Below are 72,089 nucleotides of genomic sequence, written 5' to 3' on the forward strand. Positions count from 1 at the left end.
CAAAAAAATAATAAAAATTCTTGAATAAAATGCAAATGTGTTAAAATAGTTATTAGGCCTATAAATTAGTTTTGAAAGATTTCATAAATATTAAGCCATAATCATATGGTTCCGATAATCTTCATATAGTATTCGATGACCATCAGTCGTCTTTCTCTTCAAATTGTATTAAAAAAGTAAAATTTTCCGCAAATGCGAATTACCCGGTACAAATCCAGACATTTTTGACGCACCGAAAAAAAAATTTTATACTTCGATGAAAAGGTGGAAAGGGAAGCCTGACATGAGGACGTGAGAAATACATCCCATCAAAGTTTCCCTTTTGTTCCAAAACCACAAGTGGTGTTATTAATTCCATTCCGTTCCGAATCATAAGTGATCCGTAACAGGTTATGGGCTCAGATCTCTCGACGGCCGGCTTGGTGGCGCAGTCGTAAAGGCGATGGGACAGTACTCCTACTGTTGCGATAGCCGCAGGTTCGAAACCTGCTGGGGCATTGTCGTAAATTTATGTGTGTGATTGTTTAAAATTTGTGATTGCTCTAGGCAAGAGTGTAAAATCCGACAAAGAAAATGATCCCGGTCAGGCCAGTAACCAGGATGTATTCTGGGATTATTTCTAAAGCTCACTCGATCTCATTCATATAAAAATTCCTCATTCAGAGGAAAGTAAAAATAGGAAGAAAGATGTATGCCAAAAATAGCGGAATTAAGTTATAGAGCACTAGAGTACAAAGGACCAATGAAGCCCTAAAAAACTAGAAACAAAGAATACAAAGTTACAAAACGAATGAAGAAGGGTTTAGTCACACAGCCGCGCTTAATTTACAATTATTAATGAAGCACTAGAAAATTAGAAACATGGGGTCCAACCGAATTTTCGGTAGAATAAGCAGACAAAGAATGTTGAAATCAACGGACAAGAATTTAATAACCCAGCCATGTGCAATTTACAAGGATCTGTGAAGTACTAGAAAATTAGCGTATGAAGCGAAAGATAAACCAAATTAAACATTCGAATCGTATTTTTAAGTGGAACAATAGATAAAAATATCTATAACAGAAAATCAAAGGGTTTAATTACTGAAGTGAGATGCCAACAAATAAATCAATGATTGTTTGGATTAAGCTGTATGTAAGAAATTCACCAAAATTTTGGCACATAAGATTCAATGAAGTGACGAACAAGTTGCGATTTGAGAGATTACATTATGGCTATTACTTGTTCACAAAAAGCAGTCATTATTCGGTAACATTCAATACAGATAATTAACAAAATGACAACGAAAAACAGACAGCGAACATAATGGAAAATCTTTATGAGGTATGACAGAAGTAAAATGTTTTGTTGGAATGGAAATAGAGAAGATGAAGAGGGATTCGCGATTCATCAAAAAATTTAACAAAAATACCGCTCGAGGAGTTTAACAAACAAGAAAGCAACATGATAGCAACAACTATAGAAGTTATTTGAATAAGCTAATGGAAGGTTGGAAATATTATACTTGGAAAACCAAAAGGTACCAAATTGTGGATTTAAAGGATTAAGTGATACCGACTGGGGTGGTGACCAACCAGAAAACGTTTTATTGAATTCATACCATTTCATAGAAAGAAGCAAGCCAGTGGCATGGAATAAATTCATCCCAAGGCACACATATGTAGGTTTGGCAACCAAAGATCAAACTAAATAACTGGTATAAAAGAGGACAGTCTTTTGGTGGCTATTTCTACGATTGTTCGGAGTTTTTTAAGAGTGTCCAAAGAAAGAAGTTATTTGTTCAATACGTTTATTTATCACACAATGGTGCAGACTTATTCAATTAAATAATTTAGTAAAATTAAGAACTCACCATGTACACATAGAATAGCTCTAATTTCATAAAATCTATATACAGAATGTAATAGTTTTGTTCTCGCAATTTAAATGTATTTTTGTATTGATCTTTGTTTATAATGTTAAATAGGTTAGTTGTTGGGTACATATAAATTGAGATGAGGTGTTAAGTATATGATTCACGTATTTAACAAGAGTAAAATCCGACTATTTTGAAAAGAAGAAGAACAAACAGTAGAGGGTATTGTAGATTATTTAGAAACTGTTCAAAATGATAAAAGACCAGCGATGTAAATAAAGTTTCTCTTTTGTACCAACGCCATAAGTGGTGTTATTATTTCCGTCCCGTCTAGAATTATAAGTGATTCGTAACAGATATAGAAGATTAACACTCTGGTCTTAGAGCTTAATATAACAGGTCAATTGAAATGTCCCTGGCCTGACACATAGATGGCGCTACTAGAATTAAATCCATATGTTTGTTAGTTAGCCCTAACCCTCAAGATGCGTGTATAAATTTGATAGCGGCCGGATCATCAGTTTGTGAGTTATAGCATTTTGAGTTAAGTAACTTTCGTTATTGTAAAAAAAATAAATAAAAAGGAATTGTTGATAAAATATTGCTTTTTGAAGGGAAATAATACAGTTGAAGCAAAAACTTAGCTTGATGCCGAGTTTCCGGATACCGCCGCAGGAAAATAAACCATCAAGGATTGGTATGCTAGATGAAGTGAAATGAGCACCGAAGACGGTGAACGCAGTGGACGCCCAAAAGAGTTTGTTAAAGACGGAAAAAATATCCACAAAATGATTTTGAATGACCCTAAATTGAAATTGAATGAAATAGCAGACACTTTAAGGATATCAACTGAACGTGTACAGCATATCATTCACGAATATTTGAGTGTGAGAAAGCTCTGTACAAAGAAGGTACCACGCGAGCCCATTTTTGACCAAAAACAACGACGAGTTGATGATTCGGAGCAGTGTTTGAAGATAATCAAGCGTAAAAAACCGGAGTTTTTGCGTCGATATGTGACAATGGATGAAACATGGCTCCATCATTTCACTCCGAAGTACTATCGACAGTCATATTACATAGCATTATTGGACCGTTTGAAGGACGAAATCGCCGAAAAACGGCCGCATTTGAAGACTGAATGCACAGTGTCAAAAATCCATGAATTGGACTTCGAATTGCTTCCTCATCCACCGTGTCCTCCAGATCTGGCCGCCAGCGACTGTTTTCTGTTCTCTCTTTCAAGATCGCAAAAGAATGCTCGCTGGGCAGAAATTTTCGTCGAAGGAAGAGGTGATCGACGAAACTCAAACCTATTTGAAGCAAAGGACAAATCGTACTACAAGAATGCTATCGAAAAGCTGGAGGGTCGCTCTAATCAGTGTATCACCCTTGAAGGGAATTATGTTGAATAAAAAAAACTAATTTTGCCAAAAAATATGTTTTACTGTTATATTATAGAGTTTCATTTGTTTGACGTTGCCTAACATCATAATAACTCATTTTATGAAATATATATCGTTAAAATATTAATGAAATTTTTCATGGAAGGTAAAACGACGTCTGCGAACTATCATTGTTTACCTCCAGTTTCGCAAACGACCGCTCGCCGTCGCCAGGAAAATAGAATATTCATTAAAAGTCGTTTTCGGCGCACGATATCCGATTGCCGTAAAAGTGTCCGGGATCCGCACTAAATTCCGACAACCAACGACCGCGTGGCACCATCACCAGAATCGGTCCGTATATCGTCGGCCCCAATCTCGATCCTGGCTTTTGGCTTACCAGAAATCGCGCCTGGAAACCGGCGGAGCTTTGGAGCGACGCCCGCTTCTCTAAGGCCCATATATCCCGTCGCTAAATCTCGCCTCGCCGTTTCGTTTTTGTTTTATATACGGTCGGTTTTTGTTTCGGCGAGATGGACGGCCGGGCGGGGCGGCGAGGGGTTCACACCGCAGGGTTCAATGTCGTGGAAATAGTGTCGAATTATCCCGATAGGTTATTGCTTCGATGTTTTTGGTTATGTGCTGTGACATAAGGAAACCCGCTATTATATATTTTAATTTTATTTCCTTTAAAAAAGGAATAAAGATCACTATTTATGTTTAATTCAATAAATACTAAAGCTTTGAGTTAATATTTTTGCTATCGGCCTGTAAATAAATTTTAAATGATCTAGTGGTGATGATATACATACAGATGATGATGATATGATCATGATATTAAACAAAATCACAATAAATTAACTTCGCCAATAGCTTATTCCACTGATTTGTAGTACAACATAGTTACGGCGACCCGCACACTCTCAGTGTTTAACCTTATGATTTGTTAATATCATGGCGAATATAGGGCTGACTGAAAACTGGACGGACTTAAATTCAGAAGAATCATTTGGTGTTCTTGGAATCATCAGACCCTCACCGTTCAACTTTGCTATCACTATATTTGCTTTAATTACTTTCTTCGTCAACTTTTTAACAGCTGGCCCTATTCCCCTTGTTCCATTTGCGTAGCATGACTAACACATTGAGTTATAAATTATGGATCTCAATGAATTCAGTTGATATATATATTGATGTATATATATATATATATATATATATATATATATATATATATATATATATAATTGACACCAATAGTCGGGAAAACTATTGATATCAATGCCTACTGTTTTCAATCTCATGCTAAAGCGCCATAAGAGGTCAGACATATACATACATTCCTTCAACAAGTGTCCATCAAACTCTATCATGCTTAAATTTCAAAAATCTAATATCAAATAAGTGATTTCTTAAAGTACGATGACCTAAATTTCACCAGGTTAAGGATAAGTGATACATATTTGATTGAACAATGTTATTTTATTTACAATTTACGAAGTTTCTTCAGCCTAGAATAATTTCAACAATATTTACGTATGGATAATTTATGAAGCCAAATATTGCCTCTGCTGTCAAGCAAAATAACAAAACCTAAGCACAAATTTTGTAAAGTACTTGATGAAGTATTGCAGTTCAATGTGCTTATAAGTTTGTACCGTTATTAAAATTAACTTGTTGATATTAATTATGTAAAATTATTATTTTGGTAGCTTAATTATACACATTTGCATCTGTATCTTAAAATTATTATCACACAATTTTTCAGTAGGTTGGTCATCGATACAACTTTGATTTTTCATAGCATATGTACGAAATTTGGTTTCAATAACACTATTCTGAAAGTCCCCAAGTGCCCATTATTGGGAACTGTTTAGAGTCAGTAATTGCATTTATTAATTTTCCTGTTATATAACACCACTAAAGTATTTTTATCTAATTTTCTGAATTATTCTACCACGTTTAATATTCTAACAGTTCTCTGAGATTTCTAATATTTTACATAAAATTGTTATTTTAGTTACAGTGAGAGAGTATAGTCCCCATCCACGAATCGATGCTGGTCAAATTTCGGTTATTTATCATGATTAATCGCTTTTCAACTCTTTCGTTTATAAAGTATAATATATAATAATATAATATGTAATATTTTTATAACTTTTATATATATATATATATATATATATATATATAGTAAAAAATAAAAAATTCAAACAAAATAAGAGGAGACCAAAAAGCTGAAACATTGGTATGCGGAAATGATGATTAGGAAACGTTAAGTAACGTAAATGTCTCGTAACATTTCTAATTGGTATTGGACGATAAATAAAGTATAGTTTAAATTTTAATAATCACTCTTGCAATTTAAAAATAAATCCTTTTGAAAATCATATGTTATTATTATACATCAATATCTTAGTTATTCAATAAATAGAATGCAATAAATTCATCATGTCAACTGATGGAGATATCTTTTATCTGATACTTTAGATACTATGATATTCAATTGGTTGAATTCACATGAAAGATGAGTGAGAGGTGAATACATCGATGTGTTTTCCAAATTAAAATTAAATTTTACTGCTTAAACCAAACTTGAACATTAAGAGTAATGAGTAACATTTACACTATACATATTTATGTTGTCTGATTCGCTTCAATCTGGTGATCTATTCCTCGTCCTCCATTATTTATTTTTCTTAGACATTAATGTGATTGAACAGCATTTTTTCATGATTCACAGTGAACTATTGAAAAAAAATTGTTTCAGCAGCCTTGAATTACTAGTCGGTTTGATGACAAAGCAACCCTATAAGTCTAAATAGGATTTATTATTAACTAATAAATCAATGTCTTTGAACTGTATGTACTTGGGAGAATCTTCTGACTAACCTGACTATTTAATTTTGAGTCTGACCTACTCGGCTTTCTCTTTAACATATTTTTTAATTAATATAGCATAGAGAAGGGTACCAAGATATTTCGTTGATTCTGCTTGAGGAATCAGACATTTCTTAACTGAGGACAAATATTCAGACGTTAAACTGCATTATCCAGTCTCTAATATATCTGTGGATCTTGTTGGTTGTTACTTCTGATTATTCTATAGCTCTAGGCAGAAATGACAGTGTCATCACCAAATATTCTAAGCCACAATTCTATTAGGGTTAGGGCAGTATAAATCAGTTGCAAGAGTTGTATAAGACACTACACTGCGGACTACTGCATTTTCTTTTCGCAAGATACAACTTCCATAACTGATAATAATTCGTCGACAACAATTTGTCATCCTGTCGAGCAGTATCCTTGTTGCTAAATATTAATATCCTATAGATTTGGATTGGGATCCTATTACTGGGACGTAAAAATTTAAGTATAACGTCTCATATTCAGTAAATATTCAGTTGTTAAAGTTTACGACCAGAGAGGAAGTTGTTGTGAATAATAACAATCTACTTCTATACCAATCCTTGTCGAATCAAGTTTCAACCTTAACCAATATCCACCATTTCATCATCGGAAAATCTAGAGAATTGTTTTGGCATATCCACTCGATACGCATATGGATGGCAAGAACGTCGTAAAGTTTTAGTGTTACCCGATATCACTCCGCATTTCCCATCAGATGGGGAATCCGTCCGAATAAAGTTTCGGTGTACCAAAATGAATCAATTCCCGCTTACGGATGGCAATCGGGAGATCAATGGAGGGAGACATCAGCCCGCGTGATGCCCCGCATTGTTACACTAAACTACCGACTTATCTCTGCACATTTATCTGGGTAACATCCTCGGGATCCTATTCGGTTTGTGTCAGCGATTCTCAAACGTTTAAGGTACTTTTTCTTTCGAACAACACAATATTGAATGGTATTAGAACTATATATGCGTTTGGAGTTATGTATTGTAATGGAAAAGAATACATTTTATAAAATACGTGAGATAAATATAATTAATAAGCATATTAGGATTCTCATATATTATTCACTTCTTTTCTAAGGTTCTTAACTGTTTTCTGATGTTTTCTTTCCATTTAAAGAAATATCTATTAAGAAAAAATACTACAATATATGTTATTCATTTCAATTTTCACATTTCAATAACATGTCTTTAGGTTTGTCTAGTTAAAATCGGTAATTTTATTCAATTTTTTAATTCTAGTAGTTTTTTGATCTGTTATGTCTGTCGCCATATACACAAAAAGTTTTATGGTCATGTATACGTCCACGTCAGCGTCCATGTGTACAGGTGGCTGTATGTGGATACTGTCTTGGACTAACCACTGGCTTTTACGCTTGGGTTTGTCCTTGTTGATCCCCTTTTTTAAAAGTTTTCTTTTTTTCATGGCAGGCTATAAAACAACAATGCTAAAATAGCATAATTTGTATGAATGTTACTCATTTTCGCCTTATTTTGTCTTATTATCTAACTTAGAAAAAGGAAGAGGTTATATGTTCTGTATATAGTTTTTTAATTGTATGTTCGCCGACTTCTCCGTTAATTGTTGGACGATTATCAAAATTATTTTTTTATTCGAAAGGGCGCACTTCCGAAGTGGTCCCATTTTAACCAAATCAGGATCTGTTGGGGAAAGGGGGGAAATCTAGAGAAACGCTCAAATTTCAATGCATGTACAAAATTTTCATATATTTTTTACCTAAAATAATCAGGCATTTGTGTATAATGTTATTACTGTGCTAATATGACGGAAAATCAGAAGTCGTTCAGTGTAAAAGCCATTCAGTTTGTTTTAGGAACTAACTATAGCTTATAAGACCTCGTAGAAATATTATAGACAACTGCTTATGGTGTAATGGTATGGCGTTATTCATTGAATAAGTATCTAGCATTAAAAAGAAAAAAATTGAACTGATTTCAAAATTTTTTTTCTGATTTCAAAAATTTCAAAAAAGAAGTCACTAAAATGTAAAAAATAATGCAACTTTTATTTCTAAGGCAAAAAAAAACATTTTAAAATAAAATATGTACATAATAATCATTGGAATAACTAATTAAAATTAATCAAAACCCTTATTTAATCTCTTTACGACACGTATTTTATATTCTACTATATAGACACAATTTAGCTTAATAAGTACTTAAACCTTTTTATCTATTTCCAGTATTATTTTAACAACTACCAACTGATTATTTTGAAGTCGGTGCCGAGCTGAAACAATACAAAAATAAAAATTTGCTGACAAATAGAGAGAACTAAATTACCAACAAGACCAATCTAAATTAATATTACTGTTTGGGTTTGGCACCGATCTCGCAGCAGTCTTGGCATGTTCACCAGTAGATATTGGTAATGAACATATATGGAAACACAAAAAAAATTAGAAATGGTACGTGAGTCTGATAGTACATTCTTAATATTTCAAAGTAGTAACAGATAACAATCTTACTACTAATCATACAAATTTATGTTAATTAGTTTTATGTTGACTAAACAGAAGATATTTATTTGTACACCTAACAGTAATATACCTTATTATTCAGAACTGAATTGAAAAATAATCGCAGTCCTTTGATATTAGTATAGTTAGTTAATATATTCTGATTTTATTGTAATATGTTTCTAACAATATACTAGAAATTAATTCCGCCAATATATTTAAAGAACTTATAAAAATTATTAATTAATATATATTAAAAGTTTATTACTAGGGTGGAATTGGGGTATCTATTCGATAAAATCGCCATTATGTTTAGAGCTGGCCAATTTAATAATAATAAAATTTTAATCTATAATGCAGATATAATCTATACAGCAGAGAATCAACAGTGAGAGCGCAGTACACAGTATATATTTTAAGACATTTTTATTTATTTAATTCTGTTCATTGAGAGATTGAATTGTCAGATGATAGATAATAAAGCCCTTATGGGGCGCAAGCCAATGCGAAAGCAATATAACGAGTAGGAAATCAGAAGATTGCAGCGAACCAAACTATACGAATTTGTACAAGATGTACTATTAACTATAAACTTCAGCTTAAGCTAGAGTAATTTAATTTTTGATGTATTTAATCCCCACTTGTCTCGCTTGTGAATCGATTTAATTATGGTTATAACAGGTCAATTGAAAAGTCCTCGGCCTGACACATAGATGGAGCTACTAGAATTATATCCATATGTTTTTTAGTTAGCCCTAACCCTCAAGTTTAGAAGTAAACCGTAAATTGAAATTGAATGAAATAGCATACACTAGAGATATCAACTGTACGTGTACATCATATAATTCACGAATATTTGGGCATGGGAAAGCTCTGTGCAAAGTGGGTGAGGCGAGAGCTCACTTTTGGCCAAAACAACGATGAGTTGATGATTCTGAGCAGTGTTTGAACTTGATCAAGCGTAATAAACCCGAGTTTTTGCGTCGGTATGTGACAATGGATAAAACATGTCTCCGTCATTTTACTCCGAAGTCCAATCGACAGTCATCCGAGTGGACTGCACACGATTAACCCGCTCCAAAGCGTGGAAAAAGGCAACAGTCGGCTGGCAAGGTTATAGCGTCTGTATTTTGGGATACGCATGGAATAATCTCCATTGACTACCTTGAATACGGAAGGACCATCAACAGCGACTATTATATAGCGTTATTGGACCGTTTGAATGACGAAATCGCCGAAAAACAGCCGCATTTGAAGAAAAGGAAAGTGCTGCTTCGCCAAGACAATGCACCGTGTCACAAGTCAGTGAAAACAATGGCAAAAATCCATGAATTGGGCTTCGAAATGCCTCCTCATCCACCGTATTGTCCAGATCAGGCCCCCAACGACCATTTCCTGTTATCAGATCTCAAAAGAGAGCTCGCTGTTGTCGAATGAAGAGGTGATCGTCGAAACTCAGGCCTATTTTAAAGCAAAGGACAAATCGTAGTACAAAAATGGTATCGAAAAGTTGGGGGGTCTCAATAATCAGTGTTTTTTTGTCTCTAAAATCAACTAATTTTGCCAAAAAAATGTGTTTTGCTATAGTAGGTCGTACACTAATGTAGAAGAGTATAGATTTTTAAATTTTAAACACAGGTAAATTAATGATTCTAATATTAATATCCCTTAAAAGGAACACTCAAATATAGTCACTTTTAATAAGTCACCAGTTTGTCATAACGTACTGTACTGTTTCATAAGACCATCCACAGTGCTACTACTAGTGAATTGTTTCTTTTCGCATCTTTTATCGTCAGATCAGACGTTTCAGAGGCTACAAATCTTCAGCAGATTTTTTAGAAAGAATGTGTTAATGAAAATGTTTCTAGTAAAATGTATTTGTTTTTCTCAGAATGGATATTTTATATTGATTATATTGGTTGAGAAGATTTATGATTATGCTATTGTCTAAGCAATTTTCTTTTTAATGCTTACTACCTATTATTAAAGTGTATTGTTGTGTAACTGATAAAATAGAAAATATAATTGAATAAAGGAATCTCATCTTTAAGTTCATTTTATAAACATTTTAATAGTCTTATTTATATAAACAACAGCTTGTTAATAAGTTTATGAAACTACATTATATTCTAATTATAGCATTATGACCATCGTTAATTTCACTTAATTGATCAAAAAATTGATGCAGCCTCCGGTATTTCCCATAATAATGGGTACATGTGAAGCTAGTTATCTAGTTTAAGAGGGTTATTATTCAGTTTAGAAGGAATTTTATAATTACAGTTTTAAATTTGTCATATAACAATTTTATCTGCATTTGAATATTTCTTTAATAAGCGCAATGTGATAAAGTATATTTATGGCTGAAATATTCCTTTAAATGCATAAACAATATCATTTGAGGGTAAACAGAAACATTTGGTTCTATTTATAAGTGAAGTAAAATTATTTATATGTTAAATATATTTATTATCTAGCAAAATATATGGGAATTCCAATGATAACAATTTATTGAAAATTGTAATGAACGGCTTTTATCTTTCGAGTATCACTGAGGATTTAAGTAAAGATATGGCAAAAAGCTCTTCAACGCTTCTTTGGCTATGTGAAAATTATGTGACTAAATGGGTGGGATAAGAATATATAGTGTATTCAATGTTTTTTTACATATATCATCAAATTTTTTAATGTATTTCTTGTCGTAAATTGTAAATTCGTTTTAGAATTAGACAATATTTTCTTTCTTATTTTATTCTAGTTAAAAAGAGACACAAGTCACATGAATGAGCCAGTTAAAGTCGTCCGATTGTCAAACGTATGCAAAATTCTTGAAAACAATAATGATAAGAGGTTATAACTCCAACCTATAAACTATTGTGACTGTATAATTAACTGTAGTTAAAATATAATAAGTAAAATATATCTGATAACATTTCTGTTCAATTATTTTATTTAGATTAGAATTTTGTTGTATGTCAAAGCCAAACTGATTTGGAAGCTGATTTTCTACAAATTTCTCATAGAAAGTTTTAGTTTTATCTTTTTGGCTTCAATTGTAGCCTATGGAACATTCAGTAGTCTAAAAAAATCAAAATCCTAAAAATCAATCAAAATTACTAAATTCATTGGGGGGCGGCAAAATAGTTGAAAAAACAAAATGCAAGTATAATATAATTATTTTATTATTGTATTACTTTTTCACTAATTTATTTTTTACAATTCTGTCAACATCAACGTTAATATTGTTAGTAGCTAGACACAGCGCATGTTTAATTGATGTCGATTTCACCATTGAACACATTTTTAAGTCAAAATTCGTCAGTTTTAGGAAACGTTCATCAAGGAGCTTAAAATACTCAATTCCTGATTCTGTTCTACCCTTATAAAAGGGGTTTGATAATCAATCTTCACACTTTCAACCGCTATTGTTAATGGATGAGTGTTATATCACCCTTAATAAATTCTCCTCACTTTTCATTTTTTCTCCCTTCCTCCTCATTCTTTTCCTTTTTTAAAAATCTGCGAATCGCTGCTCAAATTCAACATAATTATAATATAAGCGTTTAGCTATTGCAACTGTGCATATTTTATTAGAATTCGATCAATAAACGGTTCCTTAGCTATGGCTAATTGTAATTAAACTTCACATGAGCCAGCCAAACTTTGTTCATTCTCTCTACTTACTTTAGAAAACATACTAGTTTGCTGTATTTTTTTCGTACTCATCTACCATAAGTTTTCTTGCTTCACTAACATAAGTTTTATACTTTTCTTCATGTAAAGAAGTATAGTGTCGTTGAACATCATATTCTCTATTTATAAACGAAACTTGCATACAAATCAGGCACTAAATTTTATTGTTATTGTTAAATTAGTCTAATTCCCATTTCTCAATGAATGTACGGTTTTCTTTACTTAACTTCCGCTTTTCAATAGTGATAAAGACACTTGTTACCAGAAGAGAAAATAATTTCAAGTCATCAGATCATTTGGGATTTAAAAAAATCAAATCATAATTTTCTCTCTACAAAAATGTTGTTATTGTAATATAAAGTAATAATAAGAAAATAAAAAAGATTTGTAATGAAAAGAAATTCAATAAAATGTGAAAAAAGTGAAGTATAAAGGTACAAGTGTTACTTTTGCAGATCTTGTAGCATCGATTGGAATCAGTACTAATTAAAAGACGCTATATTCGGTGAATTTGATGAATGGAATATGATTTCTCATATGAGTGTCACTCGTGTAGATTTGTTAATAAATCTGCATCTATCCATATGCATAAATAACAAATATTAAAGTGCTGAACCAATACTTACATAGATTTACGAATAGAGTACTAAAAACAATGCGTAAATAAAATGTGGTCAAAATAGAGAGAACCTTGGCGGAGAATAAACAGACTTAACTGTTAAATTTTATAATTTTGGCAATTATTTACATAAAATAACAGTTTTCAATTTATTATCATATATACAGACGTCAAATATGAGAAGTTGAATACAACAGTTTAAGAATCTTATGGTGAAGGCGCTTCATTATATCCCTATTGTCGAATTTGGTACAAATGGTAATTTTGATATCCACTCAAAAGAATGACCAGGAGCGCGAAAATTATTGAAAGAGAAATACTCTTAAGTTTATTGTATGAAAACTAGAATCTAGAATCCTTAAAAAAACAGTTTCCTTCAAACAGTTGACAAATTAATTGTTTTCAGACGTTTAGATCCGATGAGAGAGATCTAAAAGGATTTCAAATTTGTCTTTGCAACGAACTGATTAACTGCCCTCGACCCAATCCTGTTAGGAGGGAAGTTCTAGAAAATTATGGAAAATAATTTGATTAATTTATATTGGTACCAATTTTTTTTTAATAAATACTTTTTAGGGAGTACCGAGTCTGAAGAAGTCTCTAAAGTCTATGGGCTGAAGATGTTGAACTTTAAGCTGAGTACTGCTGATATTTAGAAATTTTTTTATATTTTACACTTATACATTATTTCTAATTAATAAGTATAAAATACATTTCGTAATTTGTATTAAAACATATTTCTATAAAAAATTCAAGCGATATTTTGACTTGAGATTAAGTGATTAAAACTGAATCAAAATGCATGACTAGAAAATCGGCATAAAAATATTATAAACTGGAGGTAGTGCTTTGAAATTAATGTACCAAAAAATGTACTATTTTTTAATTATAGTAAGTATGTTAATTAAATTATATAATATATGTTATATCTGATACGTCCAGGTGCTATAAGGTAGTTTAGGGTAGGGATGCAGAAAAAATATCGATATTTTTCGATATTTTTTAACAAACCTTTAAAATTATTGCAAAAATAATATCGATATATTTTTGACCGATATATCGATATTTTTAAAAAAATGTTCAAAACATGTGTTTAATGTTTCGTAAGTTACATATACTTATATGTGTGTATATGTTACATATATTTATATGTGTATATTATACAGTATTTTCATTCCCATTTTATTTTATTTAAAAAGAGATACAATACTGTTAGAGGAGTTCGATCATGTAATCGAAAGAGCCTATAAAAGTTTTCCGTTTGTCAAATGTCTGCAAAATTCTTATAATTACGTACGTGTAAAATATAATTACGGGCTATAAACCGCCAAAAGTTATTAAAAAAAAAATCTTAAATTAACCAAAAAGAAACCGTATTTATGCGAAAGAGCTGACGAATCAAGATTAGCTAGATGTTAGTTGTATGAGAGTTCAAATATATGGAAAGTATAAAAATACAAAGTAGTTTTTTCAATCGAAACATATTTTAATACAATTATTTCAGAGAAAATTGTTAGTCAACATAGCCAAAACGTATACAGATATTTGAGGGATGTAGAAAATCCCTTCATATACTGTTTGGTAATATAGGATTTAACAGGTGTAAAGATAACCCACGAAGGGGTTTAATGGAGCTTCCAGGGATTGTTTTTAAAAGAATACAATTTTTAAAAACAATAACAAAACAAGGAAGAATTATTATATCAATTTAAATACTTAGATGAAATGGCAAGATGATAATAGATATAGTGTAATGACAACAAAAGTTAATAGAAAAAGGTAAACGTTGAAATTATTGTCGATTAGGTTTTGTTAGTTATAACATTTATTAATAATTAATTGCAGACATATAGTTCTTCATGCTCGAAACAGGAATCCTTTTATTCCTGATGCAGAATTAGTGCTTTCCTCTAAGTCCAAGGGTGACTATCATGGAGAAATGAGCCATAACTTGCTTTTTAGTAGTTTGAAAATCAGCTTTTAAATAACTTGGGGAACCATCAGTTATTGTTATGTACAATGCACCATATCTACCATATATATAATACACTGGTGGGGAAATTCCCCAACAAGTGCATCAAAAAAGCTGCAATTAAGGAATGGCTTAAAGTATATAAAATAATTTTTGAGGAAATCATTAAAAATGAAATATTTAATTGCATTTTATGTAATTTAATTTTTTGGAAATAAGCTTGAGAAAATATACATTGTGGATCAAATTACTGAACGTTATGGCCACAGAGTAATATGTCTTCCTCCCTCGCACGGCATATTTAATCCTATTGAGTTGATATGGGGAACTGCAATAGACATTCAGGTCGAGAAGGATATTCAAACGAGAACTGTCTGGATTTATGTCGAAAGTAATACCTTCGGTTTGTATGAGGTCCATCAGACACATTGAAGAAGAAACTGATAAACGGTAGAATCTTGAGCAAGTTTTTGATTGATTGGAAATAAACAGCTTAGTTATTAATTAATTAGTGTTTCTGAAATTGACAGTGATTAAATTAAACTTAATAAATATTGGTTTATGATTCAATGCTGACAATTATCAAGACAGGGTGATGAAAGAGGAAACACAAAAGGTCAGCATACAATTAATATACTTTAATTGTAAGAAATTGTATTATAGAGAGTGAAAGTTTTATAAGCATGTGTGTTATTGTTCAGAATATACATGAGCATTTGATTAATATGTATGAGGAGGGAAATAATACTAACTGTTTTGCAGATATGGCAAATGCATTAAGGAGAATGCAGTGATTAATCTAATTAAATCTAGTTTTATCAAGAAAGATGTATATAGGTACTAACAGGACAAACTAAAGAGAAATATAGTAATATCATAATGACTTTACAAGGATACATTGCATCGAAAGAAACAAGAATTAAGCGTAAAACATAAATATGTTCTTTAATGAAAGTAAAATACATTACTCAGATATACTATTGTTATTAGGCGGATTGGGCCTTCGGAGGATATCACTACATTAAAAAGCGGTCCTAGAACCCTACATTTACTAGTGTGGAAAAAAGGTTAATAAATATATAATAAAACAACTCTAATCTATAAATTAGTGTGGCTGTATAATTAATTGTATTTTTAAGTTCTTCGATAATATATGCATTTGATGTACTATATATATAAATATATATATATAGGTAGCCTACAACATTTTGAGGGACGCTGATGTGAAAAAAAGACAATCACCCTCTATCGTAACTACTCGATCTCGGTGAAACGCTACTGTTCTTTATGCATACCGATCTGGGGCGGCCCCATTCTTTTATGCATTAAACGACGACAATGTAAATACGAAACTTAATGTTATTATTATCTCCATAATGAAAACTGAAATCTCTTCGGCGGATCAGAGACCGGGATCGGGCCAAGTTGTGTTCTCCCTTACCTGAATTCGGTTTTGTCATTGTTTCTTTTTTGTCGTCTGTTTTTCGATGTAAAAAAAATTTAACATTTTTATTTTCTTTTACACTGCATAGGTATTTAATAATTATTATTATAGGTCATTTTTTATTAACAATAACCAATGTTATAGTCCTTTTAATAAAACAGCCAAAGCACGTCGTATTTTCCTTCCCATTTTACCTTAGCTAAAATGAGACGGACTGCTGTCTATTATGTCGGAATTTGCATAACTTTGTAATTACCTCAATATCAGAAAACAAGAAAAATAGATAAAATAATAAAATAGAAAAATAGAAAATAGAATTAAACCTAGAAAACGGTCGGAATTTTAATCTGCTTGAATTCCTAAATGTCTTCTTCTTCGATGAGATATGTTAATATTTGTTAATTAACATTGCTTCAATTATGTATCGATGGTTTGGATGATCGATGAGTTACTTATGAGCTAATGCTAATAGGTGATGCAAAATGCTAGAATATCACTTAGTTTGGGTTATTAAGATGAGTACACAGCTAGGGTATAATTGCATTGCTATGTAATTAAAATATAAATATTAATTGAAAAAGTTAAGACGATTGATGTGCTATAAATAAAATAAAGAGCGATGAGCAGAAATTTAGTCTTTTAAAGACAATCACTAAGGAAACTCGTGGAGAAAATAATCGAGGAGTTAGTTGGTTAACTTTACTGTTATTTTATTAACTTGAAATTAAATATTATATGGACTATGTAGAGAATGGGAAAAAGTCGTAAATGCTTTGATATTAATATTAACACATGTACCATCATCCATATTTCATATTTCTATATTTCTGAGGAAAACGTTATTTTGTTCAAAAAATTCGATTGGCCATTTTTCGTTACTCTAAGTGGTTGAATAATCTGCTCAGTGAGCAAGAAGGTGTGTCATGATAATTATTATTTATAATAGATGTGTAGAGTTACTGCAGAAAGTGATCTCCTGTGTAAAATATCTTTAAGGTCAACGTATCCATTAATCAGATCGTACTGTAAACGTTTCAGTAGGTATACTTCTCTGTTGTCTCATATTCACCTGATTGGTAAGACTCACATTAGTGAGAACTGAGACTTTCGAATTAATAATCACTACATTTTATTCATTCACACGCTGTATTAGAAACACTTATTCAACTATAGGATGCAACACTTTGTTTTGGAACCAAATACATCATAGGACCAAATGGGCCTAAGCCTTGATTTGTAGAGAAACACCTATCACTACATAGTATAAAACAAAGTCGCGTTTTCTGTCCCTATATCCCTATGTGCGCTTAAATCTTTAAAACTACGCAACGGATTTTGATGCGGTTTTTTTCAATAGATAGAGTGATTCAAGAGGAAGGTCTATATGTATAATACATGCATAATATACTAAGGCAACATTGCTAATTTTAGAGGTTTCTAACGTGATGTCGTAAATTAACCTATTTTTTTAGGCTTATTTAGCAATTAGCAAAAACGCTGCCTAACCCTACGAGTTAGATCAAATTAATGTACTACAGTATTGTACACCATAAAAAGGTCTACAAAATAGTCCGCGATGGTATATGTTTATCTTTTAGGGATAACCCACATTAACCATTTTTATTGTTTACTTTTTACTTGAGAAAATGGCTTATTTACCAAGCTATTTTAAGCAATACGGCATTAATCCTTATCGAATTAAGTACCTTAAATACAGTGTGCAATTAATATAGATCAATATGGTTCCTTACAGCATGTAAATTAAACAAATATTTTCGGAGATATTACAAATTTAAAATTTGCGTTTAAAAATGTGTAATGTAATAAAAATTGTATGAATTAAGATATTCCAAAGATAGCAGGAAATCTTCATAGTAAGTATAGGGGAAGAGGAATTGTTTTACTCCAAATTTAATGCGTGCAGGCCAAGGGCAGTAATGAATGAACAAAAAATACTGGATCGATTTTAATCATGTTTTCATTGAGTATATATATTTTATGCCCGTGCAAAGTCGGAGCGGGCCGCTATGTTTTTATATACAACGTTCATATTTTTTCTGTAGTGTATTTAATTTAGTATCAGCATTGCACCCGTGCGAAGCCGGGGCGGGTCGCTAGTTAAAAATAAAATAATATTTTCATCCCTACTCAAATCACACAATTGTGTACATTTAGACTAACTTGTGATGCGAAGCAACAATAAAAATATAGAGGAAAACTAACTGGCGATATGAATAATATAAGACATTAATGGCATTAAAACAGTTCACCCAGTATAAACCAAGAAGGGGGAAGTTGTGACGCGCCCTTCGAAACAATTCCTTCCTTCATATTCATCAGAGAGAACATTTCCAATAGACCGACTACAAGGAAAACAACGGCGACGTTAACTTCTTCCACTCGACGGATTTTCCTGAAAAGCGTCGCTCTTTTGTTTTTCCCGAGGCGGCGAGACCGGCTTCCTGGGAGGCCATGAATGTTTACGTTAATTTTCAGACGACTACCGGCGACACATTAAGAAAATTACGATCTCTCGACCGCCGCTTGGCCGACGTTCCTCAATCAGAAACGTGTATCGGGACGGTAACTTGAGTGTGTTTCAGCGATTGTTGATTTAAGAAAGAAAACATAGGATTTTACTATTAAACTTTTGCTGTAGGAAAGTAATTTTGATTTTGTAAAAGTTATTTCGGTGAATTCAGTCAGCTATAGACAAATTTCTTAACAAGAGTCTAATTTTGGAGAATCTTAATATTCGACGTTGCCAGTTCTTGCAAATTATATGTATATTCGAAGAATATAAATCAATTATCCTGAATTTACGAATTAACCGAAAATTTGCCTTGAAAATTATGTTAAAAATGTTTAATACAATTTCCAACTGCATCATATTTAATTTTAAGATAATTGTGAAAGGAAAATAACATCTAATTCTTTATCAATATGTAATCATGTCAATATATTACATTAATAAGCTAAAGTTATAGTTGATGTAAATTATTTCTATAGAATATTCAAAATAACAGTGAACTCACGTCATCAAGATGTTTAATGTATTGCCTGCCGCAATTTAGGAATTCGTCTTAGAATCAGAAATTATTTACGTATTAACAATTGATTAGATTTTATTAGTCATAATATTTATTAATAAGTCATTGCAGATATATTGCTCTTCATTCTGGAATAATTAATAACGCCTTAGGTTTGGATGAATCTTGAACAAAATATTAAATGCATTGGAAATGAACAGGTTATTCAAACTTAAATAAAACTATATGAATATGGGAATATGATTCAATACTGACAATTTCCAAGACAGAGTGAAAGTCAAAACAACTAAAGGTGAGTATATTAATATACGATAACCGTAGGAAATATTATTGCAGAGTGTGAAAGATTAATGTACACACGTCTATGTGTAATTATTCAAAATATACAAGCGCATTTAGTTAAAATGTATGAGAAGAGAAAGAATGCTAACTGTTTTGCTGATATGGCAAATACTTTCACGAGAATATAGTGATTAAATTTAGTTTTATTAAGAAAGATGTATACAGGTAGTAACATAACAAACTAAGGAGAAATACAGTGATACGAAAATGACTATACAAAAACATTCCTCTATTGAAGGAAACAAGAACAAAGCCTAAAAAGTCAATAGGTCCTACAATAAAACTAAAATATATTACTTGGATGGACAATTAATCAATTAGGATTAAACTTCCAGTAGATACCACTATATAACAAAACGCATAGAACTCTAACATATAGAGGAAAGACTCCATTCTCACAGGAATATTAAAATATTACATCTATTGGATACTACCAGAACAGGACACAGACTCAAAAGTATCATACCATCTGATCTTGTGTAGTGTTGTGTAGTGAGATGCATATATTAAAAAATTCAGCAGTGACATGTACAAACATTATTTCACCAGAGACTGAGATAGGGCCGAAGGGTGCTCCTAGTTAAAAACCTAGATTTAAGTTATCATAAAGACAAATTGTAGGTTAGAGGGAAACGACTAGTAACAATATTTTGATTAAATAATAAAAAAAATTTAGATGGAGACATCCGCAGACCAAGATTTGAATTTTACGTAAAGCAATAAAAACATTTTGATAATTATTTGAATTTATGAATAATTTTTAATCCCGAAATATAAAAGATAATCCCCGAAACAGTTCATATATATTTCATTACCTTTCCTTGATATTTCTTATAATAACGAAACGACGAATTTATTAAATAAATTAAAGATAGTTTATAAATTAACAAATCATTATTATTAATACATACTGTACATGACTCGCGATGCCCACACCGAAAGATTTCAGATTCTCAGAGCTATTAAAATAAAACTGTCATACGAAATACAAAAATTGCAGGCGCGTGTTTATAAAATGATGGCCATTCCGCGCATCTCAGTGCAGTTCAATATTGTTTGACTTACGGTTTGGTATTTAGTGAACAGCAACGCGATGAAGGTTCGTATTTTTCTGTATCTTGTTTATTCATATATCACGACTGTTGCTCGAAGTATTGGATTGAAAGATGAGTTTACTTGGAGTAGAATTAATTACGACTGGACACAGGATTCTTCCTTAATAGCAAGGTTCAGGTAGGAATAATATATATAATTGATATCAAATTCATCAAAAAGAAAGAAATACTGATGATAGAAAATAGGAATACAAATAGGATGTTTTTCTGAAAATATTTTTTATTCCTAATCAATTTCTCAATATATCACTACAATCTGTAAATAATAATACAAATAGTAAGACAATACAACTTTAGGATTATAGTTTTAAGTACACTCATGTATAAGATCACATTAAATTAAAGAAATTAATTTTAATTCAACTATATTTATTAACTAGGTACATTTTAAATAATGTGATATATGTGTTATCATTGTTTTTATTTACTATATTTATTTTATATATTGTTATTGTTATATTATATATTGTTAAATATTTTTATATAAACATTGTTAAACATTTTAAATATTACAAACATGTCATTAAAATACTTCAATTTTAAATAACCATTAAATATACAGCACAAATGTATTTGTATGTCTTTTAATATGGCTTCACCACTATTATCAATGAAAAATTGCAAGGCTTTTGAAATATACTCCGTTATTTATTTTTCCATATTTATTTCGTCTCGTTCAATGGAAATCCAGTTTTATTGTTGTTGATCGGGTATTTATTGGGATTATCATTATGCGAGGATTTCGACATTTCATTCTAAATGTAATATCGATAGTTGTTCTATTGGAGTTCACTTCACGGACTTTTATGCAGTTCATAGTCGACTCAGTCAGACCTTATGCTAGAGCAGTGAATTTCATTAAAAGCTTACTGGACAGAAACAGTCGTTTCAGTTTTATCGGAGACTATCCAAGAAAGGCTGATTACAATTAGAACAACCAATTTACTAGGGCATGTTCAGAATTAATGTTTTATATACTACTAATGAATTTCAATACGTTGTCTCAATCAGAAACATGAATACTTTACAAATTGAAACTAGAAATAGAGAATCTTTGAGAATGGTCTATGAGCAATAGGAATTCAGCAAATTTTCTAATATTTTTAGACCAAATATACATTAGATTAAAAGCTAGAGAATGTATGGTCACATTTTAGAATTACATAATTGCACCTCATGCTGCTATTACAGATTTCTATAGTACATTTTAAATATTATATTACATTGACGTCAAACATTACCAAGCCATTGGATTTCAGTAATCGTTTCTCATCATCGGATACTTAACGGTTATAAATTAAATCAAGCAAAATGCATGCAAGAACAATATGGAAAAAGGCCTAGCGCTAAAATTCATAACATTACACTTTATTCCATATTATGAAAACATAAAGAAAGAAATATTATAAAAACGGTTGAGATTTGTTTAATTTCTTAATATTATTTTGAGGGAATTGGGACTGAATTTATTGGTATTAGTAAAATTTTCTTGAAAATTGTATAACAGTATCAAAAAAATTAACATGAATATAAATACAGGTACAATGCTCTTCTGAAGATATTTTTTATTACCATTGTGGATGCTCCACAAATCTGTAGACAATACTGCAGGTAGTAGAGCAATTTGACTTCAGATACATAGTTTTAAGCACATAGGTGTTTGAGATCATTTATCAACAATATTTAACTATAAGCTATATTTTAAATAATTTCATATATTTATTATTATTTATATTAAATAAATATTTAATGAATTCATATATATTTAAATTTAAATTATTTTTCAATTATGTTATTTAAAAGTATAATACAAGTATTTTTATACTTATTTTAATTTTGATTATATGAAATGAATTCTTGCAATTTTGCAATTATACCGACCTGCTACTTTTTAAAGTAGTTGTTGAACTCGTTTTGTGCCTCCATTTATTAAGTTTTAATAGCCTCAGTCTATCCAAAGCGATGTTTTCGAAACAGTTTTATGAGTATAGAAAATATCTAAAAGTTTCCTGGAGACAATTCACGTGAATATGATAGTTCAAAAACTGATAAAATTAGTCGAAATTAGGATTAAAAAATCGAATAGAACCCCCATAGTTTCGCAAAAAGAATACATTACCTGTCGACAGTTTACTTTTATATAGAGATATATAGTTCTATATATAATATTAATTAGTATTTGTCGTTTAGAAATTCTATATAATAGCTTTCTGAGTTTCTATATTCTATTGGATTTTTCATATAAATATTTTACAAATTGTGATAACGTCTCCATGAGGAAAAATTGATATCACGTTACTGTTTTATAAAATATTTGGTTTATCAAAGAGTTATGTTTTATTTGTTTGTCATTCATTTATGCAAGTTGCAGAATATATTCAAAATTCTCTTGGTATGTATATATTTTTGTTTTTCATTATTCGCACATGTTTAAGGCTATAAACACCGATACTGTTTTTATAACGATAAAATTCATAATAATTTTGTTGTATAATTGGTTCAGACTGTCTTGTTTGTTGTATTTGTATTGTTTTTATATAAATACTGTTACACTCGAAACAAAATGGCTTCGCATAATAGAATTGGACGCCTCTTGTAAGAACTATATTCTTGTATTTATTGGTATAAAGAATAGGGACCAGAGTAAGTTATGTCCTCCACATATATGTTATATCTTGTGCTAATTTATATTACAAGAATGGCTTCGATAATCAAACATTTTACTATTTCTTACTGCACTTAGATTTATATGCCAAAAAGATAGAGCAGAAAAAAAAATTCAACAAGCTTTGCATATCTAATTACTCTGATTTTGAAGGAAAATGTGATGAGCTTATAGATTGAGCTAATCGGTATTGAGCGATCCTATTCGAGATCTTTATCGAATAGAAGATGGAACTTCCATGTCAATGGAATCTTTTGTAGTATGCATTGATTCTTTGTAGATTCAATCGTCTAGTAAATGATTTTTCAAAGATTTATAATGTTATCTTGTATAACAATTTAAAAAAGAATCACATTCTAAATGTTGTTAGCACATAAAATTAATACAATAATGACACAATTTCTCAATGGTACTCAATGGTAAGCTGATGCTGAAATCAGAGAGCTATAGCCTTCAGGAGGGTTGAGGAGTTTTTAGTAAGGGTTTGCTTACTAAAGTCGTTCACTAAACTTTCACTAAACATATATAAGCTTTTTAGCACTAAACATATCATACGGAAAGATGTAGAAATATTCAGTTCAGCTCACACGCGGAGGTATTAGGATCGATTCCACCCTGCCAGGTATCGACTTTTTGTTGTTATTGTAGTTTGGTTAGAACATTTGTCAGATCACCTAAACTAGGTAGCGGACGCCGCGGCCTGAAGCGTTCCTTGTTTTCAATCATTGTTTCTTTATTCTTATTTTTCCTCATAACGGTTACGCCTTTACTTGGCCTACCCATCGTAATACTAGTCATGCATAAAATTCAATTACGAATAAAACAAATTTAATTTGTTGCTTGTACCGACTTCAGAGTGATTAGTGGGTATTAATTAAAATAATATTGTAAATAGATAAATAGGTTTAGGTAGGTATTAAGTTAAATTATGTGTAGAGAATAGGATATGAAATATGTTAGGTGCAATAGATGGTTCAAAAAAGAATTTTGCTTAACTGAACAAAAAGTTATTACAATGATTATTATGTATATATAGTATTTTAAGACATTTTTTAGTGCTAAAAATCTAAGATTATTTTTTACTTTTTTGTGAGGTCCATATTTATTTTTTGAAGTTGATTCAATGTTTTTATAATATTTGTATTAAAAAACCTAGAGCTATGTTGTTTCTTTTTGTATTACCACTTAACTAGTTAACATTAGTCATTTGTAGTAATCAATTCACTTAGTGAAAAAAACATTAATTGTTCTTTTGTTGGGTAGTGTTATTATAATTTGCATAACAAATTATCGAGTTAATCAATAAATATTAATAAATATACTTGCATTAAAGGATTTTATGATTACAAAGCTGCATCGAACGTTTCATAATTCTTTAGAAACTAGTATTACAGGTTTTATTGAGACTTTTGTGTGCTATACGTTTATTAATAATAGTATTCGGATTTTGCGTCGCACAAATATCAATTGCAAAATTAATAAAACTTAATAACATACAATATTTTAAAATAATGATATTTATTTCATATAATGTTTTTGTATACATTCCCAAAAATGGGTCATAAAATTATTTCGTGTCATTATTGTATGTTGGTTTTTGCGTTTAACTTTTGACTTGATAAGTGTTATTCGAACTTTGCTCCATCGAAGATAATTGTTAAAGATATACCAGGAGTACTAGAAAATCATTACGAATTTTTCTAAAAAAAATACATCTTTCAATAAAATGGAACAATGCATTTATTTTAAGTATCAGCCATTTCATTCCATACGCCCTACCCATTAATCAGGCAATTTATGGATGCCATCCCAACAAAAAATGTTCGTGCTTTGAGCAAAACCAGTCATCGTGCTATTGATGTGAAAAGTTAATAATCGGCTGGGACAAGTACTGCGGGTTCGATAATATGTCCAATCTCGGCACTTTCGACGCTACCTTGACCGGTTTTTCTCTATGGGCGCGTCAGCGTGCTCTAAAATCGCTTTACCGCGGCTTCAAGCCCATTATGGACGTGTTTCGATCAGTGCGTGGTTCAAACTGAACATTTTTTGTCGGTAGTGATCACTATTAACTGTTTCACCAGTACAGTTCATAATACACCACGGCAGTATGGTCCCATCAAACACAAAACATTGTCTTGCGAGCGAAACGATTTCGCCTTGAAGTCGATCATCGGCTTCGCCAAATTATAACCATAATTTTTTGGATTTAAGGTTTTCAAAATAAATCTAGTTTTCCTAACCGGTCACTATTCTATGTAAAAGTAACTTCCGATCTTAGCTTTGAAGTAGCATTTAACAGACGATTTTTCGATTTCTCATTCAATTAATGTAGCATCCATCTTTCCAACTTTTGGATTTTCTCCGTTGCTTGTAATCGGTGGCTAATCGTTTTTTGTTCAACATTTAACGCATCTGTCAATTTTTTAAGTTTGGGTTGGATCCTCATCCCATAGCTTCTGAAGTTTTGGATCCTCAAACATTTTCGGTGTTCTTGCGCTCATTGTTTTGAATGTCGAAATTACCACTTTTGAATTTTCGAAACCACGCATATCCATCATCTCACCGTAAGTATCTACCAGCAAGTAATGACTTTCAGCGGCTTTTCCCTTTTAGTAAATAAGAAATGTAATGCTTAACATAAATGCACGTTTTCAGAAATGAAATGGTGAAAGCAGTAGGGTGCTATTGCATCGATCGAGTGAAGAATTAAAGAAGGAATTCTTTAAAATGCAAAAGAAAATTATTCTATTTCACTAAGATACTGAAGCGTCTAAGAAGTCAATGAAAACTATGGCTAAAACGTCACAGATTTATTCTGTTCGATACGATTGGTCAAAAACTTCAGAATATCAAAAACCATTATTCCTTCTGAAATACAAGAATAACGCCATCTTGACTGACTAATTTAAGTATGAATTGATTAGAAACCCTGTGATGTTTTTATGATTGGATTGTAATGAAAGTACACTAGATTATGAAACTTAAGTACACTTTTGTATTTCAGCGGCATGAAAGTTGTTGAAGAATCTGGTTTCTTTTTCAATGGTCTAATCAATGTCGACAGCTACACCCCCACGGAAGGAACGAAAATTAGCCCGTCAAAAATACTTGAAACAACATCAGTTGATTATCAATATGGTAAGAAGCATACGCTACAATGTTAGAAAGGTTTTTTAAATTTTTTAAAAATTTGTTTGTTACAATATATATGTATACAATCCGAACAAGGGTAACACAAGTATACACAGTCTTGGACATGAGCAATCTAAAGTTATTTACTAAGTAAATTGGGCGACTGAATCTAAATCAGTAGCCTGCATTTTAAAATTGATTACGCGCTGCTCATATCGCTTAAGTTTTGTTGAAAAAAATCAAGATGTGAATGCAAAAAATGCGTTTTGTTGAGAGACAAATTAGTTATTATATATATATATATATATATATATATATATATATATATATATATATATATATATATATATATAATGTGAATAACAGGCTGATGCTTCATCAGGCTTTAGGCGTGTTGCAAACTTTACGCCATCTTTTAGTATTACGTCTTTTTTTCTAAACTGACAGTTTTGGAAGCAACATAGTTAAGTACTTAAGTCATTTTTACATTTCTATCAAATTGGCAATGAATCCGTACAGGAAACTGTTTTTTACACTGATGATACGTCAGGATATTTCTACGGCGCTATTTTGCATTTATACCGGCGATATTACTAGATCAAAATAGCAATTATCTGTAGAGGATTCTCTGTTCCTTTCATTTCAATGTCGACAGCTACACCACCACGGAAAGAATGAAAATTAGCCCTGCAAAAATACTTGAAACAACATCAGTTGATTATCAATATGGTAAGAAGCATACGCTACAATTATTATTTACAAGAATTGTAGTCCAATGTTAGAAAGGTTTTTTAAATTTTTTTAAAATTTGTTTGTTACAATATATATATGTATACAATCCGAACAAGGGTAACACAAGTATACACAGTCTTGTACATGAGCAATCTAAAGTTATTTATTAAGTAAATTGGGTGACTGAATCTAAATCAGGCATATAATAACAGGCTGATGCTTCATCAGGCTTTAGGCGTGTTGCAAACTTTACGCCATCTTTTAGTATTACGTTTTTTTTCTAACCTTGTTGGTTTTTGACAGTTTTGGAAGCAACATAGTTAAGTACTTAAGTCATTTTTACATTCCTATCAAATTGGCAATGAATCCGTACAGGAAACTGTTTTTTACACTGATGATACGTCAGGATATTTATACGGCGCTATTTTGCATTTTTACCGACGATTTTCGTAGGTTAAAAATAGCAATCATCTGTATAGGATTCTCTGTTCCTTTCATAATTTTGGTACTGAAAATTAAAGGCGTATATTTTCATCAAGTGATCACTTATACGGTTTCGTTACGCATGTGTTACAAAACAATTTAAGCAGCCATGGCTTAGTGTTTTTTGTAGCAAAAACAAAATACTGCGAATACGCATCTCCGTGTAAATTTGTGATGATTTTTCCGCGTAACGACCATGCAACATCAACAAATTTAACAAAAATACCTTGAATTGACTCTGCAACATTGTCTCTGCATTTTCACATGGTCCGAAGCATAATCACAGCATAAAAACAAATCCAAAAACCACTCTATGAGACGAATACATTTCTGGAAGTTGCAAGTCAACCCACTGAAAACGCAGATCCACTTCTTCCACAAGAAGCGTTTTGCACCGAGCATTTAGCGTCTTAAAATCGAGTAGGCCCAAATTCCATGGCCAGAAGATGCCGCCTATCTTGATCTCCTCTCGACTCAATCGGAAGTTTAGGTGGAATTTCTAGATTCAAAGGTAGCTCCAGGAAGGTTAAGCTATTGTCAATCTACTGCTGCCGATCATCAGCATGCCGATCGGGCCAGCAGGCTTTCTCTCTGGATAAAATCTCTCCTGTACAAGATGCTGGTTCAATCACTCGTTCTATACGGCTCCAGTGTCTGTCTCAAATACGTATCATCTAGTCAGGTTTAACGTCTTCAAGTTTTCAGAACAAAATTCTCGGGAGAATGATCAATGCCCCTAAGGAATAATAATACTCATTCCGAGCTCTACTCAAGATATTTCTCCATTCTTCGTCTCTAGGATAACAGATGTATTACCGAACTGGCCGATGTTTAGGACCAAAAACTCATTCGGCTCTTCGCGACCTTATTCTATCGCAGCCGATACTGCCAGTTCGCGCTCTTATTCCAAATTATCTCCACCCTCTTCTGCGAGCGATTAACTCAGGGACGGCGAGCTGCACAGTGTGATAACGACTTGATGTCCTTGCCTCTTAACGGTATTCCCGGTTACGGGCACTGTCCTTACCAGCAGTAAAAAGTCTCAGTTAGAGTCATAGAATAAGCTGATAGGGTGGGGTTTAGTGGGTATCCCAGAAGCAGTCTACATATAACCAGTCCAACTCGCTTATTCCTGCGGGTCTACGCGACCAGGTATACGTAACAGGGTTTCCCTTCACGGTTTCAGGCCAAACAAAAAGCATACGAACAAGTCTTAAATGATGATGAACAAGTCCCATTACGTGTAATCGGCCGCTAATTTTTTCTTGGCACACATTTAACGTTTCTGCGAATTCTTTTTGATTTTGAGTTAGGTCTTTGTTCAATAGCCTTTGCAGTTTTGGATCTTTAAGATTTTTCGGTCTACCAGGACATTCTTTATCTTGCACATCGAAATCGCCACTTTTGAATTTTCGAAACCACGACTCATATATTTTTAAGCTAAGAGCATGTCTACCGTAAGTTTCCACCGGCAAACGATGAATTTCAGCGGATTTTTGTTTTACTAAATAAGAAATGTAATATATGCCGCAAATGCACGTTTTCAGGCACGAAACGCTGAAAACAATAGAGTGTTACTGAATCGATTGAGTGAATAATAAAAGAAGGAATTCTCTCAAATGCAAAGAATATATTGCTGTTTCACCAAAACAATGAACCTTGTGAAAAGTCAATGAAAACGATGGACAAAAGGTTATAGAGGTGACTACTTTAATATCTGTTATTATATGTGTTCGACATCTAAGCCCAACTCGCTTATTCCTACGGGTCTCCGTGATCAGGTATCCTTAATAGGATTTCCGTTCCCGGTTTCAGGTAAAATGAAAATCATAAAAACAATTCCCAAATCGTGTTTAATACTTTGTCGTTAGCTGATAGCTATTATAAGAACGCAGTGCTACCACCATGCGCAAACTTGAAAACTAGAACCAATCTTTAGACAAGAATAGAAGTTCTGAGTTCGGGCATAAAATAACGTTAAAAATAGTTCTCATATGCTCGTGCCCAAGAGTTAACTCTAATTTGTGAACTTGTATAATTATCAAGAAGAAGTAATAACTAGTAATAATAGTTGAAGTATTTTATCAAGTCTTCTCTGTCAATTCTATCCAAATCATCACTTCTAAATTTCATTATTATGATTACAAATTATTTTGTAAAACATATATAACAGATGCTCCGGTGTTTTGGGAGGGGAGGTTCTAGTATCAGTGTCAAAGAACGGGAAGGGTGGCCCGCAAGGTTTGAAAATTTAGTGATATTAACCTGAAAAATAGGGTAAATTTGTTAACTAATAATGAATAATGCCTTGAACAAAATTGTATCTCTAAATTAACATTCAAACTTATAAAAAATACTCAAAACTTTTTTGAATTAAGGTTTCTAAATATAAAGCTAATGAACATTTTATTTACTGTCTAAGAAATGAATTTTTATAGCTAACAACATCCCAATGGGTGCCAATGTTTGGAAGAATAAACTATTTATAACTGTACCACGAAGAAGATTGGGAGTACCATCAACTCTGAATTACATTCCCCTGGATAGCCCTGTGAAGCATAATGTCCCTCTAATACCCTACCCTAGTTGGAGCCTTAATTTATTCCCTGATACTAGTGGAAAAGGAGATAATCTTGTATCGATCTATAGAGTAGAAATAGATACATGCGATAGAATGTGGTTCGTTGATACTGGAGTAATTGAAATTCCAGGTGAGAAAACTAAAAATAAAATCTTATGTGGTAGTGTTATAGTGAAATAATCTGATAGATTTACTTTTAAAATGACATTGATTGATTTCAATGTTAATCTGTATGAATATCTTTTTAATTAGTTATAAGACAATTTCTAGTGACATTATAAGAATAAATGATATTTAATATGCTTTACTAGAATTGTACACATCCACAGAATTAGCTTATTATGTATATCAATCGGCTAAAAGCAAACTAAGAATTTAATGAAGAATTTATATCGGCAGATTGCAAAATAATTGATTATTTTATTTTATCTTATGTTCAATTGTCACGTCTATATTTTTACCAATTTTCTGTCTAATAGGTAATGCTACAAGAGTTAAGGAACCTCAGCTAATTCTGATCAATCTCCAAACTGACGAAATCATTCATAGAGTAACGGTTTCTGAAAATGTTCTCAGACCTAATACTCTATTAGCCAGTGTAACTGTAGATCTTCCAAAACAATTCTGCTCCAAAGCTTTTGCTTATCTTCCAGGTACCCATATATCGTCTCTTATTACTTTTTCTTTATAACTATTCTCATTATTTCAACAGATTTGGGTGGCTTTGGACTGATTGTTTACAGTCTTGAAGAAGATCGTTTTTGGCGAGTGAATCATAACTATTTTTATCTAGAACCAGCAGCAGGAGAGTTCTTGGTTGGAGGTTATAATTTTCAATGGAATGATGGAGTTTTCAGCGTGGAGCTCAGCCAGGAGAAACCCGATGGTTTTAGGGATATGTATTTCCATTCAATGGCTGGTACGCATATTTATAAAGTGTCTACGAAGGTATTAAGAAATGAGACACTATCAACCAGAAGCTACCATGCTAATGACTTTACGGTAAGAGACGTTAATTTAAAATTGTTTTAATATTATTTAAATCGTTGACGCAAGATATTCCTAATGAAATCTTTAATATACGGGAGAGTAATTTTGGAAAAGAAACCAGTGTTATTATTACAATTTTAATGTTTTACACTGAAAAGAATCTAATGAAAATGTTGATACCATTAATAAAATTACTTGATATAATTTAGGGAAATTCCATATCATCCCAATTATGATTTAATTGTTCCTCATTTAAATTTTATTCGATATTTATGGAAAAAATGGGATATTATATTCAGGTTATGATACTTATATTAAGTTAATGATAGTACGAAACATATATAAGATATTAATTAAATTAGTAGCTTAACAGCTCATGATAAGTCTTTTAGATTATTTGCAGTAGATCAGCCTCTGTTCAGTTTTTATGTTACTAGCAGTTTCCAACATATTTCTTTATTACAAACTTATTTATTTTGAATTTTTTCCACTTTTCGTTCGAGACACTAAATCTCTTCCATTCGTTTATTCTTGAATTTTTTATTTTAGTTACTTTTGGAGCTCACTCTACTTGTCACTTGTTGATTTTTTATGAAATTATTGCTATTAATGTTCTCATGGTTCTTCTTCATTAGTTTCATCTTCATTTTTTTTTGTGTTTCAATCTCTATTTTTTTAGTATTTCTAACATATTAAGATATTAGATATTTTTCCTTGTTCCTTTTTCTATAAATTGTGTTTTTTCCTCTTATCACCGTGTTACTCCGTACTGTTCCATTTCCTCTAATTCGTTATTTTATTCCTTCAATTGTCAATCGATGTAATCTATTTTTCTTATATACGCTCAATAGTTTTTCCCATTACGTAAATCGGACCTTTTTGCAGCGTAGTCTACTGGTTAACTCTACTTTATTAGATTATGATTTTTGTTTATTGTATATTCCACTTCAAACAGTCTATTTCACTTGCTTCTTTACTTGCTTTTCCTTTGTTGTTCTTTATTTTCTTAAATCTGAATTATCTAACTACAGCGTATATTTTTACCATATTTGATTTAAAAGTTAAACTCTTTAATCGATATGCTGAAAACTACAATAAGCTAATAATTGTAAAAATATAATCGCGGTTATTGTGATTTAAAAAAAAGTCCCTGAATAATTATAACTAAGATATTTATAATGAATATAAAAATATTTTATAAGTATAATAAATGTATAAAGATTAAATAAAATAATACGTTCAATATCAGGATAAGATAGATATTTGTATAATATATAGTAATATAAAAAATGCAATATTTTGACATTAATGGTTGTTATATTTTTTATCTTTAAGAATATTGGTGATAGAGGACCAAAATCTCAAACATCAATGGCAGACATACACAAAGCTAGCGGAATTATGTTCCTAGGCTTGGTGAATAAGAATGCTGTCGCTTGTTGGAACACTCAAAAAGGCTTGAAGACAATCTCAATAGTACACAAGGATGATAGTAAAATGGTTTATCCTTCAGATGTGAAAGTGTCAGGAGATCAAGTCTTTGTTCTCACCAATCGAATGCCTGTATTCCTTTATGGAAAATTGAATTACGATGATGTTAACTTTAGAATATGGTTTAATACAGTGGAGGATGCTGTTAAATATACTAATTGTGCTGCGTAATAAATATTATTGACATCTTTTATAATCATAACTATTATAAATATTGTTTTATTGCAATCATCGTACTAAATCACGTTGCTCATTTTATTTTAGAGTTTATATTGTTTGATCCTAGTTAAATGTCATACCTATTATCGAATATGTTATAGGAAATATAGATACATTATGAAAAGGTACACAAAATCTTTAATTTTACTAAAAAACCTATTTTATTTTACGGAAAAAAGAGACGACAATATTAAGAAATAAATCTCTACCAACTTCGTTCGCTAGTGTTTTCTGCAATGATGTTTGAAATAGGAGTGTTTCTACCCAAATTTCCATTTTATACCCTGTATGAGATGGCCTCTCAAGTTTTGATGACTCAATACAATCTGAACCACAAGTTTATGTTCAACTTTCAGTTGACTGTATTAGTTCAAAGCAATTTCTGTCAGACTTTACGTTCTGAACCATTATGCAAGTGCTAGGAATCAACGGACTAAGGGTTTTTTTCAAAGTTTGAATGTTCCTTACTTGTAATATTTTATAGCTGAGAATCTTTGAGCACCTTCATTTAATGTACACCTTCTTTTGTTGTAACTTTACAGCTTCAGATTTGATATTTTTGCCCGAATATCACTTAACCACACCAAGGATGTTTTGAGTAACTGCAAAACTACTGTGTACTACTGTAACTATAACTATTACTGTCCGAATGTTATCGTAAACTTCCCCAAACTACAAATTAGTCAATATTTATTACAACTTAACCATGAATATGCTTCAGAGGTTAGATGAATCATTATGGGTCTTTATATTGCTTTTATGTAATACTTTCTAGAAATAAATGAGTGTATTTTGAAAGGCGAATCGTTAGTTTTTTTCATCAAAGTAGGTTAAATTCAAGCTAAACTCTATTATCGGAAAACTGCTTTGTCTCTTTTCTTCATTTGTCTGCATTTTGATGTTACTCAAATTGAGAATCCTGATGTAAGCATATATAAAATCTCAAATATTTGAAAAAGAAAAATAAATTCAAATAAATTATCTTAAATTTACAATAAAATTACTAAGTTATTTATTATAATACAATTCATGTATGTTGATCAGAAAATAAAGGTGCTTGAAAAAATTAACTGGTTCCATTCATGTAAGTACAAATTATAACTCGTCGTTTTACAAAATATCAGTGAAAAACGAAACCTAAAACTTGTGAACGGAAGTTTGATATGCTAAGGCAACACATTTGCTAACAACTTGTTGATCATTGATTTGAAGTTCGTCACCTTTGCTGATTCGAAATAGCGTGATACGAGATGAGTATGATAACTCAGTAACTTTTTAAATTTCCCACGCAGCGACCTTATATGCATCACGGATGCCCTCAACTGCCATCTACTGATAGGCTACTGTAGAAGTTTGAGCAAGCTGCATTATTTAGTCTCTATTGGTCAGAAGAAAACCTGTTAAATTCACTGCGCTAAGCTTGCGTAATATTACGGGAATCAAGTAAAACTTTGGGAATCATAGTTAAGAAGTGGTTTTACTGATTTCGTCGATAAAATGCATAAGTATAATCGGAAAATGAAAGTACGTAATATGACTGATTCTGCAGACAGTTCAACTGAGCCGGCATATTACATTTTACATGAATATTTGATTTGGTGCTGCGACTGGGCACACTCGAGCATAAAGGTAATCATGTGAGCTCTTGGTTAATAGGAAGAGTGATTGGCAATATTCAGCGGCAATCCGAATGATTCTTTATTATTATTTCAAAACATGTATATATTAAAGCCGGCCAGGTTGTGTCTGTCGGCCACAAAGTCATGGTCACAGTCTTTTGGTTCATATCGATTGTCTTGAAAATGTTAATGTAATAACTGGTAAATATTATTTAGACACTTTAGTATAATTTTATAATGATTTGAGGCAAAAAAGATAGCATTTAGCAAACAAAACATTGTTATTTCATATATTGTTATAAACAAATTATCATGAAAATGCAGGGGTACACGTGTAGAGTCGTCATGGCAGAAATCCGAAAAGTTGGCTACAAATTGCTGCCCTATCCCGCATATTCTCTAGATTTAGCCCAATGTGACAATTTTATGTTTCCAAAGGTGAATAAACTGCATTTTTGTTTTTTGAAGATTTTGTTTCTATTTTGAAATAATTCATTATGTACTACAAAATATATCAATATTATTTAACATTTTCTTAAAGACTAGATTATATTTTTGAAAATTATAAAAAAAGAATAGCAACATACCAATAAAAATATTCTTAACAGGTTAATTAAAAAGTTCCCGGCCTACCATAGTAAAACACAAATTTTTGCCAAAATTATTTTTTATTATTCAACATAATTCCCTTCAAGGGCGATAAACTGATAATAGCGACCCTCCAACTTTTCGATACCATTTTTGTAGTACGATTTGTCCTTTGCTTCAAAATAGGCCCCAGTTTGGGCGATCACCTCTTCATTCGACGAAAATTTCTTCCCAGCGAGCATTCTTTTGAGATCTGAGAACAGGAAATAGTGGCTGGGGGCTAGATCTGGAGAATACGGTAGATGAGGAAGAAATTCGAATCACAATTCATGGATTTTTGATACGGTGCAATGTCTTGGTGAAGTAACATTTTCTTTTTAATCAAAGGCGGCCGTTTTTCCGCAATTTCGTCCTTCAAACGGTCCAATAACGCTATGTAATAGTCACTGTTGATGGTCCTTCCTTTTTTAAGGTAGTCAATGGAAATTATTCCATGCGCATATCAAAATACAGACGTTATAACCTTGCCAACTGACTGTTGCGTTTTCCCACGCTTTGTAGCGGGTTCATCGTGTGCAGTCTGCTCGGATGACCGTAGATTGGACTTCGGAGTGAAATGATAGAGCCATCTTTCATCCATTGTCACATATGGACGCAGAATCTCGGGTTTATTATGCTTGATCATCTTCAAACACTGCTGCAAATCATCAACTCGTCGTTGTTTTTGGTCAAAAGTGAGCTCGCGCGGCACCCACTTTGTACAGAGCTTTCTCATACACAAATATTCGTGAATGATATAATATACACGTTCAGTTGATATCTTTAGAGTGTCTGATATTTCATTCAGTTTCAATTTACGGTCACTCGAAATCCTTTGCCTTAACCATCTATTTTTTTTCTTGAAAAAACAATTTTTATCAACACGTGAAATTCCTTTTTATCCATTTTTTTCACAATAACGAAAGTTGCTTCACTCTAAATGCTATAATTTATAAACTAATGATCCGACAGCTGTCAAATTTATACAAGCATTTTTTGATGGTTAAGGCTAACTAAAAAACATATGGATTTATTTGTAGTAGAGCCATCTATGTGTCAGGCCGGGGACTTTTCAATTGACCTGCTACTTTCCCTTAATTTGTTCTGGTACATCTTGCAAATAGGTATATGTTGCCCTATAACGCATAGAAAGATCACAACCAATTGATAGTTTAATTAGCTATTTTTAGGTAAAACAAGAAAAATTATAATAGATTTTCACATAGATTTTGTTAAAAACTTGATATGATACAAAATAATCTATAATTTGAAACATTAACAGTATTTAAAATGTTGATAGTAAAACCTAGTCGGCTTGTGTTATCAATGACAATATCTCAAGTTACCTTGAAAAACTAACCAGACCAAAATCAGAACAATGCTAAGGAAAACAAAACGACAATGAAAATACCGAAAAAAATACGAACAAAAGTTGAAATGTTACACATAATTCAATTAAAAAACATATCTGTTGTTCTTCTTTGCGTTGTTATTGTCGATCGAACACACTGGTTTTTTATTCATCGATTCCTGCATAACAAAGACGCAATTAATCGGTGATTCCTGCACAACTAATTGTAGCCCACGGCAGATAAAACTGAACTTGCTCGACCGTAAAAAAGCGATACATAAACACCTATAAATGATAGGTGTACCTGCAGTCTGACGTGATCTTAGGAACGTTGTGGACCTGTTTAAAATTAAAATGAATCCAATTCAGGTCTGTTTATATTCAATAGTGTTGTTTTCCTACATATTGGTGGAGGTCTGGTCTATTGGGCTAACGGAGGATTTCACATGGACAACAATTAATTATACATGGCCAGAAAATGGTTCCATTGCTGCAAGATCAGGGTATGTATAAGTTTAATTTAGTGGCCATTAATTTCATCTTGAATGTTAATATTGATGAGATATAACAAAAATTGGGAGTTGAATTTATCATGTTGTACAGTCACAATAACACTTTAAAATTCTGATTCAACTTTGAGTTGCTATATTAATTTTGACCAATATCCAACTGGTAGGTTGTTTGGACTTATCGACTTTAGTTTATTCGTCTTAAATGCAACCTTTTTAAATTTTAGTTATTAAATGTTCGGAATAATAACTTACAAAAGTTAGGACAGGATAAAAACCTGTCAAAATTATAATAAAACAATCTTGATGGAGTCGTTGAAGCATGAGATACTGCCTATCCAGTTTTAAATCAATTTCAACTTGAAATACAGATTCTACTAAATTAGTTAGTTAGTAAATTAGATTCTACTAAATAATTTAAATAACAATTCAAGCTAATTCTTTAAGAGCTATTTTTTGAACTTAATTTTTTTGAGGGGTGTGTATATTTGACCACACTCGTTATAATTAATCAAATAGATCTTTGTTAAATGGCCTTAGGCCATTATATTTTGAATAATTGACCAAAATAGATTTATTTACGTAAACGAATGTCTTAAAAAATAATTAATTCTGTGATGACACTTTAATAAACACATAGAAATCAAATGAGATAACGAAATACTACTAACAAGGTTTTTACACAGCGATTCAAACAAAATCCAAGGTCAAATATAAAATTAAATGTCCACTAACTCTAAGAAAATATATATAACAAATGAGAATTTAGGCAGCTCAGAAGCGTAACAGTATAGCAATATTTATACTGCAGTTATTCCTCCATGCAGAATCTCAAGAAAGAACAAAGGAAAAGACACCAAATTAGCATCAAATTTTTTAAATTACTAGATTTTCTCCACTGAAAGTCTACTTGCCTTATATCTTACCGAGTTTTTTGTTACACTCAATTCTTTGTACCCGACTGTATAACAACATAATACTATAGAGAGATTGTCTTTGAGATAGTCTTAACCATTACAATTATAGGCTAGGTTATCAAGTTGTTTCAATAATATAATAATATAATTAAATTTACCTTAATTTTAATCACAAGTATGATATCATATCAAAAGTCGCAGTATTATTTTAAAAATTTAATCTGTACTAGTTTTATTTAACATCCGGTCTTACCCAGCGTTGTTTCTGGCTTGACTGGGATCATTTTTCCTTGTCGGATTTTTCACTCTTGCCGAAGAACAATTACAAATTTTAAGCAATCAAAAATATAAATTTACGACCATGCCCCAGCAGGATTCGAACCCGCGACTATTCCAACAATAGAAGGACCGTCCTGTTGCCTTTAACATACATAATTATTCTGAAAATCTTCTCAGTTGTATATAGGGTGGGAAAATTATAATGAATTGTAGTCAGTTTATGTAATCTATTTTACTACATTACATATTATGAGAAGTCTTATAAGGTTCTGTTTTTGAAAAAAACTTATTATTGTTATCATGATAGGATGAAAGTCATATATTAGTTTCAGCAAAGAAATATCGTAATATAATTTTGATTAAAATTTAAACTAAGACAGTCGATTTCATTGGCATAGTAGTTAAAGCGACAGGACGGTCGTTCTACCTTTGTGATAATCGCCGGTTCGAATTCTGCTGGGGCTGTTTATAATTATGATTATCCAAAAGGTAACAGTGCGAAATCCGAAGGAAAATGATCCCAGTCACGCCAGTAGCCAGGCTTGGTAAGACCGGATATCATTATGGATAATTTCTAAAGTTACTCACTCGCCAATCGGCAGGTTTAATGCCGAGGAATGTGGTTCGGAGCCTACGTTAAGCACTAGGTCCAGTATAAAACGAGAGTAAAATATCACAACAAAAGCTAAGTCTGTTCTATTACAAATAAAGACTCTAAATTATTTTGGAAAATAATTAATTTACAGTAAATTTTAATTATAATTGATTAAATTAAATTGCTCTAAGGCATCAAACTTAACTTATATTAGTTATTTAGCAGGAACTATAGTATAACGTAATGTTAACTAATCAATTACATCTTGATACTGCAAATTGTTGACTATTTTTAGGCATTCAGAGAAAGTAAAATATTTACTTTTATTTGCAGAACATCCTGGTTTTAAAGAATATAAATTTAGTGGTACTGGTCTCGATGGATACTTAGCTGACTGACTGTATATAAGTTCGTTATGTAATTTTCAGAAAATGTCTATAAATTTGTTAGATTATACAATATTCTAAATAATCTGTAATAATCAAATATGTATGTAAATTTTGTGCTAAAATCGGGATAAATACTTCTTATAAATTAAAATATCACCATAAATAAACTAAAATTTAACAGTAATTTTAAGAAGATTAATTCTCGAAACGGTGACGTGACGTACGTAACATGGGATTCCTGTACGGCTCCAGTTTTGGACCGCTATAAAATCAACTTGGTCTTACATAAAACAAAAAACACAGGCATATGTTTATAAACGGCCGTCATTCCTCGACTCCAATGCAGTTAAATCTCGTTCTACTTGCGATTCAGTACCCGTCCGACATGGAGAGGCCGACGATTTATTTGTTTCTGATTTTGTGTTGTTTTTGCTGTTCGGTTGTTGTTCGAGGTGCCGGGCTGAAAGACGAATTCACTTGGACTAGGATCGACTACGCCTGGCCACAAGATTCTCTTCTGGCATCAAGATTTTGGTATGAGGTATTCGTTTTATTAATACTTAACTCGCTGAATCAAATAGGTGGACACTGAGAAAGTGCCTTTTACCATACATAAAACAGGCGTTTTATGAACAAGTAGAACTTATATATTCAATATCAGAACGCTTTTAACGATAATCTTATGACCTTTCTATCACGGATGATTGCCATATTTGTTAATGAATTTCTATTACGAAATGTTTTTGTTTTTGGTAGAATTATAAAACAAACAATTTTAAGGAATTTGTAATTTGTAGGTTGGCCAGTGCTTCCAATATTTTTAATTGTTTTTAAAAAAATTACGTTAGATAATGGGCAAGCTTTTTTTTGAATATGCAAATGTGTGAAAAGGAAATACTTTTCACAAACATATTATTTTAGTTTTGCCCTCAAGCTCTTGGCATGGTCATATTATTTCTTCTTCGAAATTTAACCTGATTAGTGAGTGGGTCATTTATATATTTATATCTTATGCATCGAGGGAGAAAGAGAAGCTAGTGGTTCACTTTATAATATAAAATCGAATATCTTTTATGATTTTTTTTAACAAGATGATACTATGAAAGAAAGAGGGTTTTTCATCAATCATTGATTTTATTCATCAATCTATTCTCGCACTTCTTCAGCATTTAATAAACGTATGTCATGTTTTAGCAACGCATAGTCGAGAAATATCATGCAAAAGGATAAAAATGTTTTGCAATGAAGTCCTATTTGCTCAGTTGACCTCCATACAGAATATATACTGTATATACCAAATAACCCCATAATACTAAATGAAAAACTGTTAATGCATGTAGAGGAGTGTCAAAACCATCGAACTCAACAATAATTTAGTTGTTTGCATCGATAATTTGCATGTTGATAAAAAATGTATTGTCATTCAATCAATTCGACATTTAATTCTCTTTAATATAATATAAGGTATTGTTGAGATAGGTGATTCATCAACTATCTGTAGTCGTTAATTAGAGAGAGCCGAAAGTATGGCGAAGCATGAAAATCATTACGAAGATCTGAATAAGCATAAATATAATTTTATCAGGTTCGAAGCAGTATAAGGCTTGATTTTTCAGTTGTTTTCCACAGATATCTAGTAATGACATAGCCCAGTTTGAATAAGGATACAAAAATTACTTAAGGTTGACAAGTAGAATTTCATATGCAAGAATTATGATTCATATGTTTAAATTAGTTAGCATTTATTGTATATTTAATTCATTTATTATTAATGCTTATTTGATACAATCATATATAATGATTATTTATTATTTAATTATTATTTTATAATTATTACTTAGTTTGTGTTCTAGCTAATTGTATAAAACTCACAAAAGTGTTACTCTAGAAATGAAGAACGCAGTAAGATAATTGCTCTAGTAAAGGTGAAATACTAAAATATATATAAAGAGCTAAGTGTAATCTATATAAGCACCCTATCATAACTGGTTTGGTTAGGCAGTATTTACATGAAGGGCAGCTTTTTATGAATTGATCTGACACTTGCATAATCTCAAAAGATGTGTAGTTTTAATTGATAATGATACTAATCTATATCATAACATCTACCAGTTTTCATAATAAACTGTAGAATTGAAATATTTTTTTTAGAATTTATAATTTGTATGAAGCCTTGACTAATGTGATAAAATGTATTTTAATGGAAGTATCACTTTTCACACTTTTATCATTTTTATCTTAATGATTGTTTCTTTTATTGCTTTCTATAGTTCTTCACTAGGGTATGTAAATTTCTTATAGCTATATATTTTTTAATAAATATAAACACGTTTTAGCTCTGAATATATCTGATCTGGGAATACAATAAATATACGCTCTCTTAATAAATAATTGAGTTAATGTCATTTTCTGACCGACAATTTATATTTATAAAGCTTAGGATTAACCTTGGTTGCTATTGTCGACAACGATTTAACCGAAGCTAGTATTTTTATGAATTATCTGAATATTTGGAAGGCGATTTATTAGCCACTATATTTGTTTATACATATATGAATACTTATATGCAATTTTACGCAAATTGAAGAGGCAACAAAATAATTCTGTGTTTAGGGGTGACGAAAATGGTAATTTTTTCTTCAACGGCCCAACCAATGCTGACAGCTACTTGTCTACAACTCAACGTCCAACAGTAAGCACTCCAAAATCACTGGTGACTAAAATACCAGTAGATTATCAATATGGTATGTATTTACAACGATGACTAATAGCAAATAAGTTAATTTCATGTTTGGTATATTGAAATTCGTTCATAAAATGTAGATTGTATATTTTCGTCACATTTATTATTAATTACAATAAAAATATGCTAAATAATTAATACATTTGTTTCTTTTTCAGTTAACAATATCCCAATGGGTGCTAATGTCTGGAAAGACAAGTTATTTGTAACAGTTCCAAGAAGAAGATCGGGAATACCATCCACTCTTAACTACGTTCCACTGAATAGCCCTGTCAAACATAACTTACCTCTAATACCCTACCCTAATTGGAATATCAATTTATTCCCTGATACCAGTGGCAAAGGCGATAATATAGTTTCCGTTTATAGAATTGCAATAGATGAATGTGATAGGATGTGGCTGGTTGATACAGGAGTCATTGAAACGCTTGGTAAGAACCATTGGTTAATGCTAATTATATTAATTAACTAATGTAAAATAAACGTGGAAAAAGAAAATTCATAAATTATTAGCGAGTTATTATCTTGCTTGAAGTGATGTGGGTTAATTTTTAGATATTTTTTTTGTACATTCGATTAATTTTTAAGAGGTGTTACCACTGGAGTTTTAGATTACAAAAAAAACTAATATTTTGGGCATCTTTAGACTTAATTTATTTTTGGCTATTATTATTTAGTAAACTATATGACAGTGATCGGCACAAAGAGTAATGTCTGGAGAATGAAGCGGCGTAGAAATGTGTAGTTCATTTTAAGTGTGTTAGTTACATTCGGTAGCGATTTCCTCATGACATTTTGATGCTTTTCTTAGAATTTGGGTTTATATTTTTATATTTTAGAAAACGCTACTTCAGTAGAGTTAGAGAAAAGAAAAAAGATAGAGAAAAAGTCAACAAATAGTTGACACTCTAAGGATTTTTATGAAAAAATTATTTGTATTCAAGCCACCGCAGATTTTGTCCTCTTTTTTCGTCATTCTGAAAACCTTCTCTGATATCAAATATTTGATTTTAAAATATGGGTATAACAGTACTCTATAGCTCAGATGTCACATTTCTATATATATTTGCACTCAATAATTTTTGTTGTATTATTTGAAGAAACCTGTTACCAAAGCAAATTAAACATTGGTGCGGATGAACGTTCCGTTATGTTCCAACTGTCTAATGTAAAGAATATAATCAAAACAATAATAATTTCATCAAATATAATTTATTTTCACATTATAGTATTAAATGTATTATACATATATTATTTAAATGCTTAATTATAGAGCTTATAGTTAATTATAGAGCCACAGTAACAGACACATAGAGCATATTTATTGTTTTATATTTAGTTCTTGTTTCCTTCGTTGCTGTGTTTTCATCTCAGGTTTCCTTGATGAATAACTTTGCTATGTGTATATTTCTTCTTCTTTTTTTCTGTTACTACCAGTACAGATTTTTCTTACAAAATTTTATTCATTTTACTGATTAACAATTACAAACACTTTTAGTTGTGTCCACTTATATCAGTCAGCATTGGTAATTGTCAACATTGGTTCATACGCGTACATCAAAAATACACTCGGACAATCAACTACTAAATCGTTAATTTCTATTCGAGCACTGGTGAACAATTTCACCATTTGTCAGTTTCTTCTTCTGTACGTAATAGAGTCCATCCAAACCAAAAGTGTTACTGTAGGCAGTGCTTTTTTCCACTAGACCAAATATACCTTAAATATATATCATTCTGAACTAGCATGTAATAATTCTTTTCCATCTTATAGAAATGATAGGAAGAAAGACGTGTGACTTTGCAAATCTTATTTCTCTGCCATCCGATTTACAGCTTGATGCTTTTGATGAAGCTTAAACATTTAATTTATGCTTATCAAATGACAATTTAATATTTCGGAATTGCATAATTCCTTAATAGACTATTTCCCATGAAATAATTGTATTAAATTATGATCATATCGAAAAAACTACTAGCTTCTTTCATAGGTTTAATATATGATTCCGAATAGAGGTGATTTCGTTATTCATTTTTGAGGGATTTTAGACGAAACATCCATTTAGTATAAGTGGAATCAACTAAAAATATTTGCAATAAAAATCCCAGCAATTTAACAAAGAATAGTATCAATACTTAACGTATTTTACCGACCCCATTATCTCTTTCCAATTCGAAATAAACTTATTAGATATACCATCTGTTTCTGATTCTAACCATTAACTTTCTTGGGCACTTTTAATCACAGTAATCACAAATATTAAGCAGCCGGCTTGGTTGGCGCGGTCGTAAAGACGACAGGACGGTCCTCCTACTGTTGCGGTAGTCACGAGCTCGAATCCTGTTGGGGCATCGTCGTAAATTTATGTTGTTTAATAGTTGTGATTGTCCTAGGTAAGAGTTCAGAATCCGACAAGGAAAAAGATCGCAGTCATGCCAGTAACCAGGCTAGATAAGACCGGATGTCTTCTGAGATGATTTCTAAGTAGATCACTCGCCAGTCGGTAGGCTTAATGCCGAAAACCATGGTACGAAGCCCACGTTAAACAGTAGGTTCGGTCCAGATAAACCACCGGTATTTTATTATTGGTATAAGGAGGCTTTAATATATATATATATATATATATATATATATATATATATATATATATATATATATATATACAGTAAAGTCTTAAAATGTTTACCTATTTATAACATTTAATTATTATCTCTACTGTTTTGGAGAATTATGCTGACGTTTGATTACCAAACATATTTTAGAGGCTAAATCGGTTACATGCTCGGACGCATCGAGCTGCACTGTATCTCCTTTTTAAATTAGAATAATATAGGAAGGAGGAATGCGGTCTGGTTTTAAAACGAATTTATAAACGCTTAATAGTAGAGAAAGTTCAATAAAAAAAAGCAACGACACGCGGGGTCCCCAAGCGGTCACCCATCTAAGTGCTAACTGACGACGTTGCTTAATTTCAGTGATCGAACGGGAACTGGTGGACTGACGTGGTACGATCGTTGCATAGTAGGCTGCGCTATTTTTGGCTTATACATGGAGTGTATTCGAAAACGTGTTTAACATAATTAAGATATTCTTTTTTCTGTGTTATATTAACAAGGAAAAAATTAATAATATATTTAGTTTAAATAAGAAATATAAGTCATAACGGTTCGTTTATACTACGGGTCAATAATTCTAGTTAAGTTAAGTTATTCATATAAATTAAGAATTCTTGTACTAAACCAACTAAATATTTCTGCAAGCTATCTGATTATTAAGCTACAGTCAGTTGTGCAGCGATATTAACCATATATTTACATTTATTTACATGACAAAATTGGTTAAACGACACCACACCGATATGAGTGTCATTGATCTTATTGAAATAAAAACTGAAACGTATTAAATTCCCGGCGATTCATTTTAATATTAAGAATTTTTGTATGGAATATAAAAGATTTTGCTAAGTTTTATCAACAAATCCTTGTTATCATCACTATTTACTATATTTTACAGTTTTAATCACATTGAAAAAATGTTAACTATATTCTAAATGTTATTCATTCATTATACAAACTACCGCATGTCACTCGCAAGGTTATTTTTTGTTTTTGTTGAATACCAGATACACGCATATATGTAACTAAATTAATTAGCACGATAATTTGCATGTCGTTTTGATGTTGAATAGTTACGGTTGATCTAGATTGTGGCCATGACACATATTAGGTTGTAAATAAATGAAAGGATATTTTAAAACAGTCTTTACGATGAATGGTTTTGCTAGTATACATTATGTTATTATTTATATGCTGTGAAATTACGTAATGGATGAATATATTATTGCATGATTGGTTGAAGTAATTTACCGGTTTTGTTTTCATTAGCGCTATATGTACTCGAATGTTGACAGATTTGCTGTTATTTTTCAAAACTAGTATGATTTACCAATATTTGTGCTTGTATAATCTTATTTTAAAGTCAACTTGTATATACGCTAAATGCCATAAAGGGCACAGAGCTTTCTCTTTCCGTTTTTATCTTTTCCCCATTTACATTGCAATTAACGACTACATTAAAATAAATATCATTTTAGATTCTGAAGCTGTGAAAGTGGTATAAAATAATGCGGAGATAAACTATAATTAATAGAAGGATTTAAATTTGCGGATCTCTAGCAATACTTGTTTAATGAAGCTATAATATAGCGGGGGTCAAGGATAACAATAGTCCTGAAAGTATGATGAAAATAAATGTAGTGTTTATAGCAAATATCAATCAATGAAAATGTCCATAAAATTTTTAAAAATATCAATATCAAGGTAGATATATTTCTGATATATTTTGCGATCGGGAAACTAAACATTGACAACAAAGGAAGCAGAAGGAATTATTTACATAAGGCTGGATAAAAAAAGAAGAAGAAACCAAATTAATAGTTGGACAAATTTTATGAATCGAATATGTTCAGTTATGAAACGAAACGAACGAAATCGAATCACTTGTGAATCACAAAAAGTGAATCACGTAGGATAACAATATACAAAAAGATCTTGATCGAGCCTTAAAGGAACTTTACAGAGGGTTTCAAAGCCCGTAGTGACACCAAATAAGTGTTTGGTGGTACCTGAGGGCAATTGTAGATTATGAATTGTTCAAACTAGATTAATACATGACAAAGATTGAGGATAATTGACTGGAAACTATATATACATCCACCGTAGAACTTATACGGTGCTCCGTGTAACTTTCATTCCTTACAGTTTCTGAAAGTTTTTATTGGCGCGAATGTGACTTCAAAAGATACCTATGTTCCTATCGCTTTGTTACCTGAATTCTCATAAATTCTGCTAGGGCGTAAATGTAGTTTTATAATAAAAATAGCAAAAGTGAATCGATCAAAACGGCATATAACAGGTCATTTGAAAAGTCACCGCCTACCATAGTAAAACAAATTTTTTTTGGCAAAATTAGTTCTTTTTCTTCAACATAATTCCCTTCAAGAGTGATACACTGATTATCTTCAAAATAGGCCTTATTTTCGGCGATCACAGCGAGTGGATGCTTGAAAAGAGCTTGAGCTTCAAAAGGATTTTTGAGATCTGAGAACAGGAAATAGTCGCTGGAGGCCAGATCTGGAGAATATGGTGGATGAGGCGGCAACTCGAAACCCAATTCATAGATTTTTGTCATCGTTCTCACTGACTTGTGACACGGTGCATTGTCTTGGTGAAGCAGCACTTTCTTTTTTTTCAAATGCGGCCGTTTATCGGCGATTTTGTCCTTCAAACGGTTCAATAATTCATTCATTAGTCGCTGTTGATGGTCCTTCCTTTTTCAAGGTAGTCAATCAAAATTATTCAATGCGCATCCCAAAAGACAGACGCCATAAACTTACCAGCCGACTATTGCATTGTCGTACACAAATATTCGTGAATGATATGAAGTACACGTTCCGTTAATATCTTGAGAATGCCTGCTATTTCATTCAATTTCAATTTACGATCATTAAATATCATTTTGTGGTTTTCGTCGGTAACAACCTCTTTTGGGCGTCCACCACGTTCACTGCCTTCGGTGCTCATTTCACCACGTTTAAATTTAGCATACCAATCCTTGATGGTTGATTTTCCTTTTGAGGGCAGTATCCGGAAACTTGGCGTCAAGCCTTCAACACGCGAAGTTCGTGGATGGATAAAAAGTCATTTTTTTCACAATAAGAAAAGTTGCTTCATTCAAAATGCTATAATTTACAAATTAATGATCCGACAGCTATCAAAATTTTGAGTTTGAGGGTTAGGGGTAATTAAAAAAAATATATGGATTTAATTCTAGTAGCGTCATCTATGTGTCAGTCCGGGCATCTTTCAATTAATATGTTATATATATATATATATATATATATATATATATATATATATATATATATATATATATATATATATATATATATAGCAGATTAATTCATCGAATTGTGTTTGAAACTTGTTTGAAACTGAATATGCAAAAATTATTACTAATTTACAATTTTTTTTTATATTTTTATATATTTTATATATTTTATATATTTATATATATTTTTTATAAATTTTACCCAATGCATTATATATAATGCGTATTTTATGTATATAACCCAAAATAAAACAGTACAGCACATGTTTGCTAGGCTGAAGTTAGTTTAGCAGAAACTGAAGATTTATTTATCAGATCATCTGCCTCTCATAACTAGTGATAATGGTTAAAAGTTAACAAACCTTTTTCCGAAAATAGTTATGTCGACATAGAAAAGCTAGTAGCTCATATGGTTTTGTCATTTGTTTCGGTACTTTTTATTAACATGTAATTCATCAACATGATTAAAAAGGTGTGGTATAGTCCGATGAATCCTCATTTACATTGATTTCTACAAATTGCCGGGTTTATTTATAAACAATTGCAGACATATCGTGGTTTTCAGTTGGTCCTCTCAGTCACATCACTAGCCGCATTACAGCGAATGAATGCATCGACATCTTAAATGATGAAGTTCTTGATTTGACTAGCAAATTGGAGACCAAACCAAACACTGTCATATCAGAAATTCGGTCTTCCTTTCAAGAGAATCAGAGTACCATCAAACATCTTCCCTGGCCATTACAACCACCAAAACTCAACAATACTGAATAGTTGTGGGAAATTTTAGAGCAGAAAGTGAGGAATAGATTTACATTTCCAACATCACTGAAGCAATCGACAATCGGACGGTGTTTTTGCTCAACAATAAGTCAACATTCCGTTGGATACTATTCAGACACTTTATGAATCTATTTTGCGAGGAATTTCAGCTGATTTAGAAACAAATGATACCTCAACACCTTATTATTTTGTCCATCAAACCAAACTAATCCAAAATATGAAGAATTGTTAATAAATTAATTGATAAATCATTTATTTTTAAACAAAATAATAACAAACTTTTGTTTTCTAGGAAATGCAACGAAAGTTAAACAACCTCAGCTGATCCTAATCAATCTTCTTACTGACGAAATCATTCATAGGGTTACAGTTCCTGAAAGTGTCCTCACTCCACGAACAGTCTTTACTAGCGTAACAGTAGATGTCTCAAAAAGATCTTGCAATGATGCTTTTGCTTATTTTCCAGGTATGTTTACTCGGTACATTTACCACTCTTATTTAGTATCTTTTTCTTGTAGACTTAGCTGGCTATGGACTGATCGTTTTCAGTCTGGAACTGAATCGCTTTTGGCGAGTGAAACATAACTATTTCTATTTGGAATCAACGGAAGGAGACTTTTCTATCGGCGGTTACAACTTTCAATGGACCGACGGCATTTTTAGTGTGGAAGTCACTGAAGAAAAACCTGATGGATTTAGGGACCTATTTTTCCATGCCATGGCCGGTACACATAAATTTAAAGTATCCACGAAGATATTAAGGAACGAAACTCTGGCAACTAGAAGTTACCACGGAAATGATATTATAGTAAGTACTTCTAACTCAAAATTACAAATTAATATATTCTTTTTAATAGTCAAAAACAATAATAAATAGCCATTTGTACCTCTAAGTGGTATTGGTGCTAGCATATCTTACTTATTTTGTTAAAACTTTCCCTTCTTACTCGTCAGTCTTTGCATGTTCCACATTTCCATCCTCCACAATTGTCTAGCCTTTCCAAATTATCATATTTTATCCGCTCCTTTCCTTTATCTTGTTCAATTTATTTTGTTTTTTTTTTCAGAGTTCGATTTGCCTCTGTTGCTGAGGCATATCCTCCTTAACTACATACCTTCCTTCAATTTAAATAGTTTATTTTAATTCTTTATAATAACTGTTAATTTCTAATCTATCAAACACTTCATCACCATTCCACTATTTTAATCAATCAATATCTCCTTCTGTACCTCATGGAGCTCTTTTAAACCAAATTGTGCGATGTTACCGCAGACAATGCTTATTTCCACAACAGTAAACAGTTCTGCAATGTATATCCTTCTCAACTAATATATAATAATTCTGTGTCACCATATATCAAACGATACAGGCGAGTAGCCCTGCGACCATATTTTTCTGCCACCTGATTTGCAGTTTAAAATTTTTTATAAAACTTATACATTTACTTTATTTTATCAAGTGAAAATTTATTATATAAATTATATTTCGGAATTGAATACTTCCTAGATTAATAATTTCCTCTGAAATAATTGTATTAAATTATGATTATATCGAAAAAACTACTAACGTTTTTCATAATAGGTCAATTTAAAAGTCCCCGGCATGACACATAGATGGAGTTACTAGAATTAAATCCATATGTTTTTTAGTTAGCCCCAACCCTTCGCGCAAAAGATTTCACCCGAATTTCGCGTGTTGATAAAATATTGTTATTTGATGGGAAAAAATACAGTTGAAGCAAAAACTTGGCTTGGTGCCAAGTTTCCGGACACTGTCCCACAAAAATCAACCATCAAGGTATGCTAAGATTAGATGTGGTAAAATGAGCATCGAAGACGATGAACGTAGTAGATGAACAAAAGAGGTTGTTACCGACGAAAACCTTTAAAAAATCCACAGAATGATTTTGAATGACCGTAAATTGAATTTGAATGAAATAGCAGACACTCTAAAAATAGCAACATCCTATCATTCACGAATATTTGGGTATGAAAAAGCGAACAGAGGTGATTTCGATTCGTCACCTGCTTGACTTTAGGGTTTTTTTTAGGGGACCTGTTTTTCAGGAAATCTAACGTATATTTCTGACTGTTACTATTTATTTGCTTTGGTACGTTTAATCACAGTAATAACAAAAATTAAGCAGCGATTATAAATTGTTTAGATATGTCCTCGTTAACTACAGCAGTTTAACTAGTGCATTTTTATTCTTTATAATAAGTGGTTCATTTTTGATAAATTGCATCCCAATCTTACAGATTCTATCAATCAATTTCCTAGCGTTTTTTACATTATTACATTATTTAGCATCATAATTCCTAGAAGAAAATTTTAGCGTTATATTTCGTATCGTAAATACTCGTAAAAAAGTGGACTTTTAAAAGCTGTTATATATTAAATCGTGGTTATTCTACAGAATTATTATTTTCTTGTAATTTCGTTTATGTAAATTACATATTCCAATATTTGACTTCGTAATCATTTTAGACCTTTTTCTTAAGCATCATTTATCTTCAACATTGAAATTATTAAATTATTGAGTTTTAATTGCTTCTTAGGAGCCAATATTTACACACCGTTCTCAGCAGAGTTAATTGTTTTTACAAGATTTGTATATTTTTCATTTGCATATTTTTTAAAACTATATAAAATTTTTTACTGAAATTCTAGGTAAGTATTTCGTAAATACTTTAAAAAGTTTATATGATGATTCTTATATAGAGAAATAATAGCCGCGGTTTAAATTCAAAAAACAATTGAACTTGATTTATTTTTTTGTGATAATGATTATTCCCTGTTCTGAAAATGTTCCATGAAGTTGTGGGCCGTGATGGAAGCAACATATGGGTATTCCACATGTCTTTTTTTAATAGAATTTTTTAGTAATTGGTATTTTAATTAATTTTATTGATGTATTGTAAGCTCTCATTAATTCATGTTTTTGTACAAACTAAGACTGTGTCAAAACTAACATGATAATATAATTAATCCAACTAATTATAATTTCATATTTCAGATCGTTGGTAATAAAGGTAAAAAATTTCAAACCTCCATGGCGGATATGTATAAACCCAGCGGCATTTTGTTTTTAAATTTGGTGAATCAGAACGCTCTCGGCTGTTGGAATACCCAGAAGAGCTTGAATACCATCTCAATAGTGCATAAAGATGACGCCAAAATGATTTATCCATCCGATGTAAAAGTATCAGGAGATCGAGTCTATGTCCTTACCAACCGAATGCCGATATTTATTTATGGAAAATTGAATTACGATGACGTCAACTTTAGAATTTGGTCAAATACTGTAAAAGATGCTATTAAAGATACTAATTGTGAGATATAATAAATATATGTGGTTTTTTTATTGATAGTGATATATATTGTTTTACTTTTAGCGATTCTAATAACTAAAATTGCATTCTGTGATCAATTATTAATAACTAAGAATGTTTTATGATCTTAAATTTTTTAAAGTTGGATAGCATACTACCAAACTCGGTAAAATTGATTACTAACAGCTACTAGTAGTAGCTACTAATCCAAGTAATGTTATTGCTAAGTATATACGTTTTTACTTTATCCCTTCTCTTTCCAATTACATAACATAAATTGATTACTAAATGTTTCTATCAGGAACTTTAGATTTTTAAATATAGGCTTCTTTCCAGAATGGGCCGATTTAGTTACTTAAATAGCTTCATATTGGTATGTACCTAACTAATCTTGTTTGGTAATATAATTCACGTTAATGTAGATCACTACAAAATAAACTGTTCTTCTAAAGAATGAACATTCATCAAAAAATAAAGTAGCTCAGCTGTAATTCTTTTAAAACTGCATTCTTTTAAATTTATTTTTATTATAGAGGATGTTTTATAAGATAATAACAAAGACATTTACAAGTGAAAACATGTAACACTTTCTGAATACTTGCAATGCTGATATACCCAGATATATGGAATTAAAGGAATTGAAAGACCTTTGAATCTTCAGTTCATCGAGACTATTGATTAACGCCGAAAATGATCATGAACGGCCAATATAAGACAATATCACACAACAATTATTTTACAAATTTATTTATTTGTGGCGATATCATAATCGTGACTAGCGTAGACAACACTAGTGATAAATAGCGAACGTGGATTTTGATGTCGTAAAGTTTAAATAACCAATTGAGTTGTTCAAGTGAATGTTTATAAATTATCTTAAAGTTACTATATTTATAAAGTTACAACAATTCCCGGAAAAGTAAAATGGCAATGAGAACCCCGGAAAAACAAACAAGTTTTTATCATCAGTTGGTACATGTCAAGGTTTTGATTAATTGTAGCCCATGGCAAATAAAACTGAACTTGTTTTACCATAAAATGCCAAAACACACAAATAATTGTGGTACCTGTTTGAGTGTTCTTGGTAACATTATAGACAGTGTCTGTTTAAAATGATTTATTCCCAGTTAATATTGATGTGCTTAGGCGCTCTGGTGGAAGTTTGGTCGCTTAGACTAAATGACGATTTTACATGGACCACAATTAATTATACATGGCCAGAAAATGGTCCAATTACAATACGATCTGAGTAAGTATTATTAATAGTCTAAATTATTTTTTTACATTAGTTCAGTTCATTTTTAAATTTAGAAAAAATAATATGTCGAAATTCCTATAAAGCTTCCCATAAAGTACCGTTTAATATATATAATATTTGGACAAAGCGGATTTTTATTTTGGAGTTTACTTAAACAAACAAAATTTTTGACAAGGAGTTTTTTAAACTACTTAGTAGTAGAAAATCATTGTGTCTTGAAAGAAAGACTGGTTGACAATGTGCTATAAAATTAATAGTAGACTGCCAAACTAAACGCAACTGTCCTTTAACTCAAAATGATCTTTTCATATAACTGTATTGGATAATAGATTGGATTATTTTAAAAATATTTATTGTTTTTTTCTTTAATAGTTGTAGGTATCGATTATATCATTATTTTTGTACATAATAATTATGAGTTCGATCGATTCATAATCAATATTAAATAATTCATGGTCCTCGATTCAATGACATGAGGACTCCAAGACCCTTGAAAATGTTTTTGCCAACAGCAAATGTTAACCCGTTAGCATTTTCCGATATACTTGTAATAAAACCATTCTGGGGAGTCTCGGATATTTCAAGAAAAATAATGATACATTAAAATTTCGGAAATAATTTTAGAACGACTTTATATTACATACTTTATTTTTAAGGACTGGCACATAATTTGGGATTATTATCAGAGTTCAGCTTCGAATTTGTAAAAAGCGACTTGGTGTTACGTTAAAAAACGTAGGCTATGTTAGTAAACGATCGTCATTCGTCATCTATAAGCGTGGTTAAGTCTTGTTCTAGTAATCTTGGTTAGTACACGTACGGTTTTATACGGTCGACATGGAAACTATGGGAATTTATTCATTTTTGATACTGTGTTTTACTTCCCATTCGACTGTTCAAAGTATTGGATTAGAAGATGAGTTTACTTGGAGTCGAATTAACTATACGTGGCCAGAGGATACATTTTTGGAATCAGAATTGGGGTATTAATGTTATATATAATATAATATTTAATTAGCCAGAGCAAGTGATATTCATATCAGCATACAAAGGCTGCTGTTTTAAGATGCTTTTAAACATCTGTACCTATATTTATGAGTGAGATCTTTTTGATTCGGTTTTATTCAAAAACCAAATATCAACACGATGTCCTCTATGCGGTTTTTTAAAGTTTTTTTAAGTTGCTTCTTCTGAGATGGAGCGAATGATGGATGTAGTCCAAGTTATCGTGATGAGGGACCAGAGATATATCAACGTATCTCAGTTTCGGTCATTTAAAACCAATTGTTTTATGTTAACGACGCATAATACTGACGCAAACTTCCTTGTTAATTTGTTGCCTTTATTCTGTATAAAATCTTATAAGAAAACCTAAACTATTTCTATAAAACATTTTTAAAATCCTCATTTTCATTAAGTCATTTTGTTTCTATATGCCATACATATTATATATACATATATTTTTCAACTAACAGATTACTAAGCCTTAATGCTTAAGTTAAATTTACGTCTATGCAATTTACAATCATTAATTTATATTACACAATTTTTATCGACAAATTCGTGACTAACACTATTCGTTGATAAGAATAATATTGTTAATACAATATTTTGCTATATTCACTTTTAAGTACAGACACCTAAACCTACATATACGAGGTTTGTCTATTATACTAAACCAATTATTTCTCAATATTTGTTCACCTTTTGTACCACTAATTGATATATTTGGTGTCTAATCCCTCTTGCTTAATGTAAATTGCGTCCATTTTTGTCTTCTTGCTTCTGATATAGTTTTCTTCCATTCTGAAGCATTCCTCTGATACCTTTCAGAATATTGACTTTAATATATTTAAATGATCTTCATGAGTGTTAATACATTTTTATAGAAAAGAGTTATAGTTTTAAGCAGAGTTGAAAACTATCGACTGAAAACAGTCGAAACAATCGATAGTCAAAAAACTTGCGACTGTAAATAGTAATTACTATTTTCGCTCAAATGCACGGTTCTGCGGTTTTTTGCAGTTGGTGATGTCAGACGAAGATGTAGGAATCCTTTACAGTATAAACTGTGAGAGAGGAAAGGATGGAGATAATTGCTTGTAGCAGTTAATTTTACATGTGTATTCTTTCACATACTAACTTTAACGAAGAAAAGGGAAAAGCAATTACCGAATACTATTAACATGCAATTCATAAATTCATTAAAAAATAGAATTACTTTTATATTTGAATGTTCTGTGGATCTGTAAAATGGAAAAGGAATGGAATTTTTCTGTGGAATGTAATAATAGCCCACAAATGTTTTATCGTATTTGTTACTGTTATCATAAATGTTAATTGCTATTTTTAAATAATATACTATAATAAATATAGACACTGCAATGGAACTTAAACAAAATCTAAGAACTATAGATGTAATAAATACTATATAAAAGTTAAACATATATCTAATCATAGAAAAAATACTAATCAAATAAATCAAAAAAAATCATAAAACTATATATATAGCATAAATTAGGTACTTTTTTGTTAAGGTCGCGGCTAGGATGACAGAGCCAGAAATTTAAAAATCAGTCGAATGAAAGTGGTAGAAAAAAAAATAGTAACTAAGAGTACACGACTGAAACAGTCGATAGTAAATAGTAACAAAATTAGTCGGAACGAAAATAGCGACTAGAAACAGTCGACTGAAACAGTCACTATTAAAAAGTAATAAAATCAGCGATTAAAACAGTCGAGAGTAAAAAGTAGTCAATTACTAATCAGTCGATGTCATTGGCATCAAACCTATTGTTTTACGTTAATTTAGTATAAAAAGCCGGCTTGGTGGCGCAGTGGTAAAGGCGATGGTACGGTCCTCCTACTGTTGCGATAGCCGCGGGTTCGAATCCTGCTGTGGCATGGTCATAAATTTATGTTTGTGATTGTTTAAAATGTATGAATGTTCTAGGCAAGAGTGTAAAATCCGATAAGGAATATGACCCCAGTCACGCCAGTAACCAGGCTGGGTAAGACCGGATGTCTTCTGGGATGATTTCTAAAGTTGGTCACTCGCCAGTCGGTAGGCTTAATACTGAGGACCGTGGTTCGAAGCCCACGTTAAACTTTAGTCCCAGTGCAGATAAACCCATAGTTGGTAAAAGGGGGCTTTAAAATATATTTTTAAAAAAATAGTATAAAATATATTAATTTAAGTAAAGTTTCTCTTAACTGCACCAAAAAGTATTCTTGCCTTATTTAAAAAAATATGAAATTCGACTTTTGGATCATATAAAACATATGTCTTTATTTCAGAAGCGAAGAAACTGCAGGATCTAATTTCTCCTTCAATATTTCAACCACTGTTAAAAGTAGTGGTGAAACACTGACCACAGTGTTGGTCGATTATCAGTACGGTACGTATTTTATGTTGCTAAAAATAATGAAGATAATTCCAATTAGATTCATTATATTTCCTTTTGGAACATTTATCTTTATTAAAATACTTTTTTAGCTAACAATATTCCAGTAGGTCTCCATGTTTGGGGAAATAAGTTATTTGTAACAGTGCCGAGAAGAAAACCAGGAGTACCATCTACCCTTAACTATGTTCCTCTGCATAGTACTATTAAACATAATGTACCCTTGATACCTTATCCTAATTGGAATATTAATTTATATCCTGATACCAGTGGTAACGGTGATAACCTAGTATCCATTTATAGAATTGCAATTGATACATGTGATCGTATGTGGTTCGTTGATACTGGAATATATGATATAGTAGGTGAGAAATATTTTCTAATCTTTTAAATATTGGGTTTAGGGATAAGTAGTTTATTATAATTAGTGAAGCAGAACTTCAATAAATATAACATTTTTCAAATTTTTCATAAAATCTAAAATGTATTAATTTAAAAAATGTGTTATAATAATAAATAGGACAATTTGGAGGTAATTTTTTATTTTTCCTGAATATCAGATTGCATTGGTTTAAATTATTTTATAAAAACAATAATTAACATATTTTATGATGCTAATCAATAAGCTAACGTTGGTCTAGCTTGTAACCATGGTACAAAGGAGATAGTAAACAACTAAGAACACTTTTTAATCAAATATTATTCACGATCAATATGGGTATTAATACATTAATAAAATTAAACTAGTAGTTTAATTTTAGTAATAAATGAGTTTGTCATTGTTTAACTCATACCTATTGTTACACTAATTATTGTATTTTGTAAATTGAATCTTGTTATTTTGAGTGGGAGTTAGATTTTTAGTCTTCTGGTAACTGTAGTGTTACAGTGTTATGACAACTTTTCACGTGTATTAAATTATTGCCTCTAATCGTATAACTTAAATACTAGCTAAACCTGACCACATTGCATTACAGCTCAATCTGATTTAATTTATATGGCACCAATAACCATATTATTGAATTAAGATTCACTTACAATTCACTTATCAACACTTTGTGAATCATTCACTGTGCCTGAATTATTTTCACGTTGATTAATACACATTGTCCATTTGAGTTACTAAGTAGTGATAATTATATTCTAGGAAGTTATACACATGTGAAGCAACCCGAACTAATTCTGATCGACCTTCAAAATGACGAAATAATTCACAGAGTCACAGTACCTAACGATGTTATCATATCCGGAACCGTTTTTACTAGTCTAACGATAGATTTATCAAACCAATCCTGCAGCAAAGCTTTTGCTTACTTTCCAGGTATATATATCCTTCAAATTGTTGGTGTCTAACTACCATCATAATGTTTTTTTTAAGATTTAGTCGCCTATAAACTCATCGTCTACAGTCTTGAAGCAAACCGCTTTTGGCGGGTAAAACATAACTATTTCTATTTGGAATCAACAGCAGGGGATGTATCTATCAACGGTTATAATTTTCAATGGACTGATGGGGTTTTCAGTGTGGAACTTAGTGAGGAAAAACCCGATGGTTTTAAGGATATGTACTTCCATGCATTGGCTGGTACTCATATGTTTAATGTATCTACGATGATATTACAAAACGAGACCTTGGCAACCAGAAACTATCACGGCAATGACTTGACGGTAAGTAATTATAGTTAAAAAATATTTTATATACCATTTTCCTCCACATTTTTCAACCTTTCTGGTAGTACCTTAAAATTATGTCCAAGACAACATATTTTGAGGAGATTATCTGAAACGGTATATACTTTTTTATGGAATAAATTAAAAGTACATTTCATTAGATCATATTGGAACAAGTAGTTAGTCAGGAGGATGAATATAGTGAAGGGTAATTCCGTTTTCGTTCAAAGTCAACATTTCATACAGATGGTGAGAATAAAATAAATTCATAACAAGACTTAATGACAGCCTTAATGTAGTTACTGAATAACCCTCAAAATTAATTTACCATCTTAATAAGTTAACACAGCATTTTTTGAACAGTGAATATTTTTTTTGGAAATTTTAATGTTTCTGTGTTACTTTTTATTTTAATTATGTGTTTTCGTCCCCATCATTATTATAATCTATGTGAAGCGTAGACTGGATTGACTTGCAAGGCTGTGCCTTATATAATTCGTTTTATTATATTTTCCTTTCTACAATATTACTTGGATGGTATCCACCTGAGTATTGTGTTTTTCAAATTTTTCTAAAACTATTATCAATCAAAATTCCTATAATTTAATGATCTCATTGAAGGATATTATATTTGTATCAAAATGTAATATCCTTGGATCAGTCTTACACATGTATTTAAATAATTTAATGCTCTATCTGGTTTTGTTTCAACAACAGCATTTAGTGGTATTTGCTATAGTATTTGAGCATTTCAATAATTCTCTGTTCTGTTAATTTTTCATATATATTTCCATCTGTTATCATATTTTGAATCTCAAATTGTACCCAACTAATAATTTATATATTATATAGTGTCTGTTGTATACATATTATATTACATGCTTCTACATTTCAGATTGTTGGCGATAAAGGTCCGAAAACACATACTTCAATGGCTGATATCCACCCATCAAGCGGTATTATGTTTTTAAATTTTATAAACCAAAATGCTGTCGGCTGCTGGAATACCCAAAAGAGCTTGGATACTATCTCTATAGTACACAAAGACGACACTAAAATGATTTACCCAGCGGATGTAAAAGTTTCGGGAGACCGCGTCTACGTCTTTACTAATCAAATGCCGATATTGACTATCGATAACTTGGATAATGATGATGTCAATTTTAGAGTCTGGTCTAATATTGTAGAAGATGCTGTAAAGGATACTAACTGTGCATTATAAGATATATTATGAATATATTTCCTAACTCTTGAAGGTTATAAAATTGTTTTATTTTTTTCAAGGTAGGTCTTCATTTTTCATCGAGTTTAGATATGTAACAGTTACTATTACTGTAATTTTTATAAATAATCTAATCACATATGTAATGTAAATCACATATAATATTAGGACTATTAGAACTATTAACTATAAATAGAACTATATATATATATATATATATATATATATATATATATATATATATATATATATATATATATATATATATATATATATATATATATATATATATATATATATATATATATATATATATATATATGACGCGAAAATATTGAACCGACTGAACTCACTAAAGACTAAAAAATAATCAAAACATATAATAAAAATAAACAAAAACTTTATATAACCCGTCTACAGCACGTATCTTATATTAAGTAAAATTATAGGGTATTAAGCTAAATTGTGTGTATATAGTAGAATATAAAATACCTGTAGTAGATAGATGAAATAAGGTTTTTTAACTCATACCTATTGTTCCACTAATTATTGTATTTTGTAATTTGAATCTTGTTATTTTGAGTGGGAGTTAGATTTTTAGTCTTCCTGTAACTGTAGTGTTACAGTGTTATGACAACTCTTCACTTGTATTAAATTATTACCTCTAGTCGTATAACTTAAATACTAGCTAAACCTGACTACATTACACTACAGCTCAATCTGATATTGATCGCTCTGATATTAATTTATATGGCAGCAATAACCATATTATTGAACTCAAGAACTAAAGATTAAAAAATAATCAAAACATATAATAAAAATAAATGAATAACATTTTAAAATAAAATATATACATAATAATCGTTGTAATAAATAAATAAAAATAAACAAAAACTTTATATAACCCATCTACTGCACGTATCTTATATTAAGTAAAATTATAGGGTATTAAGCTAAATTGTGTGTATATAGTAGAAGAAAAAATACCTGTAGTAGATAGATGAAATAAGGTTTTTGTTTATTTTTAATTAATTATGATTATTATGTGCATATTTTATATAAATGTTTTTTTAATGTTAATGTTATGTTTTTTTTTTGTGTTGAAAATCTAAGTTTAATTCGGTTCAATTTTTTTGTTAAAAATATTTATAAAATTTAGTATTTAGGTGTCGCGTCATTAAAACAGCCAAGTCTCTGAAAATAATAAAAAAATTGTAAGTTCTTATTAAGGGCATATTCTTGTAGAATTAAGACTTAAGTATATGAAAACAAAATGATTTTCTTTTCAATTTTCAAATTTGTATGTAATACAGGAGCGTATTGGCCTATATATTACTTTTAAATGGTTCTTTTTATTAGAAACTTTATTAATAACTAACACTCAATCTGCGGATTGTATCTCGAGAAAATAATGTATGTTTTGAAGGTTTCCATACGAAGTGAAGCGCTGATCAGAGAAGTCACGACTGATATATCAGAACAATTAGCAATCAGAAGATGAAAAGTCTGGAGATTGCGGTGAGTGGGTTAATGTTAATAGAGTATGTTTTTACCGGTTTTGCAATACATGGTCGAGCGTTGCCATGGTGAAGAATGGTGTCGATAGTGATCCGCATTGATGATTCAGTCGAGTAGTGCCTTCAAACTATTGTCTTCAGATTTTTTCCTGCCGAGTACGCTCTTTGTTTTGGTGTGGAAATAGCCACCTTTAAATGTTCGGAACCAGTTTCACATGTTGAATTCGATTGAATAAAATTGCAGTAAACTTAACACACCATTCGACCTTCAACTACGTGTTTGTTCGAATTGAAGTAAAAAGTAAAACTTCCCTCAAATGCGATTTATTAGGTACAAATTCAGACGCATGGAAAATATATTTCATACACGCGACAAAATGACATAAACTGAAAGGTGAAGCCTGTAAGTAAAGCAATTAATTTATCAATTGATCAGTTGAGAGTAAATTTTCATCAATCGAAGTAATCTTTTAAGGGGAAATAGGTGTAGGCCGGCATATTACGGGTCATATTTATAATTTTTTAAACAATTTAAGATTAAATTTATTTGATTTTTATTTTCAGAATATATAAAAGTTTTTAAACAGATTTTCAAAAGTTTTCTTAATCACACAATGGATGTTGCAATGGATATTGGCTGCCGCGCGTTGTGAGTCTTCATCCAGGTCTTGTACATTCCGGAGGACATAATATTTATCTGAAACAAACTTTAAAAAGAATATTTTTTTAAAGTTTCTTCTATGTAAACTAATATGTAAAAAAAATTTAAAATTTCAAGTACGATAATAAATCAAAAATTTTTAAAAAGATTTTATACATTCCGGAGGTACTAATAATTATGTGAAAAAAACTTTAAAAAGAATATCTTTCTTAAAGTGTCTTCTATGTAAACTAATATGTGAAAAAAAGTAAAATAATGAAGTACTATTTTTTCGTACGTCGATTTTGTCGGATTATGCGTCGATCGTTAACTTCTTGAGCATAATTAAAGTTTCTGCTAGTAACGGTAATATTGAGCTCATTCAGAAAGGTTAAAATACTGGAAGTTCCTGAAATATGTGTAGACCTCAACGCTCTTTAAACGAGAATGCAAATATTTTGGAGCCAATCGCCAAACTGTTGAAATGAAGTTTTCATTTGCATTTTGAGTATGACCTAAATATTTATCGAGTAAATCATATGTCGATAAATCTTCATTTTCACTTTCTTCTTTTTTTTGTACTTTTCTTTCTCTTCTTTCTTTTCTTCTTCTTCTTTCACTTTTTCTTCCTCTTCTACAAATTCACCATAATTGTTTGACTGTGGATCTGTGCATACCGATTTCCGTGACATGATCTTTTAGGAGGTATTGTACTAGGATATGAACCACCATGGTCGTTCAAACACGAGGATATTTTTTTGTATTAACCAAACGCTCGCTACGAAAGTTAAGTTATAACTGATTTTACAAAGTAAATATCTTTGCTGGGTTACTAGTACTTCTGTACAATGTACATTTATATCCCAAATCTCTATTGTTTAAAGCATCAAAGAATCCTTCCAATATCACCCCGTACTACGGCACGCGCTCCACCCGTTAGACCGAAGAACTCTCATCGTGCAAGAATTTTAGTTGCAACTATTAAATGGTTTGGAATTTTATTATAAAATATTCAGAATATATTTACGAGTAGTTGTAGCCTATCTTGCCTCTTAATTATTTTATTCAATAAAAAGTTAAGACAGGTTCAATATTATTAAAAGGAAGCCATTATAGCGCATACCCTATAGATGCTGTGGTATTTTTTAATTATTTCGACACATCGTTATCGATGAACAGTACAAAACGTTTCTTTTACGAACATGCGAACCGGGGTAACACTTTCGTAACAGGATAAAAACACTGATCAAAAAACTACCTGAAAACGACACGCTTAACTTTTGCGTGTCCCTGGAGGGAACGCACCGCGCCACTAAAACAAAACCGAACCAATTAGCGTAAAGAAAAAATCGCGGCGGACCTGGCCACGCAAGCAAACAAATGAACGGCGAGACTTGACAGACAGCCGTCACTCTTTCAGTCCATTACCTGGGCCGGAAGTAGTCTTTATGAGCGGGTGTTCGTGCTAACCTGCGTTTCCGGCAGAGACGTCGGCGGACTCTACGCATACAGTGGCGTCGTATACGCTTCGAGTGTGATTCGTCACATGCTTTAATTTATTTATTTCTTAATTTTTCATATATATCATGGAAAAATATACAGTCCTCCTTCTCCTCTTTGGAAGTGGGTCACGGAGGGGACTATCAACATTTTTAATTATTTTTTTTTGCAAAATATATTACATTCATGCTAATTTGACATATTCAATTATCGGTTTCAGGTTGATCAATCACTTTCAATCTTTTAAAAATTATTTCTCTCAATTGTTATCTTGCAATCTACTGCATTAAAACTAATGGGAATATTTTGAAGCTAATAGTCGTGCTGTGGTTGCGATACTTACGAGTTCGAATCCTGCTGGGACATGGTCGGTAATTTATGTTTGTTATTGTTTAACGTTCGTGATTGTTCTTAGGCAAGAGCGTAAACTCCGACCAGGAAAATTCTCCCAGTCAGCCAGTAACCAGGCTGGGTAAGGCCGGATGTCTTCTGGGTTAATTTCTAAGTTGGTTGATAGACCCATTAGTCGAAAGGTTTAATGGCCCAGAACCGTGGTTGGAGTCTACTTTAAGCCGTAATTTTATAACACTGGATTTTTTACACTTCCTCCTGGTCATCCTATAGTATTGTGGCGACCGCCACGACCCTTTAGGCCACCACCAATTCACCATCAACAACTATAAAGGTTGGCAACGCCGGTGGATTGGTACCATGCAGTTCTGGAGTATAAAAGGCCATCACGACGACGTCTCGCTTTTTTTCTTATCACCGTCCCCCTGTAACAGTACCACTTCCACAGCGCTACCGTACTTCCTTCACCTTAACCTAATATCCTGTCCATTCTCCCATCGACCACATGTATCAATCGCAAGTTGAAATAAACAACTTTGATTCAACCAGTGTTTTTAGTTCCCGTGCAAATTCCTTCCAAAAATAGTAGTGAGTGTTCTGACAAATAATCGCAGCGGCAGTCACACATTTCGACCGATTGACCGACCCGACGAACATTCCTACAATTGGTGACCCCGACGTGATCAAAGTGCCTAACAGGTAAATCAACTCAACTTAAGCCACTCGACAGGTGCTTGACACGTGCATGGAAGGATAGCACGAGGAACGGAACTCATCAACACCACGTGGTCGACGACATCCCACGAGACTAGCCTGATGGACGAAAACCACAGAAGCCCATCATGTATACCAGCAACACATGAGCACCCTCGCATCACGAAACGGGACACGTAACACATTTACAGGTACCCTCAAACAAAGCTAAACGCCTCAAGACGAACGACGTCCTGCTACAGCTCCGATGGCGGCTGATCCCGTAAAACTCCTCGCTCAGGTTGGGATCCCCATCTCATCAGCAGTCCCCGGGCGTTTGTTTGCGTGATTGCGGGTGCATTCCGGAACTTGCACCACATATAGGTACGTTCCACGGCTGTTCCACTAGGAGGGGAGTTATGTGGCGACCGCCACGACCCTTTAGGCCACCACCAATTCACCATCAACAACTATAAAGGTTGGCAACGCCGGTGGATTGGTACCATGCAGTTCTGGAGTATAAAAGGCCATCACGACGACGTCTCGCTTTTTTTCTTATCACCGTCCCCCTGTAACAGTACCACTTCCACAGCGCTACCGTACTTCCTTCACCTTAACCTAATATCCTGTCCATTCTCCCATCGACCACATGTATCAATCGCAAGTTGAAATAAACAACTTTGATTCAACCAGTGTTTTTAGTTCCCGTGCAAATTCCTTCCAAAAATAGTAGTGAGTGTTCTGACAAATAATCGCAGCGGCAGTCACACATTTCGACCGATTGACCGACCCGACGAACATTCCTACAGTATGATACTGAATCAAACTTACTGAACTACTGAACAAACATGATACTGCACAAAAATCTCAGAAATTTGAAACGGCAACTTATAAAAATAATTTGATGTTCGGTCATTGACAAGGTGATGTCGTCTATAATTGATTGTATCCATTGTTTTTCAACATGATAGTGGATACGAAAACTAGTGTTCAATATGATCCTACAAATATCTTGATCAATTTGAGATTCACCCATAGAGATGTTTAGGCATCTTCGCGGTTTAGTTCGCATTGCAGAGGCATATGTCTTATAATCACCGAAGTAATAACTGTTGGATTTAGCAAAAATTAAAACATTAAAGCCTCAACGTTTTATTCTTTGAGGGCCCTCTAATTTTTCCAAATTTTCAAAGAAATTTTCTGGTTAATTTCAACTTGTTTGTTCAAAAAATTATCAACAATTAATACGAAAATATGGGTGTAATGTATAGGTTATAAGTAAAACATTATAATTTAGCAACACTAATTCGTATATTACTATGGAACAAATGGACATTTATGTTAATTAATATAAAAATAGAACATACTCAATCTTTTGAGAAGAGAAGCGGGCTTATCACAGCTAAAACTTCAGAAAACGATGAGCCACTTTAATTAATAATGAACCCTCAACCACTAAAGTTAAATACACCTGATGTCGCACATTTTGTTGGTCTACTGGCCAGTTATCAGCAATAATATAAGTATATCTTAATAGATGTGAAAATTGAGGTAAAAGAATAAAAAAATTCTTCATTTATTATTTATTCAAGAAAATTAAATGGTCAAACGGAGTGTGAGAAATATCTTTATATTGATGTAATAATATGTATATATATATATATATATATATATATATATATATATATATTTATATATTATATATATATATATATATATATATATATATATATATTTATATATATATATATATTTATATATTATATATATATATATATATATATATATATATATATATATATTTATATATTATATACGTCTTAATTTTTCATCGAGTTTTGATATGTAACAGTTACTATTACTGTAAATTTTATATATAATAATCCACCTATTAGGACTATTAGAACTAATGGAAAAGATAAGAAATCATTGTTCAATCTAAGTAGTTGATATGAAAATAACTAAACATATCTGACACTAAATTAAATGCAATCTTACTTTACTACTTTCTTACTAAAAGTAATATATTTACTGATAATGAACTATTGTATTTCAATATATTTTTTTTCTTTCAGATTATATGATTTTCCATCCACTACAAATTCTAAATTATTTTTAGCTTGTTATGCTTTATAACTTTACATGTTTTAACAATTTAATTTAAATATTTAAATATTTAATTGTTTTAAATAAATTAAAACTTTTGATAACTTAAATATATAACTTATTCAATTGATTCTTACTTTATTACCTTATAATTCAGATTTGCACAATTTGGAGAATGTCCAAAGAGTAAATCAGCGATGTGGTTCATTTTAATGTATATATTGAATTGCCTATTATTAATTATTCTATAACAAATGCAGTTCAAATACTTGGGAAGTGGTATCTATGGTTGAAATAATAAGCTCCTATCTTATATGGCAGTTGTGGAAAAGCGGATATAGTACAATCAATACTAAAATCTGTCCCTTTGAAGGCTTATTTAGTTAAATCATTTATACTTTTCCAAATTACAAATTCGATTCACTCGTTGAATTTAGATGTAATATTCAGTAAACAGAGAAGGATCAGATTACAATGGTTGGAGATATATGTCAAATGAGAGGTGAACACCATTTTTGGATGAAAAACGCAATGAGCGACTCCAAAAAAAGACAAGGCCAGAGAAAAATCTCTCTTAAAGTGTGATCTGAATTTAGTTATATGAACAAGACTAATATTGGTTCAGGCCAGAAAATTTGCAGTTAATCGTTAATAGTTCAGCCGAATCAACAAAACAGTATATATTGTAAAAATTATTTGATTAAGAACAAAAATCTACGCCACTGTAACGCTGGGTGAAAAATTCATTACCCTTGTTTGAAACACATCCCTCAGTTTTACCTAATTTATGCACATGTAATTAATTTGTCATTAGTAGTCGTCAACAGAGAACACAGGGTGTCTAACAGTGTAATTAATTATTGTGTAAAAAATAAAGTAATTCCGTTTCGTTAATATTAGTTCGATGGTACTAAAAATAGACAATCACAAAAGGGAAAGAGGGATTTTCATCTTCACTGTTTTAGTTTAATAAAATTTACACTTACTATAGTAGTTCAAATATGGTAAAATTGACACACTAAGTAGGGATTTTTTGAAAAGGTGAGCTATATCCTATTAACCTAAGCACTGTATATAATATATATTTGAATTTAGCCTTCTGCTTTCTTGTACGCAATGAAGAGTAATGACGAAGAAATGGTTAAGCGATAGCAGCTTAAAAAATTACTATTTCCTTAACAATTTAAGTTATGTGTTTAGGAGCCTAACTTCAAAGGTTTGAATTTAACTATTCCGATTTGTTTTCATACTGCGTGCGACCACCTAAACATTATTATAATATACCACCTAATCATCACAATATACAACCACTACCTATCATAATAGGTCAATTGAAAAGTCCCCGGCCTACCATAGTAAAATACTTTTTTGGTAATTTTTTTTTATTTAACACAATTCCCTTCAAGGGTGATACACTGATTATAGCGACCCTCCAACTTTTCAACAACAAAATAGGCCTCCGTTTCGGCGATTACCTGTTCATTCGACTAAAATGTCTTCCCAGCATTTCTTTGAGATGTGAGAACAGGGCCAGATCTGGAGAATACGGTGGATGAGGAAGCAATTAGAAGAAGCCCAATTCATGAATTTTTAACATCGTTTTTACTGACTTGTGATACGGTGCGTTGTTTTGGAGAAGCAGAACTTTCTTTTTCTTCAAATGAGGCCGTTTTTCGGCGTTTTCGTCATTCAAATGGTCCAGTAACGCTGAAAATTATTCAGACGCCATAACCTTGCCAGCCGACTGTTCCGTTTTCCCACGCTTTGGAACGGGTTTATTGTGTACAGTCCACTCGGATGACTGTTGATTGGACTTCGGAGTGAAATGATGGAGTTTGATAGTTTCAGTTACGCAAGACTTTGTGGCTATGGATATTTCGTTTCCGTATAGATGTGGATGGCTCTCATCGATTAATTAATTATTTGTTGCACTTAGGAGAGTTGTAGTAGAACCATATTTCAACTCCTGTTATAATACGCTTCAGAAAACGCCTCATTGGTCTTATTAAAGCGGTTCGAAATATTATTTACAGTAAATTACTGTAGTAGCCATTTGCTATCATTTTGGGTGTCCCAACTCATCAACTGCTAATCTACTGAAAGTGTTTTGAACTCAATTTTCATCGAACAAGTCTTACAATTCATTGTTTTCAAACTTTTTTGCTCCTTCTGGTCGATTTTTCTTCGGTGACATCAAAGCCACCCCAATTAAATTGTTGAAAACAAAATCAATTAGGATATGACGGAAGAACAAGGCCATACAGTATTTTACGGACTTCCGTAACAAATGAGAGTTCCATCATTCTCTGCTGTGTGCATTGAATAACTAATTGAAATACTCTAAACTGTTGTATGCATAACAGCAACAGTTAGATTAGATTGGTTAACAATTCGCATTTTCATCGCTGATCAAAATGAATAGAATTTTGAGGTATTTTAACTTCTGCTTTTTAGACTGTTCTTGTATATGGGAAAGAATTGAAAATAACTTTTAATGAATATTTCTATGTGTTAGGTATAATTTAGTCACATCAACACTTTGGATTTCATAGTCACTATTAGTATATTTCTAAAGGGTCAATGACCAATTTACAGACCATTTAAGAAAGTAGTTGGTCTATCTCTGCTAGCAGTAAGAAAATGGCAGTTTTGATCGATTTGGCTACTACGTCGGCTTAAATTAATAAAATGTATGTGACACAGTCAGTTACTAGTTAGTCTCTGAGTCTGATATATCTCTTAACAGCGGCTCCTACAAAGTCATATTGCTCTTGGTATAATGGAGGAAATATAAATTACAAGGTGTGTATTACAATATCTATTATAATGTTATATCAGAGAAGGGATTGAAGGGAATGAGTTTTTACTATTTACTACACACTTCACAATATCACAATATAAAACCGGAATCTTAATATAATAATAGCATAGTTTATCGATCACAAAACTTATTTGCCTGCTAGTTTATGCGAAATAATACAAAAAACTTCTATACTTGTTTAAGATAATTTTTAAATATTTATTAAATATTATTCAATATTTCAAATTATTTTGTTACCGTATATTTTAAACTGCCTATAAATATCGCTAAAGCTGTAATAAGTATTAGTATTAAAGCATGGTACGATATATATAGTCGATTCACAGTTATTTTGTCCATACGTCATAAATGATGACAAAATATGTTAAAACGTTGCAATGTTGACGCATCAACTCAGAGTTTTAGTTCAGTTTGGATTTGACATACAACAAAATTCTAGTTTAAATAAAATGATGAAACCAAAATGTTATCAAACATATATAGTTTATTTTAATTATAGTATATATAGTGCATACATTATCGAAGGACTTGAAAGTACAATAAGGAATATAGGTATAATAGTTTGTAGGTTAGAGTTGTTTTATAGAGTATATATACATTGAACTCTTTTACACGCCACCCATGAGGTAGAGCACTAGGTGCTTTTTATGTAGGGGTATCCCTATGGAGGCCTAATCCACCTAATTAATATATCAAAATAATGTATTTTACTTTCATTAGAGAGCATATTTACCTTTTTACGTTTAGTTCTTATTTCCTTCGATAGAGTGTTTACTGGTCAAGTAATTTTTTTATTTCTTCTGCTACTATCTGTGTGCACCACTCTTAGTATAATTAGTTACTCAATTCGGACTAATACATTTACTATATCTACGAAACAGTTAGTATTCATCTTCTCCTCAAACATTCCAACCAAATGCTCATGTTTAATCCCCATCATATCTATCCAATCTTTCACACCCAACAATATCATTTTTTACTATTATAATCTATTAAATATGTGTATAGCTTATTTCTTTCCCCTCTCATGACAGTGTCTCAGGAATTTCCAGGGTGATTGCACAGTTTTATCACATATCCTGAAAGTTTACCGTCCAAGACAATCACTAAATTGTTAATTTCCAATCTATCTAAAACATGTTCACGATTCCACCATTTATCAATTTCTTTCTTTCTGAGTTATGATCGACAATGCTTCCTTCCACATACCTAAGAAATTCTTGATAGAATATTCTTCCCAACCAGCATGTCTATTATAATAATTCTTTGCTGTCCCCCATATCAACTCGATTGGATTGAATATACAGTGATAAGTAGTTAGGAAGTCGTTATAAATACTATTATGTGACTATGTGAAAGTGTTCAGCCATCTGATCTACTTTACATCTTCTTTCGGGCATATTTCTATAAAAAGTAAATTGCAAGAAACCCAATGAAACATTTAATTTATATTTACCGAGTAGCTATTTGAAATAGTTCATTAGTTAACATGGTTTCAAAATTAATTTTATGTACTTTAAGCGATTCCTTAATTGCAGCCTTTATTCATGCACTTGTTGAGATCTTCTCAACCAGTGTACTACGATACGGTAAATTGTCCATAACAATAACTTTTGATTCCTCTAAGTTCTTTAAAAGCTGATTTTCAAACCACTGCAAGAAGTCACCCTTGGAGGAAAACACTGATTCTGCACCAGAAATAAACCCATTCTGGTTTCCAGCATGAAGAACTATATGTCTACAATGAATTATTAATAAATGTTTATGACTAACAAAACCTAATCGATAGTTATTCCAATGTTTGCCATCAATATTTATTGTCTTTACACTATATTTATTATCATCTTATCATGAGTGATCCAATGTACCATTCTGAAATATCAATGTCTCATCTAAATATACCCATTGTTATAATAATTTTTCCTTGATTATGTTATATGATCTTAAAAATCGTATTCTTTTAAAAGCTATATTTAGATATGTTATTAAACCCCATGGCGTGTTATCTTAACACCACTTAAGCCCTATATTACCCAACGGTGCATGGAGGGATGTACTATATCCTTCAAATAACTACATACCTTTCAGCTTTTTATGGATACTCCAGAGTAACAAATTTCATAAATTTGAGCTCTGATACAACTAACTCGAAGCTGATCTTGATTCGCTACCTGTTTCGAATAAATACGGTTTCTCTTTAGTGAGTTTAAGATTATATTATTTTTGATTTTTTAAGGTATTTTAATGACCGTGTCCGTACTAATATCCAGTGTAGCTGCAATACCCTAAAAATAATTTCAATAAAAACCGCGGCAATTTGAAATTCATTAAAATAAAGCCTTAAAACAAACAAAGTTTGCTGATTTATTACCAGTAATTTTAATACTTTGAATAATTTTGCTTACGTTTGAAAACCGGACGACTTTTACAGACTATTTCGGCCTCATGTTCGAACTTATCAGACAGCATTATATCTCTTTTCAGCTGGAATAAAATGAGAAGGAAAATATTGTCAGATCCTGAAACGAATTGACAAATTGCGGCAGGCAATACCTTAAACATCTTGATGACGTATGTACAAAAAAACGTTGAGTAGACTATAAAATATATTAATATATCCTATTACATATCAGTTTCCCATGCACCTGAAAGAAAATATATCTGAATCTGTCATACGTTCAAAATTATCCGAGGCAAT

At 31.5% G+C, this 72,089-nt stretch overlaps 3 protein-coding genes across 6 annotated transcripts; all 3 read left to right on the plus strand.

The window, feature by feature from the left end:
* The first annotated feature begins 20,728 nt into the window (after positions 1-20,728).
* Positions 20,729-33,971, plus strand: LOC143204569 (L-dopachrome tautomerase yellow-f2). 3 transcript variants are annotated; one of them, XM_076417184.1, is made up of 6 exons: positions 20,729-20,861; positions 26,550-26,683; positions 30,331-30,603; positions 30,953-31,126; positions 31,186-31,475; positions 32,799-33,971. In XM_076417184.1, the coding sequence occupies exons 2-6, from the start codon at positions 26,554-26,556 to the stop codon at positions 33,123-33,125; spliced, it is 1,194 nt and encodes a 397-aa protein (XP_076273299.1). In that variant the 5' UTR covers positions 20,729-20,861; positions 26,550-26,553; the 3' UTR covers positions 33,126-33,971. The 3 variants fall into 3 exon arrangements, with proteins under 3 accessions (XP_076273299.1, XP_076273289.1, XP_076273310.1); XM_076417174.1 differs by having other exon boundaries at positions 20,785-20,995; XM_076417195.1 differs by lacking the exons at positions 20,729-20,861; positions 26,550-26,683 and adding an exon at positions 27,290-27,406.
* Positions 33,972-37,067: 3,096 nt separating this feature from the next.
* Positions 37,068-52,250, plus strand: LOC143204559 (L-dopachrome tautomerase yellow-f2). 2 transcript variants are annotated; one of them, XM_076417160.1, is made up of 6 exons: positions 37,068-37,273; positions 42,073-42,203; positions 42,361-42,633; positions 49,168-49,341; positions 49,394-49,683; positions 51,893-52,250. In XM_076417160.1, the coding sequence occupies exons 1-6, from the start codon at positions 37,125-37,127 to the stop codon at positions 52,217-52,219; spliced, it is 1,344 nt and encodes a 447-aa protein (XP_076273275.1). In that variant the 5' UTR covers positions 37,068-37,124; the 3' UTR covers positions 52,220-52,250. The 2 variants fall into 2 exon arrangements, with proteins under 2 accessions (XP_076273275.1, XP_076273265.1); XM_076417150.1 differs by lacking the exon at positions 37,068-37,273 and adding an exon at positions 39,758-39,993.
* A 1,972-nt stretch (positions 52,251-54,222) lies between these two features.
* Positions 54,223-59,806, plus strand: LOC143204577 (L-dopachrome tautomerase yellow-f2). The gene is made up of 6 exons (XM_076417210.1): positions 54,223-54,449; positions 56,764-56,864; positions 56,963-57,235; positions 58,018-58,191; positions 58,249-58,538; positions 59,437-59,806. Exons 1-6 carry the CDS (start codon positions 54,304-54,306, stop codon positions 59,761-59,763), a joined length of 1,311 nt encoding a protein of 436 aa, XP_076273325.1. The 5' UTR covers positions 54,223-54,303; the 3' UTR covers positions 59,764-59,806.
* Positions 59,807-72,089: the final 12,283 nt, after the last annotated feature.

This window comes from Rhynchophorus ferrugineus, unplaced genomic scaffold, assembly GCF_030347505.1.
Source record: "Rhynchophorus ferrugineus isolate W39M unplaced genomic scaffold, kcgeb_rfMv2 rfM1, whole genome shotgun sequence".
NCBI classification, from domain to species: Eukaryota; Metazoa; Arthropoda; class Insecta; order Coleoptera; family Curculionidae; genus Rhynchophorus; species Rhynchophorus ferrugineus.

Coding starts and splice junctions, on each gene's coding strand:
- LOC143204569 (XM_076417174.1), top strand. CDS start 20,856: ATGAAGGTTCGTATTTTTCTGTATCTTGTTTATTCATATATCACGACT. Junction 31,127..31,185: donor AGCTTTTGCTTATCTTCCAG/GTACCCATATAT, acceptor TTATTTCAACAG/ATTTGGGTGGCTTTGGACTG. Junction 31,476..32,798: donor ACCATGCTAATGACTTTACG/GTAAGAGACGTT, acceptor TTTATCTTTAAG/AATATTGGTGATAGAGGACC.
- LOC143204577 (XM_076417210.1), top strand. CDS start 54,304: ATGGAAACTATGGGAATTTATTCATTTTTGATACTGTGTTTTACTTCC. Junction 54,450..56,763: donor TTTTTGGAATCAGAATTGGG/GTATTAATGTTA, acceptor TCTTTATTTCAG/AAGCGAAGAAACTGCAGGAT. Junction 58,192..58,248: donor AGCTTTTGCTTACTTTCCAG/GTATATATATCC, acceptor GTTTTTTTTAAG/ATTTAGTCGCCTATAAACTC.
- LOC143204559 (XM_076417150.1), top strand. CDS start 39,767: ATGTTTATAAACGGCCGTCATTCCTCGACTCCAATGCAGTTAAATCTC. Junction 39,994..42,072: donor CTTCTGGCATCAAGATTTTG/GTATGAGGTATT, acceptor TTCTGTGTTTAG/GGGTGACGAAAATGGTAATT. Junction 49,684..51,892: donor ACCACGGAAATGATATTATA/GTAAGTACTTCT, acceptor TTCATATTTCAG/ATCGTTGGTAATAAAGGTAA.